The sequence below is a fragment of the Nicotiana tabacum genome, chromosome 23, assembly GCF_000715075.1.
Source record: "Nicotiana tabacum cultivar K326 chromosome 23, ASM71507v2, whole genome shotgun sequence".
Taxonomy (NCBI): Eukaryota; Viridiplantae; Streptophyta; class Magnoliopsida; order Solanales; family Solanaceae; genus Nicotiana; species Nicotiana tabacum.
In genome coordinates, this window is record NC_134102.1 from 11,697,246 (window position 1) to 11,769,334 (window position 72,089).

General features: G+C 38.2%; 4 protein-coding genes and 1 non-coding gene across 8 annotated transcripts; 2 read left to right on the plus strand and 3 right to left on the minus strand.

Moving 5' to 3' along the window:
• Positions 1-4,302: 4,302 nt before the first annotated feature.
• On the plus strand, positions 4,303-8,310 carry LOC107803105 (UDP-glucuronic acid decarboxylase 5-like). 3 transcript variants are annotated; one of them, XM_075246441.1, is made up of 14 exons: positions 4,852-4,906; positions 5,010-5,064; positions 5,590-5,689; positions 5,791-5,877; positions 5,968-6,055; positions 6,268-6,359; positions 6,442-6,506; positions 6,581-6,669; positions 7,081-7,158; positions 7,286-7,379; positions 7,482-7,548; positions 7,632-7,695; positions 7,796-7,836; positions 7,924-8,310. In XM_075246441.1, the coding sequence occupies exons 3-14, from the start codon at positions 5,609-5,611 to the stop codon at positions 8,107-8,109; spliced, it is 1,032 nt and encodes a 343-aa protein (XP_075102542.1). In that variant the 5' UTR covers positions 4,852-4,906; positions 5,010-5,064; positions 5,590-5,608; the 3' UTR covers positions 8,110-8,310. The 3 variants fall into 3 exon arrangements, with proteins under 3 accessions (XP_075102541.1, XP_016482211.1, XP_075102542.1); XM_075246440.1 differs by lacking the exons at positions 4,852-4,906; positions 5,010-5,064 and adding an exon at positions 4,303-4,539; XM_016626725.2 differs by lacking the exon at positions 5,010-5,064 and having other exon boundaries at positions 4,770-4,906.
• An 841-nt stretch (positions 8,311-9,151) lies between these two features.
• LOC107803096 (histone H4) lies at positions 9,152-9,635 on the minus strand. Its single transcript, XM_016626716.2, has one exon. The coding sequence runs from the start codon at positions 9,568-9,570 to the stop codon at positions 9,259-9,261; it is 312 nt and encodes a 103-aa protein (XP_016482202.1). The 5' UTR covers positions 9,571-9,635; the 3' UTR covers positions 9,152-9,258.
• Positions 9,636-20,213: 10,578 nt separating this feature from the next.
• Positions 20,214-31,792, plus strand: LOC107803075 (uncharacterized). Of its 2 annotated transcripts, XM_016626704.2 has the most exons (12): positions 20,256-20,634; positions 21,409-21,517; positions 21,938-22,813; positions 22,901-22,980; positions 24,010-24,222; positions 24,335-25,313; positions 27,065-27,583; positions 27,678-28,006; positions 29,147-29,245; positions 29,328-29,453; positions 29,817-30,679; positions 30,785-31,792. In XM_016626704.2, the coding sequence occupies exons 1-12, from the start codon at positions 20,482-20,484 to the stop codon at positions 31,584-31,586; spliced, it is 5,148 nt and encodes a 1,715-aa protein (XP_016482190.2). In that variant the 5' UTR covers positions 20,256-20,481; the 3' UTR covers positions 31,587-31,792. The 2 variants fall into 2 exon arrangements, with proteins under 2 accessions (XP_016482173.2, XP_016482190.2); XM_016626687.2 differs by having other exon boundaries at positions 20,214-20,634; positions 29,817-31,792.
• A 415-nt stretch (positions 31,793-32,207) lies between these two features.
• TRNAC-GCA (transfer RNA cysteine (anticodon GCA)) lies at positions 32,208-32,279 on the minus strand. The gene has a single exon. It is a non-coding gene; the product is annotated as a tRNA-Cys (tRNA).
• A 1,392-nt stretch (positions 32,280-33,671) lies between these two features.
• Positions 33,672-37,722, minus strand: LOC107803066 (actin-depolymerizing factor 2). Its single transcript, XM_016626668.2, has 3 exons — positions 37,580-37,722; positions 34,199-34,464; positions 33,672-34,069 (listed from the first exon to the last, which is right to left on the minus strand). The coding sequence occupies exons 1-3, from the start codon at positions 37,580-37,582 to the stop codon at positions 33,907-33,909; spliced, it is 432 nt and encodes a 143-aa protein (XP_016482154.1). The 5' UTR covers positions 37,583-37,722; the 3' UTR covers positions 33,672-33,906.
• Between the last annotated feature and the right edge of the window lie 34,367 nt (positions 37,723-72,089).

Consider the following 72,089-nt stretch of genomic DNA (forward strand, 5'->3'; position numbering starts at 1 on the left):
ATTGGGAAGTGACTTTCGAGTGGAACCATGGAAGGGCCTTTAAGGTGCACTAAAATTGTGAATAAAGGCCACTAGCTTATGAACTTCAATGTATGGAGTGTGTAAAAAAAAGGAAATTTTTTGCAAGAAAGAGCAAATAAAAGTTCAAATAATGTAGAAAGACACACCTCCTAATCCTTCTCACTCGTGCTAGTGAAACCATAGAGGTGTTTGATGGAAAAAAGGGTTATGTTAGTTATGGTGTATGACAAGTGAATGGGTTGCGAAGCAATTGCGCTTGAATTGTGAGTGTAGTGTATTAAAGTGCTTAGGAGGGTTAGTCACTATTCCTAAATGTATTCTACCCGTCCCTTAGCCTATATTACAATCTTAAAGTCCTAATTGATCCTAGATTTAGCTAGCTTAGATTAGTAGAGATGTACACTACGGGCAAGCTTATGGTACGACTACGGGATGCACATGAATTCTTTGTGAGAGTGAGTGAATGTTGTTCAATTGTGTGATGTCCTTAATTTATGTTCAATGACATATTTAAATTTGTGGACTATTTTGATATTCACTCTTTTGCTTGTGGTGAGGGCACTTGATCTCATGACGGATTGGTGATATTGTACACTTTCTTGTGTTGGGTGAGTGCGTGAGTTGAGGATGCTTAGTGGTAATGAGTCGTCTCTTGAGGTAAGGTGGTTGTGGAGAGGTTGCTTGAGTTGATTGAGTTGGTTGAAAAACATTGAGTATACTTGGGCTATTTAAAAATGGGAAGAATGTGAAATTTGTGTGTTCATGCTTAATTGCCGACATCGATCATAGTCAAAAGGTAGGGTGTTTGATTGAGTTAATTGTGAGGTCCTCTTTCATAGTGCTAAGTACGTTTTGGGGGTGCTAATATAGTTCCATTGATCGAGGACGAACAAGAGTCTAAGTGTGGGGTGTTGATAATCGGCTTAATGTATGCATATTTTGATATATACCTGCCTCACATTTTGCTCATGTCTCGACAATTTGAGATGTTTAATATGATTATTTGTGCTAAATTTTTGTATTTCTATGTGTAGGGATCATTCGGATACAATTTGGGACGAAATGGCGCGAATTGGAGCGAAATCGGGACAAAAAGGCAAAAAGTAAAATTTGAGGGCCACAGCCAGCGTACGCAATTTACAGCAGCCAAAATATTTGAGCGCCAGGGCCAGCGCCCCACGCTGCCCTGGACGCTCAAGACGGGAAAGTGTCCTTTTCGACTAGGACTCGGTTATTTTGACCCCTAGACGCCCCCAACTCATATAAAAGCCAACCTAAACCTATTTTTGAAGGAGAGGACGTTTTGAGAGAAAAAACGCAAGCACAGAGCCGTCGTGGAGGCTGGAATTCATCAAGTTCCATCTTTCTCTCACCAAACTTAGTAATTTTTATGTTTCTTTTTATGATTTGTTGTTTGGATACCATGTCTATGTGGAGCTAAACTTCACGTTCTAAGGTTGTGGTTCTTTCATGACTATTGTTATTCGGATATTGATTTTGCCTTCTTGATTTATCATATTGGTTTATTTATTCAATCTTGCGCTTAATTATTTAATTGTTTGATCACCAATTGAATACTATCTACGAATCTAGAATTGAACTCGAAAGTGAAAATTCTATATTGCATATAGGATTGAGTAGAGCAAGTTCTTGAACTCGGGCATCGGGGAACGGATTCGTGGTTAGGATAGACATATACTTAATTATCTTGCTTGGTTGATTTACAGAAATTATAAATGCATTGTTGTTGATTCCAACTCCATAGACATATAGGCGTTAGGCTAGCTTGAATAGGCGAGTAAGAACTCGACAGATTCTTATGAGCAATATTAACCCTGTCAACCAATAAGCCAGATAAATTAGTCAGTCAATTTAATTTAAGAATATAATAGGATTGTTAGATAGCCCATAACCCTAGATCATTTTTATTACATTGATATCATAAAAAATCTGCTCTTTCTCTGTTCAAAGTTCATTATTTATATTTTTTTATTTAATTAGTTTAGAATAAAATATTTTTAGGTTTAATTCTTATTTAGATAATTAGGATAGTCTAATTTAGTTAATAGTTAATCACAAGTTCTCGTGGGTTCGACATCCGAGTTTTAGTCACTTTATTACTTGACGACCGCGTATACTTGTGTGTGCGTTTGGCCGCAACAAGTTTTTGGCCGCAACAAATACAAAGATATTCCACGTTCATTTCATCTATTGTTTCAACATGATATCCATTTCGGCGGATATCTATAAAACTCAACAAGTTTCTTCGGGACTTGGAGGAGAATAATGCATTGTCTATTATAAGTTTTATTCCCTTAGACAGAAATACAGTAGCTCTTCTGGAGCCTTCAATCAAACTTATATTACCAGAAATTGTAGAAACATTTGCTTTTTCCTTATGCAAATAAGAAAAGTATTTCTGATCTTTGAATATGGCATGAGTTGTTCCACTATCAATTACACAAATATCTTCATGATTGGTCTTTGATCCAAACATAATTTGAGGATTATCCATATTATTCAAAATGACATAAAAAAATAAATATGATAGTAAACATTATTTTCAAAGCATAACTTTTATTTATGTACAACAATTACATAACCATACTATCTACTACAAACAACAAAAATTAAAATATTTATATTTCTACAGATTCACTACCGATCACATGACTTGTTTCTCCTTCTGGGAGTGCAAAATAATCAGCTACATCCAAATGCATGAAGTCTAAATTATCTTCAGAAATAAAATTTGCTTCAGCATTTTTCTCTTTCTTCTTCAGGGAGGCTTGATACAGCTCTACCAGGTGCTTTGACGTACGACATGTACGTGACCAGTGCCCTTTTCCTCCACATCTATTGCATGCATTTTCTGGCTTTGCTGCTTGCACCGCTTAATGCTTTTGTTCCTTCCTTTTCCACTGCTGGTGGTGAGGAGGGTTCTTTGGTACATTGTTATTACCACGATTAGAGTTTTCTCCCCGACCACGGCCATGACCATGACTGGGGCCACGTCCTCTTCCACGCTTAGCTTGGTGGAAGTTCGTCTCATTCACTTCAGGGAATGGACAAGAACCAGTAGGTCGGCTTTCATGGTTTTTCATTAATAGCCCATTATGTTTCTCGGCTACAAGAAGATGTGAGATAAGTTCAGAATACTTTTTGAATCCCATCTCTCGATATTGCTGCTGCAGGAGCATATCCGAGGCATGAAAAGTGGTGAAAGTTTTCTCCAACATATCATGATCAGTAATATTATCACCACATAGTTTCAATTGGGAAATAATTCTGAACATAACAGAATTATACCCACTGATAGATTTAAAATCTTGTAGCCTTAGATGAGTCCAATCATAACGTGCCTGTGGAAGAACGACCATCTTCAGGTGGTCATATCTATTTTTTAAATTATTTCACAGTATGACTGGATCTTTAACAGTAAGATATTCCATTTTCAGGCCCTCATCAAGGTGATGGCGTAGGAATATCATTGCTTTGGCACGGTCTTGGTTTGATGCCTGATTTTTATCTTTGATGGTGTCTGTCAGACCCATCGCATCAAGATGAATTTCGGTATCAAGCACCTAAGACATGTAGCTTTTTCACGATATATCTAGGGTTACAAACTCAAGTTTAGAAAGATTTGACATTATTTAGAAAAAGAAAGTTCGTACCTCTGATACTTTCAAAGTATTTTCTCGAGATGGCAGAGTGTCGTGCTGATAACGTGTTATAAAATAAAGATAGTAAAGTAAAGACAAGTATAGAGAGAAACTGATATATTATTCAAATTTCAAACTTATGTACATAATGAACTGAATTCTCCTCTATTTATAGAAGAAAAGAAGTTGTTGTGTAAGCTGCTACTGCAAGTTGTTGTGCAAGCTGATTGTAAGATGTTGTGTAATCTGCTTGTAAGCTGCTACTCTAAGCTGTTGTGCCAGATATAGATAATCTTCTATCATGGGTAATGTCCAAACACAACTCTAATTTTCAAATATCATTTTCAACTTGAAAGTCTTTTCACTTTTTTCTAAATTTCACAATTCTTGTGTCCAAACGCCCACTTAATACGTAGTTGGAATTTTTTATTTTTTATTTTCGAAAAATTGGCATGATCTTTTTAAATTTCTGAAACACAATAATAGTGATGTACTGATGTTAAACTACTTTCGGACATACGGTGAGAGTAGTGCGTACTACGTTAGCTAATGTTGTTTGGTTCTGATCGGAAAAGTCAACGTATTCAATTTAGTCTAAACTACTGACACGTATCTAACGTGGCAGATAAATCATAACTATAGTAAAACAAATCCTCCACTTCAAAAATTCAATTAATTCCACCACATTTATTGCTTTTCCTCTCAACCAAATAAAAACTTCAGATTTTTTACTACCCAACAATTATTTACAGCATCTCACCATCTACCCAATTTCTATGTGTTTATATATCTCTTTTACATAGGCATTATCATTGTCCTCTGTTATTTTGTTATAAAAAGATTTCACAAAAAAAAGGTAATTTTTTCTAATTCTTTTGCAATTACATTAATTAATTTTTTTGTTGATTGTTTTGATTAATTTTGTGCTTTTTGGAGAAATATAGATTCAGATCTGATGTGGGGTCTTTGTAGAATTGCTCAGAAGCTTTAATTTCACTCTTTTTTTGTTCAAAGATTTGTTTTTTATTTCTGCCATCTTTATCTAGTTGGCATGTTTGGTGTGATAGGGATCCTGATTACGTACTTTTCACGTTCTTTGTCTGAATCTATATGATGTTTGTTCTATAAATTCATGCATTGAGCCTCTGACAATTAAAAAAAAAATCTGATATTTTGCAATATTTCTGTTAGAGGCTGTTTCCATTAGCATTGTAGACGATCAGGTGATCCAAAGTTGTATTTTTTCTGAATATGGAATCAAGTTGTTTGCTTTTTATCTTCTGTTGATGAATATTTAATTTGGGTTTGTTAATTCTCTGGGTGAAGCCCTTCCTTGGAACCTGCTTGAACGCGGGATGTTTGTGCACCGGGTTGCCCTTTGGTGCGTAATGTGCTGTTCATTTTCTGCCAAAAATATTTCAAAAAAGAACTTTTCTTGCCGTTAGAAATTGTGATTGATTTGTTTGTGGCCGAATGTTAAAGGTTCCTCCTTTTTAACCAGAGGTTACTTGTTCGAGCCTGAAATGGAGTCGTCTTAGGTAAAAAGCTATAATACCCATGCAGTGCTTTTAGTGGCGTTAATCTGGATTAGTCGGACCAATGAGTTTCGGCCGCCAGGATGGTTGAAGGAAGAAAAACAAAAGAATAAAGAGGATTTATTAGGATTCATGTAGTTGGCACCAGCTAATTTATGAAGGGAGTTTTAGTTGATTAGTCATATATATTGGCTATGGGAAAGATGGTTACATTTATCTTTTTGATATTCTTATGTTTCTGTGTCATGGTTATCACTCTATAAGCAATGGTTATCCGGTAATTGTGGTTGTTATGTTGTAGAGTTGCGATAGTTTGGTTGAATCTTACTTTAATTATTGGTTTTGAACTTTAAATTTGGTTTTGGGTTCAGAAATTGAAGTGATCTGGAAATGACTTCCAATGGAGACAACCATGCTTCTGCAAAACCACCACCAGAACCATCGCCATTACGAAAAGCAAAATTTTTCCAGGTATATACTTTATCTCGTTGACGTTTCTTTCAATTTTCTGCCTTTATCTTGATATTTCTTGTGTTTATGCTGTTTGTTATCTGTAAAATTTTTAATAATAGGCCAACATGAGAATTTTGGTGACTGGTGGTGCTGGATTTATTGGCTCTCACCTCGTTGACAGACTAATGCAAAATGAGAAGAACGAGGTATATACTTTGCAACCACTGAATACTATGTTAGATGATAGGGTTTTAAATATGTCTATTTACACAATTTTATTGCTGCATTATTCTTAGGTGATTGTCGTGGATAACTACTTCACTGGATCAAAGGATAACCTAAAGCAATGGATTGGTCGTCCAAGATTTGAGTTAATTCGGCATGGTAATGCAATATTCGCTGTTTTATTACCTTTCATCACATCTCCAAGTTCTTGATCTGCCAAACTTTTTCTTGCAAGTATCTATGATCAACTTCTACTACAATAGATCCCTTCACAAAATGTTTTTCCGTGTTTTCTCTCGTAAAGTATACATATTGTTACGAGATCTTTGTTACCTGAATCAACTTGTATTTTCTCCTTAAATGATATGCAGATGTTACTGAGCCATTATTGATTGAAGTTGACCAAATTTACCATCTTGCTTGCCCTGCTTCTCCAATTTTTTACAAATACAATCCCGTTAAGGTCAGTAAAGAAGACACGAGTTACTATGATCCTGTATACTTAGATGCCTCTGTAGACTTACTCTTTTTTATGATATCTGCAGACAATTAAGACTAATGTAATTGGTACATTGAACATGTTGGGACTTGCCAAGAGAGTTGGAGCAAGGTATGAATCTGCTTCTATCGTCAATTACAGTTGGGATACATACATCTTCATCTAACTGTCATTATGCAATGCAGGATTTTACTGACATCAACTTCTGAGGTTTATGGAGATCCACTTGTGCACCCTCAAGATGAGAGCTACTGGGGCAATGTCAACCCAATTGGTATGCATCTTTAGTTTTTCGTCGGCGAAGTTGCATCATTGAAAAAGACTCCCTAAAGCTCATACAACTCTTTTGCCTGAGAACACATCTAACAAGTGATGATTTGCTTCTTTGATAAATAGCCTCTTTTTGGAGTTTACAAGAATTGCAGAGAATTTTGGATACTTTTGTCATAGATAAGATAACCTGGTCAAACTTACTGTTAATGCCAAAACTCTGGATTCTATTATACTTACTCACAGAAATGTGTTTAAGCTATGTTCTAACTGGAAACTCCCTATCATGAGCGCTACTGGCAGTATCTTCTTAGTATCTGCTAGAAAAAAGGAAGAAAAAAAAGAAGAAATTTCCCCTCAGTTTTTGTGAATTGATCATGTTAGATTTGGTAAAAATGTTGCTTGCAAATTTCAGGAGTTAGGAGTTGTTATGATGAGGGGAAAAGAGTGGCTGAGACTTTGATGTTTGATTATCACAGGCAGCATGGAATAGGTACAGCACTTCCTACATATATATGTTTGTGAATGGTTTTCTTTCAAATCTAGTGGATTCTCTTTTGTAAAGTTCTGCATTCTGAAGCATTGTTTTACATCTACGAAATGGTGTCCCCTTTTACCAGAAATAAGAATTGCTAGAATCTTCAACACGTACGGTCCACGAATGAATATTGATGATGGTCGTGTTGTCAGCAATTTCATTGCCCAGGCAATTCGGTAATATTCTGAACCTCACTATTTATTACTCGTACTGTTCGATATTTAATTGTATTGTGAGAGTTAATAATGGCCAACCCTATCTTTTGTGCAATTTTACAGTGATGAACCCTTGACTGTTCAGCTGCCTGGAACACAAACTCGCAGCTTTTGTTATGTTTCCGACATGGTATACAACAGTCTATGAATCACCTTTTTTCTGTTCATATTATGTCTTCTCTTTTTGCTTATCTTCCTTTCTGGATGATGAAGGTTGATGGTCTTATTCGACTTATGGAGGGAGATAATACTGGACCAATTAACATTGGAAATCCAGGTTAGCTTTCTGTTTATTCATTTCTTGGCATATCCAATTGAAAACCCATACCTCCAATTTTATTAGCTTAAACAATAACAATTCATATTCTTGCAATCAGGTGAATTCACAATGCTTGAACTTGCTGAGACTGTGAAGGAGGTATACTCTGCTGAACTTGCACTCCAACTATGTATTCACATGACACGTTAACATTTGTGTTAACGCGGATTATTCTTTGTTTTGCAGCTTATCAATCCGGAAGTGCAAATTATCACGGTGGAAAATACACCAGACGATCCTCGCCAGAGAAAGCCAGACATCACAAAGGCGAAAGAACTACTAGGCTGGGAACCAACGATCAAACTGCGCAATGGTATTCCCCTAATGGAGGATGATTTCCGTGGCAGGCTTGGCATCTCTAGAAAGAATTGAGCTTTTATTGGTGTTAAATGAGGGACAAGCTTGTTAAGTGATATGCTTTTATGTTTTCATTGTATCAAAGGATGTTTGTCTTGTGTCAGTTTGGCCTCTAGTTATCTTAGTACATGGAGAATGAACGAAGCCAGTATGCATTCGTGCTATACCTGCATTTTATGCCAGTTTTAATATATGAATATCGAATATCTTCTTGAATTACGTTTTGTTTTCGTACATATAGTTTTTCATCTTTATGCATCGTTACATAATATAAATGCAAAGTACTTATTGTGCTAGAGAAACTAATATAATTCTGGATCAAGATCAGCTTAAATACAACATACCCATTATTATCACGCTGTGAAGTCTGAGGAGGATAGTATATACACAAATCACTGTGAAGTTTGGGGAGGATAGCGTATGCACAAATCTTACACATACCTTGCGAGAAATCATCTATAGAAATATGACACTGGGTGGTTTTCAACTTTTGACCATCACTTGCCCTATGGAGCTAAATTTCAAAGTTAAAAGTGTTGCGACAATATAGCCACTAAAATTCCACAACTGATGTCAGTAGGCTATTTGTGCACTTCACCGAGCCAAATTCAGATAATTCGCAATAATAGCAACTTTAAGGTGATTGTCTAAAATTTAGCCAATTTCAGATAATTCATGTTGCTGTAAACATAACCACATTTTATTAGGCGATTTGAAATAGTAGCCACTTTTTAGGGGGGGGGGGATTATTTAAAATTTAGCCATATACAAAAAATTCATGTAGCTGTAAACATAATCACGGTCGCTTGTTGCTGCATTCTTTTTGCTCTTCTCCTTGCTTCTTCTTTGATTGTGAACAGTTTGGTGAATACTATACTGTTAGACCAAAATTGAGAAATGCTAATTTATTTTAATAATGCCAAACTAGATACAGAGATCAAAAGTTTATAACAAAAGATTGGTTACAGTTTCTGCATTAATAGATTAGTTGGAACTTCAGGCCAATGGTTTCAAGGTTTGAACTGTGCAGCAAATGCAAACAAAGAGTAACACTCTATTTACCATATCGATACTGAAACAAGATATTTCATAGATTTAAAAACACAGTAAATTACATCAGTTAAAGTAGACTAAACAAAACACCCAAAACCCAGATACAGAAATTTAACCACCAAATCCATATAGAGTCCTACCCTGTCTCTTGAGCGAATAAACAACATCCATAGCAGTAACAGTCTTTCTCCTAGCATGCTCAGTATAGGTCACAGCATCACGAATCACATTTTCTAGAAAGATCTTCAACACTCCACGTGTCTCTTCGTAAATCAATCCGCTAATTCTCTTCACTCCGCCTCTTCTAGCTAGCCTCCTAATAGCAGGCTTTGTAATTCCCTGAATATTGTCACGTAATACCTTACGGTGTCGTTTTGCTCCTCCCTTTCCTAATCCCTTGCCTCCCTTTCCACGGCCTGACATTTTTAAGCCTTTTTTTTTTTAGAATGATTTTGAGATTGAATTGATGGTGAAGAATGGGGTATGAGCTAAGGGTTTATATAAAGGGGAAATTTTGAGGGTTTTTTGAATTTTAGAAGGGGGAAGATATTGTCGGTGGAATGAATTACTATTTTGGGGAATTTTTAAATGGACGGCTACAGATTGCTATCCGCGTGTTTGTTTATGGCTTATTGTGGACCGTTGATAACGTGGAGTTCGACGGATGGTAATTGTTTTGTAGTCACACGGATCGATGACGTGGCTTGTGATTTCCAGCACTCGTCAGTCATCCATGAACCAATAATTAGAGACAAATTTTCTAAATTTGGTTAAACATATACTCTCTCCGTTCACTTTTACTTGGCATGTATATTAAAAATATATTTTTATTTTTAATTATCACTTTACGCATATCAAGATAAGACAAAAAAAACTTATTGTTATACTCACAGTATTTATTACTCATTTCAAATCTTTTTATCAAATCCAATAAAATATGCATCAATTAATATGAGTTTCATGATAAATTATGTATTTTATTTATTATTTTTTAAGAGACGTGAAAAGTCAAAACATGCCAAATAAAAGTAAACGGACGGAGTAATTAGTGAAACCAAAGAAAGAAGCAATTAGCGGGTCTAATTAATGGATTGTGTTGTTATTGAAGTGGTTTTAATCGTGTTAAAGGAATATTCTTTCTTTTTTTGTTGGTAAATCAATTATTTTAGTACCAAAGCTGAAAATATTTACAGCTCAAATAGAAGAAAATTGGTTGGACTACCCTAGCAATCCTCACCTACAAACTTCTGTATTGCTAAAGGAATATTTATATTGCCAATTTGCTCTGTGGTTCATTGATAGTAGTATTTTATTTTTAAAAAAAATAAAAGGTTTCTTTTATATTTTTTATTAATTATTTTTAATACTCTTGTTTAAGAAAATTAGATCGGTATTTAATTTGACCCCTTCCTTATCTAGAGTTGAAGCTTAATTACTGTAGAATGTAGTTAAAATATATTATCTCAAAGATTTTACGTGAAGAAATATGTGATGAAAAAAATAAGAAATGATTATAACTAAGAGATTTTATTTATTTATATATATATATATATATATATATATATATATATATATATATAATTTGCTTCTTTATTAGGAGCGAGGGTACATTTGAAGAAAAGATTAACGGCAAGGGTAAATTTATTCGAAAATTATAACAGAGATAAACGTAAATTAATTTTAAAAGTAGGGAAGTAAATTTTATTTTTTTAATATATTTGCATGCACCTAAGATCAAATCGCCATCGGGTATAATGAATATTGGATTCACCACTACATTAAGGTTGTGGGTTCAAATCTCATGTTTGTCTTATTACTATTTCTTACTTTCTTTTTAAAAAAAAAAAATTGGGTCTACCCATGGAGACGAGCATGTGTGGTGTTCCTTCTTACATTTTAGTTAAATATACTTTTTGTGATTTGGGTTATTAAAAGTTTATAGTATGACATGTTGAAATCTCTATTATAAATTTTTTATAATAAATTTATATCTATATTAAACCTAGTAGCAATGGAGAATGTAATATATAGTCTATAAGATTAACCGCTTCTTACATTCTCGTTATAGTATGCAGATATATATATAAACATTTACTGAAATTTCAAAAAAATAATAATTTTGAAAAAATAATTTCAAAAGGCGTAATGAGTTCAATGATAAGAACCTAAAGGTTGATCCCGTTAAATTTTAAATATTGGAATGATCCCTTCGTAATAATGCACTCATTTTCTTGAAAGATACACCCTTAGAACACGGAACGAAAAAACTGTGGTACCACCAACTATTATTTTTATCAAGTCATGCCTTTCCATGTGATGCATCTTTAGTTTTGATTCACTCATGCGAAGTCAATATTTAAAATTTATCAATTCTAAATTTCCCAAAGAATTGATAACTCGTCTTAGTTACTAGATTCATAATTAAATACATATACATATACATATTCAATAAAAAAAATTAATATAAATATTGTATTTAAGCAAAAGTAACTGGATTCGACCGAACTTGTACCTAATAGGCTCATTCCGCCTCTCGTTATGAACCAATTTACTTACATGTGCTCAAAAGAATATACCCTTATGTCTCATATTACGTGACACTATTTTTTGTGTAGTATTTTAATAGATGATCTATTTTATATTTGAAAATGTCTTAATTTAATTTTTTTAATCACATAAATATTATATTATGTTGGCAAAATACATAAAGACCACATTAAACCTGTCCAACAAAAAGGTTTGAACACTTTAACTAACACAGGTGTTCTTTTACTTTTTTACCCCTAAACACATTGTAAGTGAATTTTGTTTCACTCTCCATGACCCCAGACCCAGCGCGTGGAAACATTTGATTTGTGAGCGCTTTTACACTAAAATTAATGGATAAAATAAATTTTTAAAAAAATTATTATAAAAAAAAGAGACCCAACAGTAAAAAAGACTCTTTACTTTATAAGGAGACCCATCGGTAAAATCTCCAATTATCCGATCCAATTCTTCTTCTCTTTTTCAAGAACCCTAAATCTCTTCTTCTTCAATTACTCACGAATTCTGGCCAAGACCTACAATTTCGAATCCTTTTATCTGAATTAAAGCCTTATTCTTCTCTATAATCTTTTGGTTCATTTGATTTTAGGGCTTATTGAGTGTTTCGAATTTCTTCTTATTTGAGGGGTTCATCTGATTTTAGGGCTTAGTTAACAATGCGGTCAACTAACTTGGCTAGGCTTTGCATGGAAGATGATGATCCTAGATTGAATGAAGAAGTGCGTTGCAACCATGGTTATGTGCTGCCGATAATGACTGCTTGGACCCTTCAGAACCCCGGTAGAAGATATTGGGTGTGTCCATACTATGGGGTAAGTTTAATTTTTGTAAATTAGTTGAAGCTTTCACTTATTGACCTTTAATTAATTCTTGTGTTTCATCATTGTAGGGTCCAAGATCTAGTGATTTTTGGCGTTGGAGAGATGCAAAAATTGATCCAAGATCGAAATTTATTATTCCTAAACTAGTGGAGAAAATTGGTGAACTTGAAAGTGCATTGGAAGTGTATGAAAGTGTTGAGAAGCCTAGAAAAAAAAATAAGTGGAAAGGAAGATAGAGATGCAATTAGATAAGCTAAAAGGATAGATTGAGAAGATGAAACTTTCAGGTCATTGCTGAATATAGTTGCATACCAAAACAGAAATTCATATTGTCTTTACATATACCAACTGCCAAAAGGAAAACAAAAACACTGAAGTTCTAATATCTACTGGGCAGTTGATTGTGGTGCCGATGAACTTGTTTGGCTCAAACGAACTCTTTCAGATGCCTTTGACCTTGTCTATATTCTTTTCTTAGCTTGAATATGTTGAAGACTCCTTGAGGTGGCAGCTTCTTTACCTTTCCATTTCACCTATGTTCTTGGTTTGTATCCAATATCTCCAGTCACTACTATAGAGTTCATAGGCACAACTGACATTCCATGCTATGTTCACAAAAACAAACTTAGTTAGTTTACATCCCAAGTTTGATCAAAATGAGTTCATAGTCACAAATTGACAGTATATGCTTACATTATAGATGGAAGCTCCACTTCTTGTTTGTAGAATTCCCATACCAACCATTCTTGGCCTTTTATAGGGTGTTTGTAACGACCCGACCGGTTGTTTTGAGTATTACTACCTTGTCCCCCCATTTACTGCTCGATTTATGCTTTACAGTTGTTATGTGACTTGCTGGGGGATTAATTCGGGTCCGGTGAAGTTTTGGAATGATTTGGAACACTTAGTTCCAAGATTTATAACTTAAGTTGAAAAGGTTGACCGGATGTTGACTTATGTGTAACGACCCCGGAGAATTTTTGCTAAGAAAATTAAGGTTTTGTGGTGCCGAGATATATAAATTAGTATAAAGATTATAGAAATTTCTCGCGGCGAGCTTGCGAGTCGCGGCTCGTGACCTTTTGGGTTGAATAATACACTGGGGAGTAAAGAAAAAATTATGGCAGACAAAATGTATTTTTGCGGTCCATTATGCGACTGCAGAATCACTATGCGAACCGCATAATGGTCGCAGAGTAAAGCAGGTGAGGCGAGTTTGGAGATCAGGTTTGCGGCACATTATGCGATTGCAGACCAGTTTTGCGGTGCATTATGCGACGCAGAATAGGTCTGCGGACCGCATAACGGCCGCAGACTAAAATAGTGTTGCCCAGTTCCGGAGGGCCTTTTTGCGACCCATTATGCGGGCCGCAGAAGCATCATGCGGTCGCATATGCGACCGCAGATCTGTGTCGGGGCTTTAATTTTTATAATTTTTGACTCGACACTATTTTGATATATTGAGGCAAGGGGACTCTTTTGGAGCAAAAAAAATCTGATATTTTAGAGAGTGGTGAGAGCATCTTAGAGAGAGAAAGTGAAGACTTAGTCAATTGTTCATCATTTCTTGTTCAAGACTTGAAGATTTCACAAGGATCTTGCTAGGGTTTCAGCGAGATATGATAGCAATTTCGGAACAAATGGAGCGCACCAATACCTTCCGCTGAGCTGATAGCCTACTTGGAGGACTCTCGACCTGTCTATCGGGACCTGCGGGCATGAAACGCAATGTCCCCAGGTAAAAGGGACGTCAATACAAATAATGTACCGAGTATGTAAGAGATAAAAATCAGTAAATAATAGACACGAGAGAAACATGGAGTAAAAGACTCAACATGTAAGTCTAAGTAACTCTGTGAATCATTAATATTTATAATGTCATGCATATGCGTATAAATGTCGTACCATGAATAGGTATATGCGTTCATAATATCATCAAGCCTCTGAGAGCATCCCATCACATCATCTCGGACAGTGTGGGCAAATCATCAACGTATACCAACTGATCAGGTGGTGGTGCATATATAACGTCATAACCTTTCCTCATACCCCATATACATATATATACGCGTATATAATGCCATCTGGTCATGGGTCAATGTACATGTATAAATGAATGCAATGCATGAGAAGTACGTCAATAAAATCTCTCGGTACGTCATAAGACCATTATGCATCTGATTAATATCAACTACATATTTTTCTGAAACCCATGAACAAAAGATATAATAATAATTCACATGGGGAATCAAGAACATAGGCACTCCTAATACTTATATGAATAGAGTCATTTATGAAAGTTGTGATTTTGCTCGTTTCATTTGTATTGTATGAATCATGCCAAAAAGAAGATAGCCTTAACATACCTGAGCCGATTCTCTTAGCAATCCCTCTAACACACGTCTTTTGTGAAAACACGTAATGGCGGATCGAAGTAGGGAAAATCCGTATGATGTTCTTGAGAAAGATTATACTGGGCTCCCTTAGAATTGCATCTTACGCTGCTATTACACAGTATAACTTCGACGAAATTCATTTTCTTCGATTTGCTTACTCTCTAACCTTCACGAATTTACTCATCACTTGTTTGAAATAGCATAATACTTATAATCTCCAAACAATCTTGTCCTTGAACTGAAGTCAATTATCTTATGATAATTTCAACGTATAATACTACAGGGTATAACATCATTGTAATATAATATTGCGGGGCGTAACATCGATGTAATACTACGGGGAGTAACAATTTCATTGTTATTGCACTATAATTGACATACATTGTTGTGTCGGAAATTTCTGAAAGATATTATCTTTTTTTTCAGTTGAACTTCATATGAAATTACTGTTGAGTGTTAAATGTTGAACTTAAAAGCATGCCTACCTTAATATGTTGGAAATTACTGTAATTGAACTCAGCTGTGAAGCTCGTCAGTACTTTCAGTTCTTTATTTAGTATTGTTACTTGCTGAGTTGGTTGTACTCATACTACATCCTGCACCTCGTGTGCAGAACCAGGTACCTCCGGACACGGCGGTTGCTAGTTATTCAGAGCTTTATATGTGGAGACTATCGAGGTAGCTGCGTGGCGTCCGCAGACCTTGACTCTCTTCTTTCAGTTGTTGTATTGTTCTATATTTTTTATACAGTATTTTTATTAGTCATACTGGTTATCATTTAGATACTCATGTACTCAGTGACACCGGATTTTGGGAATGTATTTTATGTCAGTGATTTGTGAGATTTTCTATGAAATTCAAATATTATATTTTAAAACTTATAAGAAATCATGGTTTATTGAGGTTGTCGGCTTGCCTAGTATTGAGATAGGCGTCATCACGACAAGTTAGGATTTTGGGGTCGTGACAGTGTCCCTCTTCCTATACCAGTAACAATATCCTATAAAAAGTGTAAATTATTAAGAGGTTAAATATAAAACAGATCTACAAATATGTAGTCTATAAAAGTAACTTCAGAATAATTACCTATTTTGTTGAACCTCATGGTCTTCCTCTTCCTCTTCCTATTCTTGTTCCTGTTTTTGGTACACTTTGAACTGAAGGTGTTGATGAAGAACCAACATTTTATGACTTTGCACCACCAGTTGATCTTGTAGGACATTGTGTAGCCTTGTGACAACCTTTCTTATTATGGCCTTTAGCATGACAGTTGTTGCAGGTCATCTGGGTACCTCTTTTGGAAAGCTTTCCTATTTTGTTTTCAGTTGGTTCCCTCCTTCTCACTTTCTTAGGCCTGCCAGGCATTACTCTTACTTTTGGTGGTATAACTGAAAGGTTTTGTGATTCTGGCCACATCTTCATATTTTGTACAGGCTGAAGGAAGTGACTGTAGGTTTTCATATAAGTTTCCCTATGGTACGAATGTGCAATATAGTTAACTGGCTCCAATTTCTTGAAATGGATAGCAGCTACAACATGAGCACATGGTATACCCTTCAGTATCCAAGCTCTACAAGTGCAAGTTAGCATGTTCAGATTCACTATATACTTACTAGTGTGTCCTTCCTTCACTTCATAACCATATTGACTATTCCAGTGCACCACATATTTCATTGACTTTGCTATGTTCTCCTGCAACACCTTCAGTGCCATTGGAGAAATGTCACTAATTCAAGTATCACATAAATCCCTCATTTGTGCTATTCTTATCACCATCTTCACCCTAACCTCTTCAAGCAGTGTGATGATTGTCTTGTGCCTTGGCCCCAATATCCAAGAATTGAAAGTTTCAGCCATATTGTTGTTAACACTGTCACAATTATTGAAATACTTAAAATACACCTTGCACCACCTCCTTTTGTCATAGTATAGCAGTTCATCAACTATTTTATCTCCTAGTTTCTATATATGATCAAGATTTTCTTTAACTCTTGTTCATAAGTTGACTTAGCACATCTCCAAAAATAGTTCCTTATCTCAATGCCTCTCCATTTTTTTGACCAGTTTGCTGATGTGCCTGGCACACATCCTATGTTCTGCCTGTGGGAGGATCTTCACAAACCATCTCCAATTAAATGTGTTTTCAACTTCAACTACTGCCCAAGCCAATGGCAACATCTGATTATTCCCATCCTTACAAACACCCACGAGCAATTGCCCTTTACATACACTTTTCAAAAAACAACCATCAAACCTAATACACCTCTTACAACCATAAATGAGGCTTTCTTCAATGCATCAAAGCATATATAAAATGCTACAAACATTTTCCTTCCCATCTTAATGTGTTTTTTCACTAAGTCTCACAACACATGTGCTGCCTGGATTAGTCCTTAACAACTCATCTTTATAGTCTAGAATTCTACTAAACTCCTTAACATGGTCTCTCATAATCTGTGTTAATACAATATTCTTGGTTTTCCTTGCAACGGTCCTTCCAATATACACTTCTAACTCCTTTTAAACTAACTCCTGAAACTTAAAGATTCTAATATTTGGTTCAGAAATTATTATGTCCTTGTATCTTCCTGCTACGTACTTTGAGTTGCACAGTTTGTTCTTGGTAGTACCATTGCACTTGTGAAGTGGATTATAGTTCTTCACCACAAAATTCTTTGTCCTAGAATCATAACTAGCAAACAAGAGCCATGGACAACCAGCACAACACTTTACCCTCACCCTTGTTGGTTCATTAACATACTTATCTAACTTTACATGTTCATCAACTGCATACTTAGTATGTACTTCTCTAAACTATCTAACACTCTCAAAAGAAAGTCCAGTTTCCCAAACAATCAACTTACAACTAGGATCAAAGATAACCCTATTTTGTTGCTTTCTTCTTGCTCTTACTGGCTGTTGGACTTCATCTTCACCTTCATCATAAGCAGTTTCATCAAGATTTGTTTCAAAACTAGTAGCTTCATATGAGGGATAGTATGTCTCATCTCCAGCAATCTTACCCTTTAAAGATGTCTTCTTCCTAGCTGTATACTCATCATATCTTACATGTAGACCCTTTTTACCTAACTTGGCATGTCTAGTTTGAACCTCTTTCTCTTTTCTCTTCCTTTTATGCACCCTTTTCCTCTCTTCTCTTAAATTCCTATACTCCTCATCAACATCACTACCATATTCTTCTTCCCTTTCCTAAAACAGCTCTTCAATTTCTGAATTTGTATTATGGTCACTGCTTTCTACATCGGTTTCAGCTAATGGAGTATTATCAAGATTAGAAAGACCACCCTCATCCCCACCAGACACATTATCAGCAACATGAATACTATTTTGTGGTTCTTCAAACCCTACACCTTCACTGCCCCAACACTTTGATTTATCCATTTATCAAAAGACACACTAGATTCCCCACACACATGGCATACATATTCAATAGCTGTATGGACCACTAATGCTTCGTCAACATAGTGGGACACATACACTTCAAATATATCCCCATTTTTAATAGAGGCATAATACCCATAATATCCCTATCAGTTAAATTTTTTACCAAAGTGCTAGAATTAGGTGGTCTTACATAAATGTCACATGTTTCACAATTATACTCATTTTCTTTCACATAGTTTACAAACTCACCACCAACAATAACAACCCAGTACAATCCCACTAGTGGGGTCTGGAAAAGGTAGTGTGTATGCAGACCTTACCCCTACCATGGGGTAGAGAGGTTGTTTCCGATAGACCCTCGGCTTCTTCCCTCCAAGAACTCCCCACCTTGCTCTTGGGGTGACTCGAACTCACAACCTATTGGTTAGAAGTGGAGAGTGCTCACCACTAGAGCAACCCACTAGTGGGATTATCTGTCAACATACGAAAATCCATTTCAAAGTACTTTGTCATAATACCTCATTCGTAGTTGATAGTATATTGTTGTAACTGACCTCAATGGAACATCCTTAGTGTAACGAGTTCAAAAGCCATTTCTTTGAATTGAAATCAGTAAACAAGAAAAATGTCCGTAAATATTTTTTTACACTTCAAAATCGACAACAGATTGAAGAAAACAAGAAGAACTTACAAGAGAAGCCAACGATCTTCAGTATCTACACTCTAATCGACGATATTTGGGGGAAAATCGACACTAGAATTTTGACTTCATCAGCCCTTTTCCCATTTTATTTAGAGAGAAATGAGGTTGGGTAATTCAGCCTAGGATAAAAAATAAAAGATAGCGGGTCGGGTATTTTAATCGGGTGATTTTTTAAGTAATGGACCGAATCATTAAAAGGATTTGAGTTCATTAATAACATGACATCACCAGAAAGAGCGTGGTTCACACTCGTTTGTCTTTAACTGGTTTGGGGTCATGAAGGGTGGAACAAAATTCACTTGCAATGTGTTTAGGGGGGTAAAAGAACACCCGTTTAGTTAAAGTGTTCAAACCTATTTTCTGAAAAAGTTTAATGGGATTTTTATGTATTCTGCCTATTATGTTCAAGACCAAATGATGCAAAAATTATATTGTCACATCATGACATGCTTAAGACCATAAATTTTAATAGTATTTAGTTATTTCCTAATTCTCGGGTCAATCTAACAAATTCACATAAAAAGGGACTAGACGAAGTATAGGGATCAAATTAAACATACCTTCAAAATTAAAAAAACATCAAAATTCGAATTAAATAATTGCATTTGACTCCTCACCTATCAATAAACTCTAGTTTTTTTATGTGCGATACGTAGTGGGGCGTTTGGACATAAGAATTGTAAAATTTCAAAAAGAAGTAAAAATAAAATTCAAGTGAAAATGGTATTTGAAAATTAGAGTTGTGCTTGGACATGAATATAATTTTGGGTTGTTTTTGAATTTTTGTGAGTGATTTGAGTGAAAATTTTGAAAACAACTTTTTGGAGTTTTTTAAATTTTTAAAAAATTTTAAAATTTATTTTCAAGTAAAAATTTGAAATTTTATAGCCAAATACTTATTTCGAAAAAAAGTAAAAAAAATTTCATTGCCAAACGGGCTCGTAGTAAAGCATATTTAACTTTGAATTAATTAAAATGTGTGTTTTTACCTTTTTACATTCTAGAAATTATACTATACGAAGTATTTAAATTCTTCCTAAAACTATATTATCATCAAATCTATATTATCATCAAATATGTGCTAACATTTCAAATTTTGATTAAGATAGATAATAAAATAGTTTAACAATTAATAATTAATAATTTGTTAAATGTGTAAACAATTCAATTGATCAAGGGTGAAAGCATTTGACTAGATAGCACAAGAACGAACATCGTAATTTTATTTGATATTTTAGAGATTAAAACTGCAAAAATCCCTCCAAATTAAATGGACAATTTTGGTTAAAAACCGCAGAATGGTACCAGTACCACCTGAATTCTGTTACGTCAACCCCCCGAGCCCACAACCGCCATTGCACAGAAGCAGATTCCCCATTCCATAAATACAGAGCGCGCGTGAGGAGTGTGTGTGTGTGTGTGTGTGAGTGAGAGAGAGAGAGAGAGAGAGATTTGGGTTGAAATGGAGAATATCGACGAGCAGAGTGAAAACGTAGTACAGCACCCAATGGAAAACCCTAGTGAGGAAGGAGGGGGAGTAAGAGGAGAGAGTTCATTTCTGAAGAACGATTCTTCAGAAAGCAGAGAAGAAGGAGAACTCTCTTCATACGACGACGTACGTAAAACCCCTCTCGTTTACCTCTATTTCTAATGTATGCGTATTAATTTAATCCAATTTGCTACATTTGCTTCATTACACAGCTCATTTTGTTGAGTAGTATATGTTTAAATTCATCATTTTTCATTTTGCTACCTCTATTTCATTTTGTTTTTGCAATTTAAGCCTTCCCAAAGTGTAAAGGCTGAGAAAATACACCGCTACATTCAACAACCACACCTCAGTCCCAATCTGTATATCCTCAATTTCTGTTCCCTTACATTTGGGACCCTATCATTCTAATACTCAATAATTTGTCTTTGTAAGATTAATTAGGGTTTAGATATTTTCTACATTTTTTTCAATGATGGTGGTGGTTGGACCAGATTGAGCTTAGTTCAATTGTTTCATCGGGTATTTGTTGCTCCCAGCCTCCCACCAGCAGAAATAGTGGGTAACTCTGTCTACCATGACGTAGGCATATGAGAAGAAATCAGCTAGTGTTTTCTTGCCTCCGAGATTTGACCGCTAGGCCACACCATTGGGTGCAGTTCTTTCCTGATAGTCTCTCCTTAACCTTCTTGAATTTAGTTGCTATTGCCTAAGAAGTAAAACTTTCCCCCTCGATTTCCTTTCTTTCACTTTCGTGTTGCTTTTGAGTCCTCCGGAACTGTATTTGTTAGTGAGTTTCTGCTATGGTGAATATGTAAGAAGTTTTATGGGGCAAATAGAAGCTGTTCTGGATTAGTAAGCTACATCAGTGTTGAGTTGCTTGTAAATTGTTTTCCACAGGATCAAAATGTTTGTTCCACCGATCAGCTTAAGAGCACCAGTGCTGCTCCACTGGAGCAGCAGGTTCACATTGACACAGTGAATGAGAATTCCCAGGATACCCAGGCAGGTATGTCCTAAAGCTCGAGTATTAAAACATTTATTTATATTTTGAACCCTTGGTTTCATCTACCAATGAGGAATGGCTGTTGACGATTTTTGATCAAATCCATCTCTTCAGCATATATGCACATCGTTGTTAAGTTCACTCTCCGTGTGTGAATGCTAATTGATTGACTTACTCTGGTAGTTTTTTGTTCTTTTGGTACAACTCGTCTCCTTTCTTAAATCATAGTCTTTTTTTATGTATGTATTAAGGATGGGTAACTAGATAAGAGATTATAATACGTGGTCTTCTAGTTTTACATTTTTTAATCTGTGGAACTTACCTCTTATTTTGTCAGGTCTTAAATTACTTTTCTCGCATATCTAACTGTCCGGCGACTTATTTGCTATATTTTTGCGTCTTGTTTTCCTGCATATTTTGCAGAAAAATGTACTTCTTCCAGCAAAATGGGTTGCTCGATTGATGTGCCTTCAGGAACTCCTCCAGAATCAGATCATCTGAAGAGCTCTAAAAAGAACCGAGAGCACTTTGTGCCATTTCTGATAAGCTTCTCAGATGACAGTGGTAGTGAGTGTGAAAATTCTGGACAGAAGAAAATCTCAGTAAGTAAAAACCGAACCTTGGCTGCGGATAGAAGTAATAAACCACCAGCACCTGCTCCTCGAAGATCTCATAAATTGCACAAGATTACTAGAAAGGACCCAAATTTGATGTCTAGAAAAGGGCCTGCGTCTTCATTCACCAAAATTAAAGGATGCACTTATGGAAATGTCGGGCACTTGCATAGTATGAGAAACTTTAACAACTCAAATAGGGTAGCTATCCTTGACCATAGGAAAAGAACAAATGTTCATTCGAACTCTAGTGAATTGCATGACTTGCGCCACTTGATCGCGATTCGCGAGAGTCAATTGAATCTGAAGAGATCTCAGAATACCAAAAACCTAACTTCAGCTTCATGTAGGGATAGAAATCTTGTCAATAAAAGGAATTTGGTGGTGAGGGCATCCAAAGAAACTACTTATGATTATTTGCAAGAACTAAAAGAACCAGACAACAAACGCCAAAAAATTGTTTCAGAGGATCCAAGTTGGGGTTTCTCAAACTCCCAAGAAATTACGTCTATGGTCATAAGATCAGAACGGTGTGCATTAAAGGATTCCGATCAACTGGAACGAGCTGATGATAGCGTTCATGGGGAAAAATATCCAACTTGCTCAGTCCTTGCTGGACAACTGAAACAAAATGAGTATCACGGCTCTGCTTCTTCAGCAAATCCATCTCTCACTCTGAAAGATGGTACTTATTACTCTATTTTGTGTATACGAGCAGCTTTCTTTTAATGACATTAGTGGATGTCTAATTAAAATGAGCTTAATGCCACAGGTATAGATGCCGTAAGGAATCACAATCAGAGTTTCAACAATTCGTCAAAAGAAGTTGCAAGTAAAGCTGCCAATAAATTGGTAAATTCTTGAATGTATCACCATATCTCCATCTGGTTGTCAATGTGTTACACCAGCCTCAAGGATGGGCATTGAATGACTGGTTGAGTATTGTTTTGGCTCATGGACCCTTTGTGTGGACATTTGAACTTAGTTTCACTAGCCCAAAAGTCTTTCGTTTAGTAAAAGTTTCCCCCCTCTTTTACTGCACCTACTGCACTTAGAAGACAATATTCTTCAGAGGTAAAATAGTGAAGATAAAGTTTCTGTGATAAGTGGATTGAGTTAACTATCTTAGCCTTTCAAAGATTCTTAATGTTAGTGTCATACGGAGATATTATAAGTATAAGGTGCTTGTTTCAATATAGGTTTGATAAAACATTGATAGAGCCTGATAAAAGCCTTAGAATAAGTATTAGTCATCAGTTTGATTTTTGGTGATTGGCCCGTCAATGCAACAATGTTTCCTCTTGGCATCAAAGACACGACTTGTAAATAGAGCTTGTACTTTCTCAGTCTTGTTACATTATCAGGTTCTCCTAATCAGTTTTTCTTTTTCCTTTTCCTCTTTCTGGGGGTTTTTGGGGGTGGGGGGTGGGGGTGGGTAAGTAGGCTTAGTATTTAGTTCAGAGAACTATCATTAAGTTGAAGGAGCTAAAATGTGGATCTATATAAATTGCCTTTTACTTTCTGCATTGGGCCAAGTCACAGAGTTAAAAACTTATTTTGCAAGTGAAATACCTTTCCCGAGAAGTATGTCTTTTTTCTTTTCTAAAAGGTTGATCATACGAAGTAGAAACACTTGATTTTCCTAGTCATCTATATAGTTTAAGCTGTATAGTGTATATTATGGTGATATTGTAGGGTTTTCTATATGGAGGATATGTAGTCAAAACAAGCTTTATATTGCATATTTATCAAATTTCCGTGAACTTATAAAGCGGGTATTCTGTCGTCTCTTGTCAACTTGTGTTAGCTTCATTTGCATTTGGTTGTTATATTATACTTCTTCATGGATTGTTGTTATGTTTTTCGTTTTTTCATTCTAAGGTCAAGACCAAGCATGCCACTGAGCTTAGTAGTCAGTGCAGACAGCCTCTTTTACAGAAGAAAGTGACTTCTGGGCGTGCTGATGTTATGGTAACTGCAGAAAGTGACAGCAATCTAGGCAGATCTAGTGAAAGCGCACAGAACCCCGCTCCAGATGCTAATGTTATTGCAGCCTCGACCCATGGTGCAGGCGGCAATTTTGGAGCCAATGTTGTATGTTTCTGTTTTTTTCTGTCTTCCTCTTTCATGTGTTTTTTGTCTCCTTTTTCTAAAACCAAAGTGTAAAATTGCATATTTCTGATAGTTCTTTTTCTCCTTGTGAAAGACATCTCCGAACTTTCCAAGCGTTTGGAACAGCTGTGACAAGCTAAATATTTGTGGGAGTAGCAGCATAGACTTACAGTCATTGTTTCATTTAGAAGAATTTCATGATAAGGAACTGGGAGAAGCTCAGGAATATCGGCACAAGTGTGAAGTTGAAGAAAGAAATGCTCTGAAATCTTACCGAAAGGCTCAAAGGGCCTTGCTTGAAGCTAATGCTAGATGCTCTAACGTATACAATAAAAGAGAACAATATTCAGCCCAGCTTCGAGATCTTATGATGGGAAATCCAAATTTGTTACTGTCTTCTGGGTTTCCTGACAAAAGTGGAATTGGGTTGGGCCCCCTACCTGCAATTTCTGATGCTAACGTGCATTTGATTCCCAGTTCAAGCTGTGCAGTACAGCCTACATTCGACTTTAACAATCAACATAGATGTAATTTAAATATCCATCCAAACAATGTTGCTTTTCAAAATGTCTCAAGTGATCAAAAGCATTACAATTTGGCATCTGATCCCTGTAGTGAGCCTGATGGTATCACATTCGAGCCTCATAAGGAAGATAATGACGCAAATGACCTGTGCTCCCCTTCTGAGGATATTGTTATATCTCAAAATGTGGACGAAGAGACATTTCTCACCGAGCATAAATCTCCAGAAAACAGTCCAGACTATCAAGGTCAAGGAAAGGCAAAATCTAGTGTTGACATGGAGAAAAGTATGAATAATGCATCAGAGGGGCAATCAGCAGTGAATATTTCTGAGGATTCTTTACTCCTTGAAGCATCTTTGCGCTCTCAGCTCTTTGAAAGGCTAAGGATGAGAACTTTGTGCCAGAAGGCAATCCCACAAGAGACCCTGGGAGCTGTAGCTGAAGGGAGAGCAGAGAATGATGAGATTCTGAGAAGGGTGGTAATAGACAATAGATTATGCTCCGATTCAGAGAAAGAGAATGAGCCACAGCAATGTTCTGACTTGCAAGGTAGTGTTCCTTTGTGGACATATTTCCCTGCAGTAGCTTATCTCTATAAATGCAATATGCATGCATATGATCCAAAAATGAGAAATTCTCAAAAAAAAGAAAAAAACACTAAAATACCTTTTTGGTTATTTGGTGATGTGATGCTTTTAGATAAACAAGAAATACTTCTAAAAGAATATAGTAAATGGATCTAGTAAGATGCATTATATTCTGTGACGAATAATATATACATGTACTACTCAAATGTTTTTCACAGTTTTTCTTTTTGAACTTAATCAACAATTAATTGGATGTTGTAGATGAAACATGTATATCAAATCAATCGATCTGTCAACCTCAATGCCAAATTAGTTAAGGTCGATTATGTGAATCCTCTGTATATTGCGCTCTATTTGGGTCCTTTTCATTCCAATAAATACTACTCCATTAGACCTATTGAGAATTTTCTAAAGCCAAAGGTTCTCGAAATCTCAACCTTATTTTGACACTGACATACAAATTTCTAAAAAGACTCTTGTTAAACAGTGGACCTAATTTAAGTGTAATAATAATAACTAAGTCTTAATCGCAAACTAGTTGATATTGCATATATGGATTTTATTTCCATCGCGTTATGTTCTTAGCTAAGCCTGCATTATTTCCAATAAACCGTACGTCTTTTGTGGCAACATCGTTTTCTGTCAATTTTAAATCTACTTCATTCCTTTTTCCCTTCAATCATCAGTGTCACACTATGATTAGTCCATATGGAAATACATATACGTTATGGCCAACCATTTAAGGCAACTTCCTCACATATTTATGATGATATTGACATTGAGAAGTCGTTAAATCATGTCTCAATTCCAAACTAGTAGGTCATTGAGGGCCGACTGTATGAATCCCAACACTATTGAGGGGTCGTCTATATGAATCCCAAACTAGTTGTTTAATTATGCTTCAATCACAACTAGTCAGTATTGCCTATATGAAATTTTTACACTGCGTTCTATTCTTAGTGAAGTATCCAATGATTTTGAGAGAGATTGTAGATCTTTCAAGGCACTTTACTTCATGTGATTTTAGCTTTGTCTCATCCCCACTATTTGCACCTTCAATTATCATAGTACCACTTTTGTTGGTTAGTGCATTTGAAGGTTTACGTAGGACATGGTCAAAGTATATCAGGCTTCAGACAAACTTCTTTTTTTTTTATCCTCCGTATGTTACTTTCACCTTAGTCTGATATTATTATTTCCAATCTTGTCGAATATTACATGATAGCACATCCATCTTAGCATCTCTATCATTTTGTGGATATGTTGGACCTTAAAGGTCCAATATTTGCTTTTATATAACATTGTTGGTCTCAGCCGTCCCACAACCGTTGTATAGAACTATCTTTCATTTTGCTTGGTATCTTCCTATAACATAATACTCTCATAGCACTCTTCCATTTCAGCTAATCCTATTTATAAATGTGCTACATCTTAATCTATTTTGTTATCCTCCTGCAAGACTGAGCACACATATTTGAATTATTCGCTTGGAACAATTATTAGGAGTGATTAATTTCTTTCTTGTTTTTTGTAAACTTTTGGTTTCAATTATCCATGATAGTAATTGAGAAGTTCTGCTTTTAGAAGGCCATCCATTCTCTTTTGGAGGTCATATAACAACGAAAGTCACAATTTATCATTTCAGATTGTGACATTCTTTATTCTGGTTGAGCTGACTTTTTGATTTCTCTTTCCTTTTGAACTTTTTATTAGGATGTGACATGACGAGTACGATGTCTAAGATACCTGTTGAAGTGGATCATCAGTGCACCAATGAGAAGTTTGGTTCTAATTTTGCATCCCTTTCATCTAATATTTGTTTAGATAGTAGTATCATCACAAACGACAACAAATCTCAGTTTGCAAGCTTGGTCACCTTCTCATATCCTATTCTGAAGAGTGCTATTTTGCACTTTAAAGTTTCAGATTCCATGGATTTACTCAAATTACAGATTAGAATTTCCAGTGTACATACTTCTCATGATCAGGGTGAAAACAATTTCAGTGGCGGAACCATACCAAGCATTTTAAGTTCGGGTCCCGTTGAAGTGGCTTCAGTGGATTTAATTGGCAGTAAGAGTGGGTCTTACACTTGCGATTTTGCCATTGACCCGCTTTGGCCACTATGTATCTTCGAACTTCGGGGGAAATGCAACAATGATGAGTGTTCTTGGCAACATGTTAGAGACTACTCTTCTGGCAGTAGAATGAAGATGACACTGGACAACGATGGTATGGATCTTCTGTTTGAAGTGTATAAGACATCTTTATAGTTCCTTTCGGCCTAACATCTGATGCAAATTTTCTTAACTTTTTTCTTCTGTAGACAAGGTTGGATCACCAACTGAAGGACAGATATTCGCTGCCACAAGAACTCTCACCAAGTCACTTGACTGCCTTGGTTTGGCTACCCCAACTTATTTGGTTGGCTTGGATGGTCTGAAAGCTGATCTACAGTCGTGTAAATCCATTCTAAGTCCCAAATACGGGCAACTGTGGGTTAAGTGCTTCAGTCTTTCCTTTGTTCTCTCAAGTCAGCTACACACTGATCTGCCCTCTGATGAGCCTTTATTTCATGGCACTAATGCTCGTGTTGAGGTCCAAGGTGGTTGGAATAGGCAATCACTTTATTTTCAGAGCAGAAATGGATCATCGGTTTGTCAAATCAACCTGTTCTTTTCTCGTAATTAGTGGGGGTGGGGGAGGAAGAAGGAAGGAGACAAGGATGATTTTTAGCTTCTTATGTAGTAACTCTTTTGGAAAAGCTAAATTTTATTTTTTCAATTTCAACTGTTGTAGTTGACATGCCTCTGAAATACCAGTGAAGCTGCGGAAGTATTAATTTTAATTTCAATACACGAATCAAGAGAAATTATTTTGCATCTCCTTGGTGCTTCCAAAATGTCTTTGTTCATGAGAAAAATTTGGTGATTGTACGAACTCTGTAACTTAAATATGTTTTCTTTTTTTTGGGTAACAAATATGTTTTATTTCCTTGGGAACCTTTGTAATTATTAATTGAGACAACTGAATCTGTCTAAAGAATGCAAATTTTGGGTTATTGGTTTTGTCCTTTATATCATGCTACTAGGACCTTTCCTGTGACTCTTTCTAACTTCCCAATTCACTAGTCTGCTCTTTCCTTCTGCCATTTTAGCCATCAATGGTGGAATATACCTTCTTGTTTCCTGTCCTTCTATATATTCGAGTTTGCTATGCAGCAAGCAACGTTTTTCTCGACCTTCTGTTGAAGGTAGCGGTCTTGAGTTCAAGTCTCACCACCACCCATTACCGAAAAAGAATTTTTCATGTGGCCCATGAAAGAAAATCAAGCCTGCACGTGAGGAGGCGTGTTGAAGATAAACTTAAGCTCTGAGATGAGATAGTCACACATTCAACACCTTCATACTACCTCCCACTCATTTGGTCTTCATTCTTCTTCTTTTTTTCCTTTCTCCATTGACAGAATTGTGTAATTTCGTGGGGTTTCTTCCCTAATACTCCCTCCGCCTCATTATATGTGTCTTACTTTGATTGGGCATGATGTTTAAGAATGTAAAGAAGAATTTTGAATCACGTGGTCTTAAACTAAAGGTGTGTATACATACCAAAAATACTCTTTGAATCTTTGTGGTCTTAAACATGTCATGTCATTGTCTTCTCTTCGATGGAAGTTTGATTTTCCCAATGGAGTTGTTCTATTCTCCACAAAACTTTGTACCACAGATAAATAGCTTCTGTCCTTCTTTTGCCACCTGCTGTCAATGCTGCAACTTACCTTCTAATGTCTTGCAGGATCCATGCAAGGAACTATCTACTGATGCTGACGAGATTGTAGAGATGGCTCTTCTTAATCTCAGTCAGGAGGCTAATAAACCCAAGGGAAGGATACAGGTATGCTTTTGGTGGTGATTATGGGTTACATACTTGGAGGGTCAGTAATCTCACTCCTGTTAATTTTTGCTAAAACATGCAGGCTCTTGAACTCCTTGCTCGAGCTTTGGAAGCTAATCCAATGTCTGCAGTTCTCTGGATTGTTTACCTGTTAATTTACTATAGCAGTCAGAAGTCTATTGGGAAGGATGATATGTTCAAATGTGCGGTATGCAGTATTTCTACATGGAATTCTACTGTTAAAACATAATATTTGAGTTGGCTCAAGATGTTTATACCATTTGGAAGTCTATGTGCTGAGAAACATTTCTACATAATTAGGGATAGGAACATGTTAGATAATTGGCTCTGATGGTGCGCTATATATTTTGTTAATTGCATCTGAGAACGCCATTTTGATTTACTTCATTAAGGGCCCTGTGTCCATGTTATGTACTAGCCCTTAATCCTAATGGCTTGGGGTTCCTGAAAACTTGTCATAAATCCGCTTCTTACTTTGACTTGTAAGTTTGTGTTGATTCACGAAATTATCAACATATGTACTGATAAATCTTCTTATTCTGTGATCCAGGTTGAGCACAGTGAAGGGTCTTACGAACTCTGGCTTTTCTATATCAATAGTCGAACACAGCTGGAGGAGAGGCTGGCTGCATATGATGCTGCACTGTTGGTCCTGTATCGCCATGCATCAGCATCTGACATAAATGCAAGTGCCAGTGATTGTATATTGGATATATTCTTGCAGATGATGAGTTGTCTGTGCATGTCTGAGAATGTTGCTAAAGCCATTGAGAAAATCAATGAGCTATATCCCACAGAAGAGAAATTTTATAACCTACTCAAACCGTCTCTTCCTGATATCATTACATGTTTAACCATTTCTGATAAATGTATTTTCTGGCTCTGTTGTGTGTACTTGGTTGTGTACAGGAGACTTCCTGATGCTATTGTGCAGCAGTTTGAATATCAGAAAGAACTTTCTTCCATAGATTGGCCATCTGCTGAGTTGACCTCTGATGAGAAGCGACGAGGTGTCTTTTTGATGGAATTAGCGGTAGATTCTCTGGCATTGTACATCGACAGAGAGTCACTTGAAGATGAAGCAAATCTTAGGGCAGCACACCTGTTTTCTGTCAATCACGTTAGATGTATAGTGGTGCTTGAGGGTATAGAATGTAGTAGGAGTTTGTTAGAGAGATATGTCAAGTTGTATCCATCATGTCTAGAACTCGTTTTGATGTTAGCTCGGGCAGAGCATGATTTTGCAGATGGAAGTTTTGAAGGTTTTGAAGATGCTTTAGATAACTGGTATGATGAAGTTCCTGGAGCGCAATGTATTTGGAACCAGTATGTTGAATGTGCACTCCAAGATTGTAAAAGAGATTTTGCGGAGGAATTAATGGCTCGATGGTTCCAGTCTTCATGGAAACACAGGTATTCTAAAACTAGTTGTCTGGAAACAGTAGATAGTGACAACTCCCGGTCTTCACCGCAGTCTGCTTCAGTATCTGATATTGCTGCTCTCTTTTCCAATTCTAGCAAGAACGATATTGTATTTGGGCTGCTGAACTGTTCCATCTATAAACTATTACAAAATGACTATACTGAAGCTCAATTAGCCATTGATAAGGCATTGGAGGCTGCTTCTGCTGAGAATTACAGTCACTGTGTGAGAGAGCATCTCCTGTTCTTGACTGCAGATAATTTGCATGCTGACGGGCAAGTATTGAAACTTCTGTGTGGCTATTTGGCTGATAAACGTGCTTCCCTCACCTCTGAGCCATTATCCAGGCAATTCGTCCAAAGAATCAAGAAGCCTAGAGTCCGGCAGCTAGTTGGCAACTTGTTATGTCCCGTGTCGTTGGAGCCTTACATAGTGAACTCAGTTCTTGAAGCATTGTATGGCCCGTCTCTCTTACCTGAAAAGAAAGATGAACTTACTGATTTTATCGACATGGTTGAGAGCTTAATGGTGATACTTCCTTCCAACTATCATCTGGCAATTGCTGTCTGCAAGCAGTTAACCAGAACCTCAAAAACCGCTAATGTACCGGGCAGCATCTCTTTTTGGGCAAGCTGTCTCTTGATAAGTGCATTATTTCAGGCTGTTCCTGTGGCACCAGAATATGTATGGGTAGAAGCTGCAGATATTTTGCAAGATCTTACAGGTTGTCGGTCCCTATCTGTCAAATTGCTGAAAAGAGCTTTGTCTATATATCCATTCTCTTTAATGCTTTGGAAGTCTTATCTCAAGTTATCCGAGGCTGAAGGAAATTCAGAATCTGTAAAAGAAGCAGCAAGGGCAAAAGGCATTAAACTTGAGAGTGACAACTTGCTTTAATATCTTTTCTGAAGCAAATTTTGGGATAGGTTTTTGGTAGGGTAATGAATTGTGTAAATCTGAAGATAGATACAAATAGCAGCAGAACACAACAGATCAGAGCTTTGTAGAGAACTAGAGAATTGTATAGGATATTATAAACGTATAGGAAGATCATACAGGTACGTTACCAAAGATTTTTCTCAGGATGAAGCCAATTTTGTTCAGATGCATTTTGTATGATTTAGTCTCCCCGCACACTATACCCCAGTCCCCACCCATTTCCTACTCTGCTAAATGCTTAAAATTTCTTGTTTATTTTTCAAATGTCGAATTCTAAAATTGGTTTTGTAGCAACTCATACAAACACTGTTATCATATTCTAGTTATCCTTGAAGAAACACCCCTTTTTAGTACAACAATAACCACTTTTTCATATGAAAAAAACTTTTTTCCTTTTAGAAAAAATCATTTTACTGTTTAGTTGATGTTTCTTAACGAAGCAAAAATTAATGAATACATCCTGACTTATAGTAGCTCACTCTTCAAACATGCTGACTAACAAATCTTGTCAAAACAATAAGAAAAATGAAAACAGCTGCAAATAATCGGTTCGATAGTAAAAAAAATCAAGAAATCCCTAGGGCCCAACCGGGTTCGAACCGGTGACCTCTTGATCTGCAGTCAAATGCTCTACCACTGAGCTATGGACCCCTTGTTGTTTCAGCTACTTAGAGTAATCAATTTCATAACGATTTTAAGCTATTATATTAGCTTAAAATCATCAAAATCATTCTTTAGTATCGTGTTTTAATTTTTATTATTGGAAGAAACTAAGGTAGAAGTGTGTAAGCACTCAAATGAAACTGATGAGAAAGAACAAAATGTCAGCACATAGGCGCGAATGGACATTACTTGCATTAGGTGTATGCACTTATATTGCCTTCTGTTCAAATCATTTATACTTATGTATAATTAAACTACTTTTAATTAATTGTAATATTTATTTTAAATTTGCACTCTATATTTTTCAAAAGAATAATGATGCAATGACATTCACTTGCTTAAGATTTTGGAGTCACTTTGAAGTTCGGAAAACTCAAAACACATACCACCCGGTGCTTAGGCAAAAAGTGAAATTCTCAGAATTTAACATAGATGAGGTAGGAAGTTAATATTCTATCTGTTCCACTCATATGAAGGTATTTGACTGAAGAAGAAATATAATATGTTAATCTAATATATTATATCAATAATAGAGTGTAACGACTGAAAACTTAGTTTGACGGGGAAATTATCACATCAAGGTTTCTAATTTAAATATTCGAACGAATTTGTGTAAAAATAAAATTGCCTCAACAATCTTGATTCACCAATAATTGGGAGAATGTCTATAAATTAGGACTGATGGAAGACCTGACAAGTTGTTATATGACCTTCTAATTTGCATGAATTGTTTTACTTAATTATGCACTACATTGCTACTTTTTCTAGACATCAGGTTGCCTTAAATCACTTATCTTAAAATTTATTTTTATACTTTTATGATAGTGGTATCTAAGTCAGCTTATGTGTAGCTCAATTATTTTGTTTGATACTGCTACCTTACATCAGCACATATAATCGATAATTCTGTTCAACAACGCACATATGGAAAAAAATCACTTAGCATTTCTTCGCCTTTCGGAATTTGGATCCTACTTTCCCATGATTTTCACCCACTTCATTGGCCGCTACCCTATACCCTTGCATGCCCTAGGTACAACCAACTTTCATTCATCTTTAAGTTGTATTTTCTGCATCATCTCACCTATTAAACTGAGAATATAAGCATGATAATACACCACATAATGAGAAAGTCATAATCTACAGTTGCATAGTCCCCTCCCCTGAATGAAACGATCAACACAGACGAAGTATATCACAATTTAATGGTACAAGTGCGAAGGTAAAATCCAAGCTACAAAAATCACCTGTGTAAAGATTAAAGGGAATGAGAAGTAGCTAAACATACTGTGTAAATATTTTTTGGAGGTGGGTGGGGTGGCATTTAAGTGCTACGGTAAAAGAAAATAATGATGCTCAAAATGAGAAGATGTAACTTGATTTCACGAGTAACAATAAAGCATATATAAAAGATATAATTGAAGTTCTCTGAAGAGTTAACTTGACTTCATGGGCAACAATATAACATATTAAAGAGTATTGAAAGTTCTCTGAGAAGAAGAGACTTAAAAGAGTAAGATGAACGCGAATGCCAAGCCAATAATATAACTATAACTACCACGTTCTACTTACCCACAAACTATAATCATTTAGCATAAGCAAGAAACTCATGCGCTCAACATTCAATTCCACCAACTCGGCTTCTGAAAACATCAAGCCCCATCTCTGTAGGATCAGTTGCTTGCAGCTCTACCTGGAAACCGTCAAGCTCTCTCTTGAACCTGTCTTTGGAGCTTGCATAAATCATCTTGCTTCTCACTCTTGCAGTGTCAGGAGACCTTCAACAATTGATTCAACAAAAGTTCACGCCAGCAGGCAAAGATATAAACGGGCAAGATGGACGTTTAAATCACTATATATACTTTTTTGAGAATGGTAAGAATTACTATATTTAATAAAAGGATTACCACGCAATGAAGAATATTCTGCTCTTCTGGACGTTTTCTTCGGTAGTGAAATCAAAGTCATAGACAGCATATCGACACTCATCAGCAGGGAGGCCTGCGGTGAAATCCTCATAGCTTTCAGTTGGTTCACCAAGCTTTTCCACAACAACCTGCTTTTGCTTCTCTTCAATCTTATAGATGATGAACCGGTGAGTTCTTTTTGCCTTCAACTCCAAAAACTTCAGCTTGCAATCGTCATGCACAGCCATCCCAGATGCTGCGTTAGCCTATAATTTGTATGACATACAACATTACCCCAAATGTAATATAAATACAGGGAATAATGATGGGATAAATACCCTATCTAGATCAACAAGTTTATCTTGCACCTGTATCAGTCTAATGACTCTTCCAGATGCTACTCCTCCCCCAAAGGAAATAGAATAAACAAATAGAAGAACAAAGAAAGGATCCACGGCCTCCAGTATTTCAGATTTTCAAGTCTTATTCATTTCTTCTAGAATTTACAATTCCCACTTAAAAGTCCTCCATCCAATGATTGTGAAGAAAACATATACAAGAGAAAGAAAACAATTGCATTTTCAACTTAACAAAAATTAGGTTGGTTATTCTTCAATTCTTCTGCCTCAGAAGAGCAGAATACATAGTTTTTTCAGATGTTAATTAAACAAACCAGTATGCATAAGAAGTCAAAAAGATGATTTCATTTTCTTTATCTTTTACTCTTTTCTTAATGACAAAAAACCAAACTCCTCCTCAAGTAGATATTGAAATTGCCATAGAAGTTGAGGCTAATTTGGAATTAGTCTCTTATTACCACCTAGAGGGAGGAATAACTTAATAAAATACAGGGGACAGTGGCATCAACCTGTGAGACCTTACTATCACATCAATGAATTAATACAAACTCGAAATGTAACTTCCAAGGTACAAGTATTCCGGCACCAGAAAAACCGTATATTCAAGGCCAGTGTCGTTCCAAAAATATCAAGTCAACACAAAGCAATAGATTCTTTTTGGTGTTCGAACCTCAATAAAACTCAGAACAGAATAAAGCACAGGCAGAAACTTAGCAGGTGTTTGGACATACATGATTTGCAAATCAACGTCTGTTTTAAATCTGACTTTCAAAAATTAGTCCGAGGAGTATTTCAAGTGAAATAATGATTTTTACTCACAAAAATTTCAATTCTTCCAAGTGAAATCCGAGCAAGAAATTTATCCAATAAACCAAAGATTTTATCTCTCGACATCTCCTATTGTGGGACCTGAGATTTACCCTGAACTTTTAAATAAGCAGAAGTCCTACCAAGAATAATATCTACATGCCCAGACATAGAAGGGTTACATAGTCAAACCCACATGGGACGACTGTGCATGCAGGACAGGCCTTTTGAGATATGTGGTCTTAAATAAGCCATAGCATTAGTGTGACTGTAAAACTTTTGAAATTTGTGGTTTTAAACCTGCCATAGCATTTGCGTGGTTATAAATGCTTCCTATTAAAGAAATATTGAAAGGTGCCAATCTTTTGAAATTGACTAATAAGGAAATAGTGTCAATCTTTTTGAAACGGAGGGAGTATCATTTTTTGGGAGAATTCCTAGCCTCAATATATGTTGTCAACACAAAACATGTTTGTCCAAATGGCAGACTACATAAGTTTGCAGCCGCAAGTTCAATGCAGTCAAATAAAAGACAGTTAAAGATCATTCAAGTAAAGCAAAGACATTCCTGTATGCTTTTCAATAGAAGTTACTTAGAGCAACGGAATCCATCAACTCCACATTGCATGATATATTGATACTTGACAACCCATTACAACAATCAAGTCAGTTAAAGTAACATAAGATTTGATTGAAAAAATACAAGTGAAATAAAACTCATATAAGACATTAGCAAAGCTGCTCATCAAAGGAGGAACAAATGGTTAGTGATCAAACTCTTAAACTGCAATATCTGGTAGCACACATGAATTCATATCCACGTATCAACAAATAAAGACTAATATCGATAACAATGATATTCATTTGTATGACGTACAAAGAATTCTGCATAAATGATATTGACCTATTAGCATAATTCAATTTATACCTCGTTTCAATATGAAATTACGGAGAGACATAGATGCTCCGCAGGAGGTGTGAGCGGTTGTCCATGGCGGGTCTAAGGAAAGGAAGGGGTAGGTCTAAGAAGTATTGTGGAGAGGTAATTAGGCATGACATGTCATTGATTCAGCTTACCGAGCATATGACCCACGATAGGAAGGCGTGGAGGTTGAGGATTAGGGTTGTAGGTTGACAGATAGTAGTGTGTTCCTCCTAGGCTTACCAGTAGCACTAGGACTATTTTTGTAATTTCTTAGTCATGGTTCTTTATTATTACATGTTGTGTCATTTTTGCCCGTTACCATATTACATTGTTGCTACTATTGTTTGCTACTTGGTTGCTTTATCTTCCACTGTTCCTTGAGCCGAGGTCTATCGGAAACGGCCTCTATCTCTATAAGGTAGGGGTAAGGTCTGCGTACACACTACACTCCCCAGACCCCATTTATGGGATTACACTGGTTTGTTGTTGTTTTAAAGATTTATTTCTTAAATTGAAATTAATGAAAAACTGAAAGGAAATGGTACATTTATAATTGCGTATTTCACTTGGGAGTAAACTAGAGAAATTAAATGAATTTAAAAAAAAAAAAAAAAAAACTGTGATTGCGGTATGCCCTTGGTGACTTGGTTAAATCATCCGTATCATTCAAGCAATGACTTGGTATGCATCACTGGGCGACACCCATTTTCGACCGGCTGGTGTTAACCATTTTTTTGAGCAGATAATATGGGTTGATCCATATTTGACCCACTTTTAATAAATCACGTATCCAACTCATTTTTTAGCAGATAATATGGGTTGATCCATATTTTACCAACTTTTAATAAATCACGTATCCAACCCATTTTTTAGCGGATAATATAGGCGGATACTTGCAAATTGCATCCATTTTGCCATCACTAGCTATGCCATACCCTTGAGTTAAATACTTTTAAAAAAAAATCACCACAACCAAGTGGCTACTGAAACAAAGATCTAAAGCTGGACTTTCAAAATGAGATTAATGCCTATCAAAAAATCTCACAAGCAGAAAAGAAAAGTGTCATACAAAAACACCTAATATTCATCAATCTATAGTATCAAGTGAAATCAGATCCATAAAACATTAAAACAATCGGCAACCTAACTTGTAAATTTCATTAAAAGTCTAGAAATCGTGTCTATTATGCATCTCCTTTAACAGATCGAACTAGTAGCTAAACTGGAAAATTTAAAGATAAAATTTACATTTACGCAAAGAGTTAAAACGAAAAAAGAGTATTGACTAACCATGATTTTGAAGGAGAGAGATCGGATTGAAGAGAGGAGAAAATCTAGGGCTCCGATAAAGTTGGTCTTTTCTTGTCGATAATGAGACCGGATACGAAGAAGAAGGGTCCTTGTTTTTTCCTTTCTTTTCCTTTTTATCTTTTTTTCTCTAAATTTATGTGATATGCTTTTTTTTCTTTCATTTTAACACGTCTCAAAATACTTCGTTTGGAATGAAAATAAGGTGAAAAGGTTTGTGGCTAAACTTTTTTAAAATTTGACTTCAACAAAAATTTGGCCAAAAGAAGTTTCGCCTTTCACAAATTTGAAGAATTTATAAGTAAGTTTGTATTAAATTACTCACTCATTAGCTTTGTGTACGGGTAAAATCGAGCTCGGTGTTCGATTGAGCCTCAGAAACGAAGGGCCAAGGTCGGTACATCTGTAATAGGGTAAAAATCGAAGTCTGAGGTTCGATATGACATCCAACATGGTCAGCAGAGGGCGGAATATAATATTCAAGATCGGACCCAAAGCATCATCAAAACTAGCCATCGAGATTATTAGATTTGCCCTTGAGTCTACCGAACGCGTAACCGGTCCTGTTTCTGACGGTCTCGAAGAAAGCTCTGCCAACTCATCCGACAAAGGTCCGTGATTCTTGCCATTAACCAATCATTATAGCAGAAATCACGGAATTAGTAAAAAATGGAACCAACGATCTTCAAAATCAAGGACTTATGTTTTTTATAGTGCAATTAAATAATACCCTAAAGGGTAGGTCTCCCTTAATATATAAAGGGGACTTGACAATCCATGAAGGACATTGTAACATATTTGCTCTTTAAAGTATCTTTGATTTCAGGCTAAAAATGTCAAACTCTCAATTAGCACCCCTACATATTGATAACGAGTCCGGTCATCAGGGTGAGAATAACAACATAGCGCCCGATAACGTAGGGCCACCCACTGATCCCATAGGAATTTTGATCGCATATCCAATTGATGTTAATTCACATGTGGCTATCGACGCCAACTTGCCTACCGACCCCGAAAATAACATTTGTGGTGGGTCCTGATCGACAACTCGAAACACACAAAACAATGAAGAAGACTGGATCAACTTACGGATGATCTTCGAAATGCTGGCGATAACTCAGTTGCAGAGCCAAAGCCAGACGTCGAGCAAGGTTGAACCCAATCCGCCCCGTGAAGTCACCCGCATAAATGAACCGATCGTAGTAAGGTCAAATGACCAAGAATCAGGTACTAACCCCGAGAATTTAAAGATGCTTGAGGAGCTGACAAAGCGAATTTAATAAGGGGAAAAGAAAATCGAAACGAACAACAAAAAGGTGGAAACCTACAATTCCATGGTGGATCAAACCCGAGGAGCACCTACGATATTGAAAGGACTAGATTCCAGAAAGTTCGTGCAAAAACCTTTTCCTCTGAGCGCGGCTCCAAAGCCAATCCCCAAAAAATTCCGTAAGCCCGAAATACCTAAGTATAATGGAACGACCGATCCAAACGGGCATGTAACCTCTTACATGTGTGCCATCAAAAGGAACGACTTGGAAGACGACGAGATCGAGTCGGTTCTACTGAAATAATTTGGGGAGACCCTGTCAAAGGGAGCTATGACATGGTATCGCAACTTACCTCTTAATTCTATTAATTCATTCGCTATGCTTGCAGACTCCTTTCGTGAAAGCACATGATGGTGCCATCAAGGTCAAAATCAGGAAATCAGACCTTTTCAAAGTTAAACAGAAGGATAACAAGATGCTTAGAGAATTCGTGTCCCATTTCCAAATGTAACGAATGGATCTTTCGCCAGTCGTTGATGATTGGGTTGTTCAAGCATTCACTCAGGGACTCAATATTCGGAGCTCGGTGGCCTCACACCAACTGAAGCAGAATCTTATAGAATACACTGCCGTTACCTTGGTAGATGTACATAACTGGTATCAATCAAAAATCATAGTCGGAGATGACCAACTCGGGGCCCCCTCGAAGTCTGTATATCCCGTCAGAACCCTCGACAGAGTCAAGAGAGACATCGATCGTGAACCAAGATCAAACAGGGATCGATATCTACCATATAATGAAGATCGGATGAGCAGTGGGTCCGAGAGGAACCCCGTAAAATATGAAAGGAGAAATGATCAAGGTTGAAGCAACCGGGGACTCATGACCAAAAACAACTTCGACAGGTCCATCAGGCCTAAAGAAGCGCCGAGGCTATCGAAATACAACTTTAATGTCGATGTTGCCGCCATCGTATCAGCTATCGGGCGCATCAATGATACCAAATAGCCTCGACCTCTACAATCTGATCCATCTCAAAAGGACCCTATCCAGATGTGCAAATATCATGGCACTCACTGTCATAGAACGGAATACTGTCGACAGCTGAGAGAGGAACTAACATGTTTATTCAACAATGGACACCTTCGAGAATTCTTGAGCGACCGAGCCAATAACTACTTTAAGAACATGGATTCTAACAAACAAACAGAACAAGAAGATATCTAACCTCAACATGTCATAAATATGATCATCGGTGGAGTCGATATCCCACAAGGGCCGATATTGAAACGTACCAAAATATCCATCACTAAGGAGAAACAAACTCGAGACTACGTACCGGAAGGAATTTTATCTTTCAGCGACGAAGATGCAGAAGGGATCATACAACCTCACAATGATGCACTGGTAATATCTGTACTCGTAAATAAAACTCTAATTAAATATGTGTTGATTTATCTAGGTAGCTCGGCCAACATCATTCGGTCGTGGGTCGTGGAACAGCTCGATCTACGAGACAAAATCGTGCATGCAGTCCGAATTCTAAATGGGTTCAACATGGCATGTGAAACCACTAAGGGGGAGATAACGTTACCGACCAATATCACCGGAACCATACGAGAGGCCAAGTTTTATGTGATCGAAGGAGACATGAGGTACAACGCCCTTCTCTGAAGGCCATGGATCCACGACATGAGGGCAATGCCCTCAACTCTTCACCAAGTGTTAAAATTCCTAACTTCTGAGGGGATTAAGACAATCTACGGGGAACAATCGGCCGCAAAAGAGATGTTTGCAGTCGAAGAAGTGATTCCAATATCAATACTCGCAACATCGAAGGAACCGAATTCGAGGGCAAACCAAGAGGCCAAATAGCAGTCACCGACACCGGTTACAACCCAATCGGATAAGCATGGGACTTATGAAGAGGATGGTTACGGGGTTCCCCGATCTTTTATAATCCCCGATGACTCTGACGCAGCCAATCGACGGTCGAAGAGCTTGAACAAGTTATATTGGTCGAGCATCTACCCGATCGGAAGGTATACCTGGGCACGAGGTTAACTCCTAAGCTCAGGAAAAAACTTATTCAATTTATTGTAACTAATATAGATTTTTTCGCTTGGTCCCATCTTGATGTGGCAGGGATCCCACCGGAGATAACTACTCACAAACTAAGCCTGGACCCGAAAATCAATCCGGTCAAGCAGAAGACCTAGTCCGAGTTCAAACATGCTTTCATCAAGGACGAGGTATCTAAACTCCTTAAAGTAGGATCTATTCGGGAGGTTAAATACCGAGATTGGTTAGAAAACGTAGTGGTAGTCCCTAAAAAAGAGAATAAACTAAGAATGTATGTAGATTACAAAGATTTGAATAAAGCATGACCCAAAGACTCTTTTTCTTTGCCCAACATCGACCGTATGATCGATACCACGGCCGGCCACGAGATCCTCAGTTTTCTCAATGCATATTCCGGGTACAACTATTTACGAATGAACCCAGGTGATCGGGAAAAAAACCTCCTTCATCACTAAATACGGCACATACTGTTATAATGTAATGTCGTTTGGATTAAAAAATATTGGTGACACATACCAACGCTTAGTAAATCGGATGTTCGAAGAACAAATAGGAAAATAGATGGAAGTTTACATTGACGGTATGTTGGTTAAGTCCCTGCGAGCAGAGGACCATATAAAACATTTGCAGGAAACCTTCAACATATTGAAGAAGTACAATATGAAGTTGAACCCGAAAAAATATATGTTCAAAGTTGGATCGGGTAAATTCCTTGGGTTCATGGTATCTAACAGAGGAATCGAGATCAACTCCGACAAGATCAAAGCCATAGAACATATCACAGTCGTAGAGAACTTAAAGGTCGTGCAAAAGCTAACCGGGCGCATAGCCGCTCTGGGGAGATTTATTTCAAGGTCGTTCGACAAGAGCCACCGATTATTCGTACTGTTGAAAACGAAGAATAACTTCTCATGGACTCCTGAGTGTCAACGAGCTCTGGAGGAGCCACCGATTATTCGCACTGTTCGTAATTCTTGTCTCGGTCAAGCAATATGTAATTGAGATGCTATGGTTGAAAGCACTAAAGTTCCTTTATTTTACACTCATTTTATCTCCATATTCATTTTGCTAGTTTAGCGAGTGATTTTGATTAATTATTGCTCTTTTGTGTTAGTTTGCCTTTCGTAGTAGTCTTAATTAATTAGTCTTTTGTCTTATGCCATGACTTGATTTGTGAGATTCATGATCAGTTAATTATTTACAATTTGATATTTGTGATATGTTGATTTGCCATCTTCCTCTCATTATAGTTCATACATTAGCATCATGTTTGATTAAAAAAGCTATTGTTTGAATTCATTAAAATTTTAGGGTAATTAATCGTGTTGGGCTTTGCAGATTCATGGGTTTGTGTTAATCGATTTAATTTTGGGCTTTAGTTTATTCTTACCCTTTAATAATCGGGTCATTAACATTTGGTTTGAAATAAGTAAGTTGGCCTATTTTACAAAATAGATGATTGTTTAAATAGCTCTAATAATTTTCATAACTCTTGAGTCCCACAACAATCTCAAATGTAGCGAAGAAACAAGTCTTGAATACGTTAGTATGATTTTAGGCACGTTATTTATTTCAAATTATCGTGATTATGTATACGTTCGCGTGACATTATTATGATTTTCAAAATTAAAGGCAAAGTATGCGTTCACGCAAATTTGACGGAACAATCTTAATAATAATAAAAGTGTTATCAATTGTGTACACGTACGCGTGACATGATTTTTAATGCGCCAAACAAAATGAGTACACGTACGCGTGACTCGTTTCAAGATAATTCCTTAATTATGAATAATCAAACTATAAAAACGGATAGATAAAACATGGAAATCAATAAAGTACAGTTTATCCAAAAATTAATTCAAGCCAATTTTACTCAATAAAAGCGACCGTGCTAGAACCACGGGATTCGGGGAATGCCTTACACCTTCTTCCTGATCAACATAATTTCTTACCCGGAAATAATTTTCGCAGACCAATAATAATAGAGTCAAACCTTTCTTTGACTAGGGATTCAAATAAAAGGTGACTTGAAACACCCAAAAATCAATTTCAAGTGGCGACTCTGAACAATAAAATTATCCCTACTCAAGTTTGTTACTTTAATTGGAAAAATTCTTTAACCACAACGATTCCATGACATACATATCTTTGTGGGATAAAAAAGGGTGTGACAGCTCTGGCGACTCTGCTGGGGAATTCAAGAATTTGAGCTTGTACATTGACTTTATTTGGCTTTATTCTTTTTTGTATATAATTGTGATCTATTTGGGCCTAATGTGCTACTTGCGTGCTCTTTACCGCTTTGATATTGTTGAACTATATTATAAATTATCTTTTTGCGCACCTCCTCTGAGTTTTCTAAATACAACCTCGGGAATCGCGAATACGTGCCCCATTCTTTTTTGAGATAAAGCCGGTGGGTCTGATCTCCTGGTGAAGGATTATTAGTCACTCATATTTAAGACCAGGGAGGGTCCAGTAGTTAAGCCGGAGAAGTATTGCTCCCAGTACGCTACCCCTCCCCAACTCGAGCTGTCCGCTCGTTTTATGGCCAGTCTAGATACATCTCATCCTCTAGGATTTTTAAAACCTAGAAGAACAAGCCACATGCCTGGTTATCCCTAGTAGGATCGTTTGTTACATCATGTGTATTTGACTTAGCGAAGCTCGGCATAGGGGACGGGTCTGTATATGACAAGTATCCTTTTTTAGACCATCATGTTCACTTATGTGCTACTTGCTACATCATTTGGAAGGCTTGCTTTCATTTGTTGACCGGCTTTAGAAAATTAGTTGAGCGGGATTGAAAAAACAAAAATTCACTACCCTAGTTTTGTACAAAAAAAATGGTCAAATCTTGGGCCGAACTACGCGGGTCTAATTCTCACCGGATGTGAAATACATAGGCAAACCTCATCGGTTCCGACCCTAATTTTCAAAAATCCAAAAATATTTTCCTTTAATTCCTTCCTTAGAAAATCTCAAATAAAAATAATTTAACCCGAGAATATTTTCTTTGTAGAAGTCTTTCATTCGAAAAACGAAAACAAATCAAATCAAAATCCAAAAAATATTTTCCTCCTTTTTTAGAAGTCTTTTTCCCAAAAATCCAAAAATAATAATCAAAAATCCAAAAAAATATTTTCTTTCTTCTTTAGAAGTCTTTCTTTCAAAAATTTCAAAAAAAAAATCAAAAATCAAAAATCCAAAAACTATTTGCTTTCCTCTTTAAAAGCCTTTCTTTCGAAAATTCCAAAAATAAAAACGAAATGCAAAAAATATATATTCTTTTTCTAAATGCCTTCATTGTCTGAGTGTTATAAAAAAGTTTAAAAATAAAAAAGTTAGTTTATTTACTCCATTCCTGATTTTTTCGAACTATGCAAGATCTAATTCATGCAGCGTCATGATACGTAAGCAATCTCCATCGGATTCGATCATTGCCATTAAATAAACTGAGTAAAAAAAAGAGAGAAGAAAGAAAAAGAAAGAAAAGAGTAACAAAAAACAACAGAGAAAAACCAAGAGCGACAAAAAACAAAAAGAGAAAAAATCAAGATGTCAAAGATCCCAAAAAAAGAAGAGAAAAGAGGTACATATTGAAAAAGGTTAGTTAAAGCGGGGATGAAACACACAACCGTTCAAACACATGGTAGAAGTGTTTGACTGTTTAGGTGCATTGTATCCCAACGTGCGATTTCCTATCTGTTAAATGTCTCAAAACTAACAAGGTTGTTTTGTGTCCAAGTTGACCAGGTTCTGTCCAGGTGGTTGGTTTTTGTTGGTAACCTCGCTTCCCATCCTTACTTCACAAGATCCAAAGGCACAGTTTCTATGGCCTCTGAAAGTCATCTACTAATTATCAATCCTGAGGATAGCCCGGCACTGGCTATTCCACAACCATAATCAGCAACTATTGAAGATAACTGGATGATGCGTCTCCGCATGTTGGAAATGTGAGACGCCTGGTCTAATGGTAGGGAACCGCAGAGTGCAATTCCCGGGTTCCCCGAGTTGATCCCAAGGTCAGGTGGGGCTACCAACATCCATGTGCCCAACCCGCTTATCCCATTCGGGCACCCTCCAATATCGTCTAACGGTCCTGTCATGCTGTCTGTGGTTCGCCCCCAGGCGCCAGTTTCCAGGGCACCTCCAGTATTGTTCTCCGTAGCGCCAGTCTTCGCCACGGGGCAGCCAATTGTGCCCAGGCCATGTTTCAAACCCCCCAACATTCACCTTCCAAGGTCTGCAATTTTAGCATGATATGAATCATGTCACCCCAAACTCGTATGCACAACAACCACAATATGAGTTTCCAAATTGAACCAGAAAGAGCAGTTAAAAATCCCAAGAGGGAAGAAATAGCTTGAAAAATAAAAAGCTTGGAACAGAGTTTGAAGAACATGCAAGGCCTAAGTGGCCCAAAGAGTGTCTCCTACTCGGACTTGTGCATGTTTCTAAATATTCATTTGTCAGCTGGCTTCAAGATGCCAAAATTTGAAAAGTACGACGGGCACGGAGACCCGATCGCTCACCTGAAATGATACTTTAACCAATTGAGAGGCGCTGATGGGAAGAAGGAGTTGTTAATGGATTACTTCGGAGAAAGTGTCACATGAATTACTTCTGAGTGGTACATGGATCAAGAGATCGCTCATTGGTATGTTTGGGATGATCTAGCTCAAGATTTTGTCCGCCAGTTCTAGTATAATGTGGACATCGCTCCTGATATAAAATCTTTGTCCAATTTGAAAGAGCAAACTGCAGAAAGTTTCCATGAGTATGCAATCGGGTTGCGGGAGCAGGCCGCCAGGGTAAAGCCTCCAATGGATGAAGCGGAGATGGTTACGGTCTTTCTGCATGCTCAAGAGGCGGACTACTTCCAGAATATGATGTCTGCCATGGGAAAGTCATTCGTTGAGGCCATCAAAATTGGGGAGATCGTAGAAAATGGGTTAAAAACGGGGCGAATCTTGAGTCAAGCTGCTTTTAAGGCCACATCACAGGCCGTTCAGAATGGTTCGGTGGTTTTGATGAATAGAAACAGGAGAGAAGAGGGAGCCATAGTGGCTTCAAGCTCGAGGGGCCCCACATGTCATTCAACCAATCATATATGCTTCCTAAGGTCCCACAACATTATTACCCCCATCAAGATGCTACTTATGTCGTGGCACTGCTTCCCTATGCGGTGATAAAGGCGCAACCTTACACGCGACCACATCATTATACACAAAACTGAGCTCCACCTCCCAGAAATGCCCGCCCCTACCCAGCTCTATATAATCCCCAACCAAATGTTCCCTAATGCAATCTTTACCCAAGAGAGCCCCTCAGAAGGAATCAGTTCACCCCTATTGGTGAATCATACTTTAGCTTGTTCCAAAAGCTAGTCAGGCTAGGTTTGCTGCAGCCAGTGGCCCCGAACCGGCCAAACCCCGAGTCCCCTTTGCACCGAGCTGATGCTAGATGTGAATACCACTCCGGAGCAATGTGACATAATATTGAAGATTTTTGAACTCTCAAAAGAGCAGTGGAAGACCTCATCGAGGTCAAGGCAATAATTCTTCAGGATGAGGAGGCTCATGATGTGACAAACAATCCATTGCCTACTCACAACACTGAGCCAATAGTCGAAATGATTTGTGAAGATGAGGAATTTGATCTGGCACTGAAGGTCATTGCATCCATTGTCGCGGCAGAAGATAAACCTAAAAATAGGCGCCAAACCTGAAAATTTCTCTGTCATATGGGAGTCTCGGTAGCCGGTTTTGCTGTCTTTTCTGCTTTCAAATTATTTCAGGGTGTAATCCGGATGTTTTACTTCACTTTTCTTTCTTATGTAAACCCTTCTATATTTAAAAAAATAAAATTTAAATAAATGAAATTAATATTTTATCGTTAACGAATGTCTCTTTTCTTAATTTGTCACATTTCTTATTCTCTTTTCAGTTCTGTTAACGCAGTTTTTGATAACATGCCATGCTTGCGGACTTCATGCCTAGATCCTAAAACGTTGTCAGACCTCGAAATAATGAATCAAGAAGCAGAATGTTTTGAAGACAAGGCTTGTAAGAAAATAAATAGAAAATTGGAACGAAGTTGAGATTCCCTCTTTTTGGATCATTGATGAAGTCAAGACTGAGGATAAAGGTTGGGTCAAGACCTGGTTGGAACAATTAACTTTGGTTGATGAAAAGAAATTGGCCGCAGTTTGTCACGGGCAGTTGTACCAACAAAGAATGGCCCATGTCTACAACAAGAAAGTGTGGCCTAAGAAATTTGAAATAGGACAATTCATTCTAAGAGAGTGTTGTACTTGGGAAACATCGAAGGAAATATCCCTCAAACAATGTCAACACAGGTGCAGTCAAAAGGTACTATGTTTGATCCTCTATATAACATTAATGTTCTCCGGTTGGGATGAAGAAAGCTTTCTTTCTCACTATCCAAGTACTATCAACCATTTGCAAACCCTTTGAGCCGATTCCCATTTCTTTGATTACCCTCTTTGGAATTTGGGAGTTATTATTGAGAAAAAAAAAATGAATGAAAATGTAAAAAAAAAAAAAGGAAAAAAAAAGAAAACAGAAGAAAAAAAAGTAGTTACCTTGAACTACGTTCGACTTGATTCCGAAAGGATACGTAGGCACCCTCTCTCTGGGGTTCAGTCACACCAAAACAAAAATCCAAATTCACCCAAAAGTGAAACTAGGGCAGATGTTATAATGGTTTAAAGATGGTTTCGCCTGAAAGGTTCCAAAGTTGTAATTCAATCCAAATTCTTTTTACCCCAAATCCTGTTCAAGTCCTTCCGATCAATTGGCAAAGAGGTTCAAAATGGGAGGATACAATTACTTGGATCTGATGCAATCAAATGAGAGAAATAAAATAAGAGAGTTTTATTGGTGAAAACAATCCTCACGGGCACCGTAAGGCGATGGTAAGCAGATAAATTAAAACGAGAGAGTCTTGTTAGTGAAAACTCGCAAATAGCATTATAAGACAATGGTGAGAAGAGAGAGGTCAACTGGTGAAAACCCACAAAGGGCGCCACTGATTGAAAAGAGGATCCTCACAACCATTGGCATCGACACAATCCTGGGCAAGATTTTTCGATTTCGAGGCAAAAGTTGTGATGAATTTCTAAGAGTCGGACGATTTACATAGATCAGGCATCCAATCCAAAAGGCATGTCACGTTCATTGAAGTATGCATGTACTTCAGATAAGTCTTTTTCCTTTCCCCGAAAGGGATACCTCATGTCTATATTCATTATCTATTTCATTATTTGTTGTTCTTTGAATCCCTTTCGATCTAACTCTATTCCAAAAACTAAGGCAAAGAAGGGATGGAAAGACTGATTTACAGGCTCTGGTTTGATACAAGATAAAATGCAAAAAAGGCACCCAGACTCGGTAGGGGAATCAAGTCAACCCCGATTGGCCATGGTGGCTGATGCTTTGAAATCAAAAACTCTCGAAAGGAGGAAATCAAATTGAAAGTGCCTACGAGGGCAAAATGAAGTTAAAAAGGTTAAGTCTCAAGTGGATAACCGTTTTGGCAAAGTTTGAAAAGGCAAAAGTTCCCCAATGCTATAAAATTGAAAGTTTTGGAGGAAAGAAGTCAAAAGTGAAATACCACAAAGGTAAAATAAAGTTAAAAAGGTTAAGTCCCACGCGATCAACCGTCATGTGAAGGTTTGAAAAGTCAAAGGCTCTTTGGGGCCAGAAATGCAAGTGGTATTCACGAAACATCTAGTGGCAGGTTGAAATCATCATCGAAAGAAGATGGGCACAAAGTCAAGCTGCCTAAGATATCAAGGCCACAAACCGACCACCACTTTTTAAAACTCATAATTTTTCTTGTTTGTAGCAGGAACAAAGCAGTGCAGAATGGCGATTCCTAAAGAACGAATGTCACCAAAGGTGAGTTTCGCAAAATCTCTAAAAAAAATTATTTTCAGCATGCATCACTATTACAGATTATTTTCGTAGCTTAACCCAGGTAGAACCTTTTCGCCAGGGGGATTCAGCTCATAGTTTCGGGTAGAAGTACTTTTCGCCCAGGCTGTTTTTCGTAGCTTAACCCAAGTAGAACCTTTTCGCCTAGGAGGATCCAGCTCATAGTTTCCGGGTAGAAGTACTCTTCGCTCAGGTTGTTTTACGTAGCTTAACCCAGGTAGAACCTTGGGGGATCCAACTCATAGTCTGGGTAGAACTACTCTTCGCTCAGGTTGTTTCGTAGCTTAACCCAGGTAGAACCTTTTCGCCTAGGGGATCTAGCTCATATTTCCGGGTAGAAGTACTCTTCGCTCATGCTTTTCTTTTCGTAGCTTAACCCAGGTAGAACCATTTCGCCTTGGGGGATCCAACTCATATTTTCGGGTAGAAGTACTCTTCGCTCAGGTTGTTTCATAGCTTAACCCAGGTAGAACCATTTCGCCTAGGGAGATCCAGCTCATATTTCTGGGTAGAAGTACCAATCCCTGGTTACATTTCATTTTCAGTAATACAAGGCGCCAACCCTTGGTTACATTTTCTTTTCAATAATACAGGGCACCAACCCCTGGTTACATTTCCTTTTCAGTAATACAGGGCACCAACCCCTGGTTACATTTCCTTTTCAGTAATACAGGGCACCAACCCCTGGTTACATTTCCTTTTCAGTAATACAGGGCGACAACCCCTGTTGCATTTCCTTTTCATTAATACAGGGTGCCAACCCTTGGTTACATTTCTACACGGCGCCTGTAACCTTGTTACATTTCCTTTTTAGTACTACATAGAATCAACCCCTGGTTACATTCCCTTTTCAGTAATACAGGGCACCAACCCCTGATTACATTCCCTTTTCAGTAATATAGGGCGCCAACCCCTGGTTACATTCTCTTTTCACTAATACAGGGCGTCAACCCCTGGTTGCATTTCCTTTTCAGTAATACAGGACGCCAACCCCTGGTTACATTTCCTTTTTCAGTAATACATGGTGCCAACCCCTTGTTACATTTCCTTTTTCAGTAATACAAGGCACCAACCCCTAGTTACATTTCCTTTTCAGTAATACAGGGCACCAACCCCTGGTTACATTTCCTTTTCAGTAATAGAGAGCACTAACCCCTGGTTACATGTCCTTTTCAGTAATACATGGCGCCTGTAACCTTGTTACATTTCCTTTTCAGTAATACAGGGCGTCTGTAACCTTGTTACATTTCCTTTTCAGTAATACAGGGCACCAACCCCCTAGTTACATTTCCTTTTCAGTAATAGAGGGCACCAACCCCTGGTTACATTTCCTTTTCAGTAATACAGGGCACCAACCCCTAGTTACATTTCCTTTTCAGTAATACAGGGCACCAACCCCTGGTTACATTTCGTTTTAGTAATACAGGGCACCAACCCCTGATTACATTCTTTTTCTGTAATACAGGGTATCAACCCCTGGTTACATTTCCTTACCAGTATCAGGGTACACCAATCCCTAGTTGTATTTTCCGACATAGGGTCACCACTCTCTAGTCTCTTTACCAGTATAGGGTACACCAATTCCTAGCTATGTTAGGGTCTTCACTCCCTATTTGATGTGAGTTTAAATGCAGGGTACACCATTCCCTGATCTTCTTACCAGTATAGGGTACACCACTCCCTAGTTGATTTGATCTTAAATGAAGGGTACCCCACTCCCTAATATCATTGCCAATATAGGGTATACCATTCCTTGACCACATTATCCCAACATAATCCTTAGTTGAGACATCTTTTTGACAATAAAAGAACACCATCCAAAAAAGAAAAATCAAATTATCATGATCTTTTAGGGTACACCATTCCCGATATTTTATTGTTTTCAATAAAGAAGTAGGTTAGAATTTTATTACAATAACTCACGAAATTTTCCTAGTAAAAATTGGGGCAGAAAATTTTTGTTCATTTGTTTGTTTTGATGTCTGAGCAGGTTTTACCTCGAGGCATAAGGTTCGAGATGACCAAAGAAGAATTCTTAATCCAGAATAAAGAAAAGAAAAGGAAAAGAAGTGAATCCAAATGCATAAGCAGATAGAAGAGATATGGACTGCTCAAGACATGACTGAAGTCACGAGAATTGCATTTCCCGTTTTGATTAGAAGAAGTTGTAGAAGAATGAACTAGCACCTGAAGCTAGCAAGCATCAAGGTTCAGATAAGAGTGTGCGTAAAGAACCAATCAAGATTCAAGATTAAATTTTAGAAGACTTATAAATAGGAATCTTGTAATTCATAGCTGATAGGCTTGTTTAGTTTCTTTTGATTTTGATGTAATAACAGGACCACAGACCGGAGCCTCGATGGAACCTCACTCGACTCTCCAACTCATCATTCCATCACTCTTCTTAAGCTACACAAAACCTGATTCCCTTATAACTCAGGATATATAGGTTGTCCATAACCAAGAGTTGGTCGCACTCTTTTCTCTTATCTCTTCCCTTTTGAATAATGGTATGGCCAAAAATTAGTCATATCACTCATCTTTTCTTTACCTGAAAACTCTTTATGTTTTCAAGCAAAGAGGGGCATGCTGTGAGCACCTAATTTTTGACCATGATTGAATTGTTTCCCACTCATCTCACCAATACCTCACTTCTCACTCTATTTTTCCCGCTCCCATATTCCCATGCCACTTTCCTTTGCTCCCCACTCTTTGTCCCCCGTTCTTTATCCCCATTCCGCTTTCCCTTTTCCCCCACTCACAACCCATATATCCCCATTTTCCCTTCACGTAAATAAACACACGAAAGGGGAAAGAAGGGAGAGATCTAGGAATAGGGAGAAACAAAAACAAACAAAAAAAACAATGAGGAAAGGGAAGGGAAAAAATGAGCAGCTGTTTTCCTCTTCTTCTTCTTAATCATGCACTCATCTTCCTCGCCTCATCTCTTCCAATAACCCACCAAAAACAACCAGATCTTTACCTCCATCTTTTCCGTCGAACTAGCTCCACAATTACCCCAAACTTAGCTGAAATTTCAGTTGAAAAAGTGCTGAAAAACAACCCCCTTTCCCAGCCAAAAATCAGTCGAAATTCGAAAACACCCCAAAACACTCCAGAATCCATATAAACACTAACCCAAGACCCATTGGTTCCAGCAGATATTTTTAGTCCAACGTCTTCATCCATAACTTCAGTTGGGTTCAAGGTCGTAGTTCGATTTAGCCGGCGAAGCTCCGTTCGTAGTTCTTGTCTCGATCAAGAAATATGTAATTGAGATGCTATGGTTGAAAGCAGTAAAGGTCCTTTATTTTACATTCATTTTATCTCCATATTCATTTTGCTAGTTTAGCGAATGATTTTGATTAATTATTGCTCTTTTGTGTTAGTTTGCCTTTCGTAGTAGTCTTAATTAGTTAGTCTTTTGTGTCACGACCCGAAATTTACCACCGACGGGACCGTGATGGCGCCTAACATTTCACTTGCCAGGCAAGCCAACGTTAGAGAATCATTAAACCATTTCCTTATTTCGATTCAGTAAATAACAATAATTAACTCAAATAAAAAATAATATGTGTGGAATATCATAAAACTGTATTAATTACTACTACCCGGATCTGGAGTCACAATTCACGAGCATTCTAGAATTTACTACAAATAATAGTCTAAAAGAAGTACAATTGTCTGAATGAAAGAAAACAGTATGACATAAAAAGATAGACAGGAACTTTAAGGTCTGTGAATGCCGACAGATCTACCTTGAGTCTCCGGACAGCGGACCAATAGCAAATCTCGATCAACTTGAGCCCATATCAAAATCTGCACAGAAAGTGCAGAGTGCAGCATCAGTACAACCGACCCCATGTACTGGTAAGTGTCGAGTCTAACCTCGATGAAGTAGTGACGAGGCTAAGGTAAGACACCTACAATCAACCTGTACAATTTAACAGTGTATACGCAAATAACAAGAATAAAGAACTAAACAGGAAATGTCAGGAGGGGAGAGATACTGAGGGGAATACAAGATAAAGAACTACAACATAATGATCACCGGAGAAGTCAATATACCATGAATCAACAGGAATAGTGAATACAGTATAGAAAAATGCACGGCATCACCTTCGTGCTTTTACTCTCAATCTCACCATAAAAATAATAGAAATGGCACGACATCACCATTTGTGCTTTTACTCTCATATCATGACAGGACATCACCCTTCGTGCATTAACACTCACAATATGGCACAGTATCACCCTTCGTACATTAACACTCACAATATGGCACGGCATCACCCTTCGTGCATTACCACTCACAATATGGAACAACATCACCCTTCGTGCATTAACACTCACAATATGGCACGACATCAACCTTCATGCATTCACACTCTCCCTTACCATAATGCAATGCATAAATAACAACCGGGAGATAGAATAACAAGTACAAACTTTACTTCAACATTTGATTCCATAATATCAATCTCAACTTTGAAATAAAAAACTCAATTATCACTAGAAAATTCCGTAAACATGATAAGAACGATAATTTGAACAACACTAGTATAACACATAACAATTTGGCATAGGAATGAGACAATATAAAAAAAAAATAGAGAAACATGGAAAAATAGGTAAATTGGCGGCGCATAGGTACTCGTTACCTCACATATATGCCGCTCACATGAATTTCACTTAGCAAATAATCTAAGGTTCCTAATTCCTTCAAGTCAGGGTTAGACACAACACTTACCTCGCTCCGAAGGCCACTTAATTCTCAATCACAGCTTTTCCTTTAGAATTCACCTCCAAACCACACGTATTTATTCAAAAATGACTAAATAATATCAAATATTGCTAAAGGAATCAATTATATTGCATAAATTAAATTTCCCAATTTTCCCTACAAAAAGTCGCAAAATCGACCCCGGACCCGCTTGGTCAAAACCCGAGGTTCGGACCAAAATCCTTTAACCTATTCACCCCGAGCCCGAATATGTAATTAGTTTTGAAATCCGATCTCAAATTGAGGTCTAAATCCCCAAATTCCCGAAATCCCTAGTTTCTACCCTAACCCCTAATTCTACCACGAAACTCTAGATTTTTAGGTTGAATTCTAGTAAAATGAAGTAAAATATTGAAAGAAACGAGTTAAGGAACACTTACCTATGATTTGGGGAAGAAAAATATCTTTGAAAAATCGCCCTAGGCCTCCTACCCTTTTGAAAACAAGAAGAAAAATAGCTGGAGTCTGAAATAAATGCTCACTGCCCAGTGACATTCACACCTGTGGTGCTTTGGTCGGACATGCGCATCCGCATTTGCGGACAGAATATGCGCTTCTGCGGTCCCGCTCATGCGGAGAAATGTTTGCATCTGCGAAAAAAACGAAGTCCGGGCCTGAGTCGCATCTGCGGGGCTTTCGCTCGCCCCTGCGACTAAAGGCTCGCAGGTGCGGGCACACCAGATTTGGTGCAACAGCAACCTTGTTGAGGTTTGAACTCAACTTGCGCATCGTCTGAATGGCACCCGAGCCCTCGGGGCTCCAAACCAAACATGCACGCAAGTCTAAAAAATCATACGGACCTGCTCGCGCGATCAAATCGCCAAAATAACACCTAGAACTCTAAATTTAGCACCAAATCAAATGAAATTCTCAAGAATACTTTAAAATTTCTATTTCCTCAACTGGACGTCCGAATCACGTCAAATCAACTCCGTTTCTCACCAAATTTCACAGGCATGTATTAAATATCATAATGAACCTGTACCGGGCTCCGAAACCAAAATACAAACCCGATACTAACAATGCCAAATATCAATCAATTCTTAAAAACAAATAATTTCCAAACTTTTAATTTTCATCAAAAATTCATAACTCAAGCTAGGGACCTCCGAATTCGATTCCGGGCATACACCCAAGTTCCATAATTCGATACGGACCTATCAAGACTGTTAAAGTACGGATCCAGGCCCGTTTACCAAAAATATTGACCGAAGTCAACTAAAATCAACTTTTAAGGCAAAAATTCTTATTTTCATTAGTTTTCAACATAAAAGTTTTCCGGAAACCTGTCTGGATTGCGCAAGCAAATAGAGAAGGGTAAAAATGAGATTTTTAAGGCTTAAGAGTGCAGATTCGAGTTCTAAAATATAAGATGACCTTTTGGGTCATCACATTTTGTCTTATGCCATGACTTGATTTGTGAGATTCATGATCAGTTTATTATTTACAATTTAATATTTGTGATATGTTGATTTGCCATCTCCCCCTCGTTATAGTTGATATATTAGCATCATTTTTGATTAAAAACGCTATTGTCTGAATTCATTAAAAGTTTAGGATAATTAATCGTGTTGGGCTTTGCAGATTCATGGTTTTGTGTTAATCGATTTAATTTTGAGTTTTAGTTTATTCTTACCCTTTAAGAATCGGGTCATTAACATTTGGTTTGAAATAAGTAAGTTGGCCTATTTTACAAAATAGATGATTGTTTAAATAGCTCCAATAATTTCCATAACTCTTGAGTCTCACAACAATCTCAAATGTAGCGAAGAAACAAGTCTTGAATACGGGTCTTTACATTTTTGTTTATTCTTACCCTTTAATAATCGGGTCATTAACATTTGGTTTGAAATAAGTAAGTTGGCCTATTTTACAAAATATATGATTGTCTAAATAGCTCCAATAATTTTCATAACTCTTGAGTCTCACAACAATATCATATGTATCGAAGAAACAAGTCTTGAATACGTTAGTATGATTTTAGGCACGTTGTTTATTTCAAATTATCGTGATTATGTATATGTTCGCGTGACATTATTACGATTTTTCAAAATTAAAGGCAAGGTATGCGTTCACACAACTTTGACGGAACAATCTTAATAATAATAAAAGTGTTATCAATTGTGTACACGTACGTGTGACATGATTTTTAATGCGCCAAAAAAATGGATACACGTACGCGTGACTCGTTTCAAGATAATTCCTTAATTACGAATAATCAAACTATAAAAACGGATAGATAAAACATAGAAATCAATAAATCACAGTTTATCCAAAAATTAATTCAAGCCAATTTTACTCAATAAAAGCGATTGTGCTAGAACCACGGGACTCGGGGAATGCCTTACACCTTTTTTCTGATCAACATAATTTCTTACCCGGACTTAATTTTCGCAAACCAATAATAATAGAGTCAAACCTTTCTTTGAATAGGGATTCAAATAAAAGGTGACTTGGAATACCCAAAAATCAATTCCAAGTGGCGACTCTAAACAATAAAATAATCCCTACTCAAGTTTGTCACTTTAATTGAAAAAACTCTTTAACCCACAACGATTCCATGTCATATATATCTTTGTGGGATAAAAAAAGGGTGTGACAATAAGTGTTTTGGGGAAAAGTGATAAACTTTTGAATACAAATAAAAGGAGAAATTCAAAAGCTGTGAAAGGGAAAAGCCTTATATATATATATCAAAAATTCTTTACAAGGGTTGAATACCCCCGATACATATTGTTTACAAAAGCTGAATGACCTCAATAAAAAGATAGTACAAAAAGCAAAAAAATCCTAAATGGCCTAATCTTTATCGGGGGCTACATCATCGCCTACGCGGTCTTCGACACTATCGGACCTACTCGACTCTTCGGACCCCTTGGGATAAGCCAACTTTCGGGCCTTGGCTTCGCATATCTTGGCATTCTCGATTTCAGCCAATATGTCAAAATTCTGAGCATGGACTCCCTCGAGGGCCTCCCTTCAGGATTGCCACCTCGCATGCTTCACCGTGTTTCTTGCTTGTTCCTGAATGGCCTTAACATCGGCCTTGAACTGGGGCCAATTTATCATCAGCCTCGGCCTCGGTCTTGGCCACGACGACCTATAGCTTGGCCGCCTCATGCTCCTTGGTCAGGTTCTCTTGACCAGAAACAGTCGAGTTTAACTGATATTGGACTTCCTCGATCGTATTGACCTGCACCGAGTATTTCTCCCTTATAGCCCGAAGCTGAACCTCAACAGCTAACTGCGCCCGAGTAGTCTCTTTTTCCAAGGCCATGCGGTCCATATTTTTCTTCCATTCTTCGGTCTCAGCCTTCACCGTGTCCACCTTCACCTGGAACTGCTCGATCCGGTCAAGTCTCTTTTGAACTTGTGGGTTTGGGTCTTTAGCCAATGTGTCTGAATCATCCTTACTAAGTTCGAATATTCGTCTTACCTGCCCGACCAAATTGGCATGCTCCTTCCAAGCCGCTTCAAACTCGGCCTGGAGCTTCTCACTAAGAAGCTTGTAAACATCATTCTTCTCAGCAAGCTCCCGAGTCACGACCTTGTGACGCTTGAACTCCTCTCGATATCGGAGAAAGGCCTCGTGATGAAGCACCGAGGCCTGTAAGCACAAAGGAAAATGTTACGATTGTTCATGATTAAAGCTAAGTACATAATGGAGGGACATTCAAAATTACCCGATTCAATGCTTGTTGAGCTTCGTTGAACAGGTAGGGCGCTTCCGCCCCATTCATTCTAGCTTGTTCCTCTTCGGTCACCAAGCACCGAAGGTAACTGGAAATCCCCACCGGGGCAGAGAGAACTCGGGCGTCCTCCGGAATGGACATATAAATTGCTCGTCTCCGAGTAGGATCAACACTCGGAGCTGGGAACCGATTCACTAATTTTGGGCTTGAAGAAGACCTTCCAGCTCTCGGGAATGGTATCTTCTTTAGTACCGGTAAGTCGCCCAACCTGGTAACATCCTCCGAAGTTGTAGAATACACGCCATCGAAGAAATTGTGGAAAGAATCGGCTGCTCCTTGGGCCCTTTCGCCGAGGTTACCTTTCAACGTCTGAGCCTCGTTTATCATAGAATTGGTAAACGAAGGCGATCCAGAGAGATCGATCACCGCAAGCACCTCCTTAGGCATATTACCTTATGACCGAGACGTACTGTTCACAGTTTCTTTTTCGACCTCCCTAGCTCGGGGCAAAATGATCTCGACCCTCCCTCATACGGAGACTTCAGCCACAACTTCTTTTACGACCTCCATGGCTTGAGGAAGTTCGGAACCGCTTCTCACGCGGGTCACCAATTCAGAATTTTCTTCTTCAGACTCATGCCTCAACTGGCATTCTTAGGTTTGCACGCCAGCCGCTTCTTTGGTCTCTTCTTTTTAGGGCTCGAGGAACTCAGATCTTTTCCTCTTTTCTTCTCTTTATCCTGCTTTGGAGTTGGGCGATCGGCGTATATGTCATCGTCAACTGATAGAGGCCTCATTTCGACATCTTTTGGTAAACCTACAAAAAGAAAGTAAAACGATTCATAGATCGATGATGTGAAAGTAAGATCAAATATAACTTAGAGAAAATATTCTCACCATGGTTATGGGCCTCCCATCGACCCTTCGAGAGCTCATGCCATAAGCGTTCGGAATACGGTCTCTTTGTCACAATGCCCTCGACCCACTCCTCGAGTCGAGGAAAGACATCTGACATCTGGGCAACAACTACATCATCACATAATATCGATGAGAAGGGAGGGAAACATAAAGCAATAAAAGAAATTTTGAAGGCTAAGTTACACTTACGTTTCATGTTCTCAGGAAATGGCATGTCCACAACTGAGATTAAGTCTGATGTCCTCACTCGAACAAATCGGCCCAACCAGCCCCAGTCCCAATCCTTGTCGATGCTCGAGAATAAGGCCTTAGTTGCTTGACATGCGAGCTTGATTAATTCCCCTTGGTAAAGTCGAGGGCTATATAGGCGCATGAGGTGGTCAAAGGTAAATGGACACCCCTCAAGCTTGCTCACAAAGAAACGAAGCAGAATTACAATCCTCCAAAACAAAGGATGGATCTTCCCGAGCGTCACTTCATACCTATTGCAAAAGGCTATGATAACTGGGTCTAAAGGACCCATCGTGAAAGGGTAAGTAAGTGTAAACACTTAAAAACCCCTTCTCGTAGGTGGTGATCGATTCCTAGGGGTAAGGAACCACTACGAGTTTATCTTCCCAGTTGCAGTCCTCTTTGACCTTATCAACGAAGCTGGGAGTAATAGTACATATGTACCTTGAGACCGGCTCACACCGACTCGGTACCAAGGGGGTTTTCTCGATATTGAAGTCGGCCCCGGTTGGGCACCCCAAAGGGAAAAATGACTTTAGAGGGGGTTCCGGTGTTTGTTTCTCAGTAGCAGCAGACGAAACATTTTCAGATGGTTTTGAGGAAGAAGGGGTTTCTTTTTTAGGAACAGATTTTGAAGTATTTGCCATTTTTCATGAACAATGTAGAAGAAAGTGTTAGCAAAAGAGGAGGCGTGCTTAGCGAAATAACTTATGTAAACTTTCAAAAGAACTAGAAGAGAAGGTATAATTATCAGATAACTTGTAAGAACTCTCAGAAAACCAGAAGGGAAGGAGCTTGAACTTAAGCTTTTAGAAAACCAGTCGATGAGGGTGATGAAGTTTTCTCAAAACACAAGAGCGAACCTTTGAATGTAAAAGTTCTGGATGAAAGGGATATTTATAGTTTTCTCAAACGGCGGTTCGCTTCCTGTAGCGGCCGACCATCAACTGACATCCATTTAATGCCTTGAAGACTGGACCGACGAGATGTTTTCAACTGTTCTTATCACTTACGTCATGAATACGTCGTCATGATTTATCAGAGTGAGAATCGGGAGCCCGTATCGTTTCTCATCATTTACTCTCCGAAAAATAAAGGGATTTGACATCGTATTTTGTCTCTTACGTCATGATATATCGAAATGAGAATCTGAGGCTCATATCGTTTTTCGTCACCTACTCTCCAAAAAAAGAGGGGACTATCTATGTACGGGTAAAACTGAGCTCGATGTTCGATCGAGCCTGAGAAATAGATAGCCAAGATCGGTATATCTGTAATAGGGTAAAAATCGAAGGCTGAGGTTCGATCTGACATCCAACATGGTCACCCGATGGCGGAATATAATATTTAAGATCGGACCCAAAGCATCATCAAAACTAGCCATCGAGATTATCAGATTTGCCCATAAGTCTACCGAAGGCGTAACCTGTCCTGTTTCTGACGGTCTCGAAGAAAGCTCTGCCAACTAATCTGCCAAGGGTCCGTGATTCTTGCCATTGACCAATAATTATAGCATAAATCACAGAATTAGTCAAAAAGGGAACCAACAGTCTTCAAAATCAAGGACTTATATTTTTTATAGTACAATTAAATAATACCCTAAGGGGTAGGTCTCCCTCAATATATAAAGGGGACTTGACAATCCATGAAGGACATGGTAACATACGCTCATAAGCAATACATTTTCCAAGCTCTTACTCTTTGATATTTCTTCTGTCAATAAAAGTGTATTCAACTCAAGGGTGGCTGGCATTCTTAAATTGAAATCATCCAATTCCTGTGGTTTGCAGTTTATTTTATCGCTATTTATTTTAATTGCAATCTAATTTATCGCTTTGTATGAAGTTAATCCACATATAACCACTAACAAATTCAATTGTTATTCAATTTTGAGGGTAAACAAACTTTATTGTGATATTTACTCTCTCGTTTATCTGTTCTCCTGCCGAGTGTCTATCAAAACAGTCTCTCTGCCCTTCCATGCTAAAGGATGGAAGCGTACATCTTACCCTTCTCAGACCCCACTTGTGAAAAATCACTGGGTTTGTTGTTGGTATAAACTACTAGCACTTTAATATTTTATTATATTATATCAATTAAAGCATATTAAATTTGTTCCTAGTTAAACGCTAGCATAAAACAAAATAAAAGCTATATTTATTATTTATATTTAAAATATTGTTTAGTTTTGATGAGGCGAGCTTCAAATTGGACATAATCTTTGATTTTTATCATGCTATTCTAGTATATGCATACAAAATTTATTGGGGTTATGAAAAGAATTTCTGTTGGGTGACCCTTTTGTATTTCGCGGGATACATGAACCAACAGTAATAGTATTTACCTTGGATCCTCTTTTTGTCACGACCCATCACGAGGTCGCCCCTTAAGACAATATCTATGCTCTCACGTGCTCCTTGTACTGTTCTACTTTAATATAATATAAATAGTTATCCTTTGAACTAAAAAAAGTAGATTAAGAACTATTGACCGATGAGTAAGTGTGACATATGACATCGACAATTAAAGGGTAGTACAATTAAATAATACTCTAAAGGGTAGGTCTCCTAAAATATATAATGGGGACTTGACAGTCCATGAAGGACATTTTAACATATAGGCTCTATGTTTTCTTATTCCAAGATATTTTCAAGAGTTTCAAAAGCTGCTCATATACAATTTTGCAAAATATGGTGCTACTTCCTAAGATGTGTCCGGTGACGTGATGCACTTGAATGCGCTTTAAAATGACATCCCATTTTTCTTATTTTCTTTTATCACTAATTAAAGGAGACTTTACGATTATAATTGAAATTGTATTATATGAGTTTAAAACTTTAAATGCTTTTGCTCTCGTGGTTGATGTTGATTGATTGACTTTTTTATTCTTATTACGGGGAAACTTTCGGCCGTAAATTTACACTTCCAATAATACAAGGACTTTTCGATCTTTTGAGAAATGTTATGAAATAAAAGCAGATTAGTAAAACATGAACAAGATATGTTGTTATGAAATAAAAGCAATTTAGTAAAACATGAACAAGAAATGGAGATAGAGAGAAGGAAGAGATTTTCTTCTTCAATTGTGTGTATTTTCTTATCTATTACAAGGCCTTTATATATGCATGAAAAGTGAAGAAAAATATGTCATTGAATATGTCATTAAGCATAGAAACATGTCACTGAATGTCATTAAGTATTTGAGAAGATCATGGAGAAAGAGTAGACATCCACCATAATTTGATTTTTCTTATAACACCCCTCTTGGATGTCCATAGATAAAGTGCCTCGTTAAAACCTTATTAGGAAAAAAAACTATGGGAAAAAGATCCTAGTGAAGAAAAAAGAGTATACATATTTAGAAATACGCCTTTTGGCTGCCTCGTTAAAAACCTTGCAAGGAAAACCCAATGGGACAAAACCTTGTAAGGGAAAAAGAGTACAACGCGTATTAACTCCCCCTGATAAGAGCATCAATTCACATCTTTGAGCCTTCGCTTCCCAATCTTATACACTAGTTTCTTGAAGGTTGATGTCGGTAGAGATTTGGTGATCAGCCATATTATCACTTGAACGGATCCGTTACACATTGATATCATCATTCTTTTAAAGATCATGTGTGAAAAATAACTTTGGTGAAATTTGCTTTGTCCTATCCCCTTTTATGAATCCTCCCTTCAATTGGGCTATGCATGCTGCATTGTCTTCAAATAATATTGTGGGTAGTTTGTCACACTTCAAACCACATTTGTCTTGAATAATGTGTATTATAGATGTTACACCCTATATTTTTGTACGTAAAAATGCGTCGTAAGCAAACTAATGTAGGACCAAAAATGAGATAATATTTAAAAGTATATAAAGTAAGTTAATCATGTTACCTATGAGGTTACAAATATTGAAGATCATGAACAACAAGTACAAAGAGGGTTGGACAGTTCAGAAGCTAAAGCAATTGAATAAAACAATGTTTCGTCGAAAGTCGACAAGTTGGGAATGTTATAACATGTACCTTTGGGGTGAGACTAGGGTGATTAACATGATAAAGAGATTATGTTATGATTTATATTAGTCGTATGACATCCGTGTGTTATGTTTTTAAGTCAAGCGAGTTGTGGAACAAAAGTCGATGAAAGTCATCACAAGTTACATTCATAAGTTTTACTGAAACTTTGGGTCAAATGTAACTGCAATTTTCTCCCAATATACTTAGAGTTATGGGGTGTTCCACCCATCAAATTAAATATCTATGAGTCTATTTTCCAACGCATTAAACCGTTTGTCAATACGACATCGGAGTAGAGAGATATGGGCATTTTTGCGATACTGCGCAAGCTGCTAGGTGACAAGTAGGTGTGTCACCTACTTGCTTAAATGAAAGCCCAAAAATGGACCATTTCGGGTCGTCCAAAGAGGCCTTTTAAAGGCCCATTTTCTTCATATATTAGACTTAAAATAGAGCATAATAACCAAACATAAGCTCTGCAAAGAATCCTCCTAAAAATTTCCCACAAACCCTAATTGATTTTCTCTCCCTTTCAAGTTCTAATTAGAGGTAAAACCTAAAGTTTGAAGGACCAAGATAGGAGCTGAGTTATCCAACAAATAAGGTGAGTTTACTGCTCTCTTTCATCCATTTATTCTTCTATAAATTCATGGCAAGTCGTTCTATACTTGTAAGAACTCACGGGACGGTGATCGGAAGCCGTGAGTTCGAGTTATTCACTTGTAGCGGACTATTTTGTGGACTGTTTTGTGTTGCTGTTGGGCTGCGTGTTTTACTACTGTTTTGTGGAGTTTTGGAGGAGGAAGGGGGTGTAGAGACACCATATAAATGTAGGGTGGTTGGCTGGTCGTTCGTCATAACATTTCCGGGTCGTTTGACACTACTACGGTGGTCGTTTTGAGTATGAAGAGATTGGGGTATGTTGGGCTGTTTTGTAGTGTTTGATGGCGTATATAGGGCTGGAAAATGATGTATTTATGTTGTTATTGTTCTGTTCTTGTATTGTTGGTGTTATCTTGAATTTGGAGGAATAAGGATTATAGGGGAGATGCTGCCCGTTTTAATACAAAATAAGTTTGTCGTTCGTTGTGCGATAGTTGTACCTCTCGTAACTTAACGATAGTATTATTATCATTCTTGTAGATTAAGGTGCAAAGAGGTGAGTTCAACTTGGTGATTGGGAATATTGTGATAAGGTATGTTAAGGCTAATCCCTTCCTTCATTTTGGCATGATCTCGTAGCTACATGTGTTAATAATGAGACATAAAGAGAAGTTCGTATTCATGAATTTATTCACATTATTCTAGTCTCATAAGTTACAATATTATTCCTTATCGAGACTTCATATTCAGTTTAGTTTTGTCTTTATTCAGTCAAGAGAGCAGAGGGTCTATATATATATATATATATACACACACAATATTATAGTATTTGCACCACCATCGAGCTATAATCGGTGGGCAGGCCCCTATTGGGCAACCTCTGATCAGATGGTAAGTTATATATACCGAGCCTACTGTGGCCGAGCGCCTATGAGCGAGCCCAGGATGGCCGAGGTACAGATGCCCAGTATGGCCGAGCGCTTATGAGCGAGCCTACTACGGCCGAGCAGTTACACGTACCGAACCTTATAGGGCCGGACATTTATTTTACTTAATATATTGAGAGAGTTGAGTCAGTATCAACACGTAAGTATATCTCCAGACCATCTTTGACTCCCAGTTAATTTCAGTTATCATATTATCAGTTCAGTTTCAGCTTTCAGTTATTTTATTGCCTTACATACTCGGTACATTATTTCGTACTGACGTCCCTTTTCTGGGGGCGCTGCATTTCATGCGTGCAGGTTCAGACAGACAGACGGGTAGACCTCCTCAGTAGGTGTTTCCCGAGTTCCGCCTGATCGGTAAGCTCCACGTCTTTCGGAGTTTTCAGGTCTAGAGTTTTGTGTACATCTTATGTATATCTGTATATATGTTATGGGTAGGTCGGGGCCCTGTTCCGATCACAGTACATCTATCAGTAGAGGCTTGTAGACATATCCTGTTGGTTAGTGTTGTATGTTGGGTTTGTATAAATTGGTGGTTTGTCAGCTGTAGTAGCTATGACGGCCTTGTCGGCCTAGCTTTATATTGATGTTTAGTTAGCGCTAGTTTCCATTCATTTTTATATTTTGCTTCGCAAATTGTCTTGCAAGGTGGACCCATGTCCAAAGTATGACATTATATGTTCAGAGTCCCTTAGTCGCAATATGGTACGCCAGATTAGGTGAGGCACCGGGTGCTTGTCTCGCTCCTAGGTTCGGGGCGTGACAAACTTGGTATCAGAGCAGTTCTGTCCTAGGGAGTCTACAAGTCGTGTCTAGTAGGGTCTTGTTTATAGATGTGTTGTGCACCACATTATATAAGCAGGGCACTACAGGGCATTTAGGAGTTGGTTACCCTTCTTTGAAATCTAAATCGTGCTATAGAACTGAGTTATAGGAAATTTGAATTAAACTTATGTGTTGGTGTTTGCATGCATAGATGACGGTGACTAGGAAGACTACGGCTAGCCAGAGGAGAGATACAGCAGTAGGTGAGGGGACCAGCAGGGTACCCCCAGTAGATGGGGCCCAGTCTGAGGCTCAAGGGGAGACCCCTACTCAGCCATTACCGGCTCCTCCACCAACTGCGGAGATTCCTAGGGAAACCGCACATCCAGTTCCCCCTCCACTTCCATTAGATCAGGACTTGAGAAGTGCAGTGCATTTGTTGACACAGTTGGTAGCTACCCAGCAACAGGCTAGGGCATCAGCTAGTGCAGGAACTTCTGAGGGGTCTGGGAGTTCAAGGGTCCGAGAGTTTATTGCTTTGAGTCCCCCAGAGTTCACGGGAACAGATCAGAGGGGGGACCCGCAGGATTTCATAGATCAGCTTCACAGGATCTTTCATGTTATGCATGCCACGGAGAAAGAGGCAGTTGAGCTAGCAACTTTTCGACTCCGAGATATAGACATCCTTTGGTACGAGGAATGGGAGAGGTCCAGGGGACGTGATGCACCTCCAGCTATTTGGGAGAATTTTTCAGATGCCTTCCTTGACCAGTACTTACCGCGGGAGATCCGACAGGCTCGAGTCGATCGGTTTCTATCCCTCAAGCAGGGTAATATGAGTGTTCGAGAGTATAGTCTCTGTTTTGACTCATTGGCCAGATATGCACCATCCATTGTTGCTACTATGCGGGATAGGATTCACAGGTTTATAGCAGGGTTAGCCCCAGAGTTAACCGAGGCATGTGCCACCGCTGCATTGCAGGATAGTATGGATATCTCCCGGATTCAGGCATTCGCCCAGAATATAGAAAGGGGTAGGCGTCGGCAGCAGGGTACAGAGAGGGCTGAGCAAGGGCAACGTAAGAGGATGAGATTTCCCAGGTCTCAGGAGCAATCTCAGGGTAGTTATAGGACCCAGTACTTCGGACGGCCACCTAGGCCTCTGCCACCTCAGTTACAGGGTTACGGGTATGACCGCTATACTCAGTCAGGACCAGGTGAGAGCTCACGAGCGTCGGGTTTGCAGCGACAATGAGGTTCTGCGCAGACATGGTCATTTCCTCCGCGGTGTGACATCTGTGGTAGAGGACACTTGGGTCAATGCCGAGCAGGTTCTGATGCTTGTTATACATGTGGGCGTCCGGGGCATATGATGCGAGATTGCCCAAATAGAGATTCTGGGGGAATGGCACAACCAGCGAGTTCAGCAACAGGATCATCTATGTCCGTGCATCCTTCAAGGCGCGAGTCTCAGTCTTCGGCTGGTAGAGGTCGAGGCAGAGGTAGAGGTTCCAGTTCAAGTGGTAATCAGAACCGTATCTATGCTTTAGCGGGTCGACAGGACCAGGAGTCTTCACCAGACGTTGTGACATGTATATTAACCATTTGCTCTCACGATGCTTATGCTTTGATAGACCCAGGATCTACTTTATCATATATTACCCCATTTGTTGCGAGGAAGTTTGGTATAGTACCTGAAATACTAAGTGATCCTTTTGCGGTATCTACATCGGTCGGAGAATCGATTATTGCTAGACGGGTTTACCGAGGTTGTACTGTGACAATTTGTAGTCGTCAGACCTCAGCTGACCTAGTTGAGCTAGAGATGATGGATTTTGATGCTATCATGGGCATGGACTGGTTGGCAGCTTGCTATGCCACAGTTGATTGCCGAGCAAAGGCAGTCAGATTTCATTTTTCGGGTGAGCCAGTCCTTGAATGGGTAGGTAATACAGCAACACCCAGAGGTAGGTTTATTTCCTATCTGAAGGCGAGGAAAATGATCGCAAAAGGGTGCATTTATCATATTGTGCGAGTTAGAGATGCAGATGCTGAGATACCTATACTTCAGTCTATTCCCGTAGTCAAAGAGTATGCAGATGTGTTTCCAGATGAGCTTCCAGGTATTCCTCCAGAGCGAGAGATTGATTTTAGCATCGATTTGCTTCCAGGAACTCAACCAATATCCATCCCTCCGTATAGAATGGCACCTGCCGAATTGAAGGAGTTGAAGGAGCAGTTAAAAGATTTGCTGGAGAAAGGTTACATTAGGCCCAGTACCTCACCTTGGGGTGCACCGGTACTATTTGTGCGGAAGAAAGACGGCTCGCTGAGGATGTGTATCGATTATAGGCAGCTGAACAAGGTAACTATTAAGAATAAGTATCCACTTCCAAGGATCGATGACTTGTTTGATCAGTCGCAGGGAGCTAGATGCTTTTCAAAGATAGATTTGAGGTCGGGGTACCACCAGGTCAGAGTTCGGGAAAAAGATATTCCGAAGACAGCCTTCAGGACCCGATATGGCCACTTCGAGTTCCTTGTCATGTCCTTCGGGTTGACTAATGCACCCGCCATATTTATGGACTTGATGAATAGCCTATTCCGGCCATTTTTAGATCTGTTCGTGATAGTATTTATTGATGATATTCTGGTTTATTCCTGTTCAGAGGATGAGCATGCGGACCACCTGCGAGCGGTACTCCAAACCCTCCGTGATCGTAAGTTGTATGCTAAGTTTTCTAAATGTGAGTTCTGGTTGAAGTCTGTAGCATTCTTGGGGCATATTGTATCAGATGAAGGGATAAAGGTAGACACTCAGAAGATTGAGGCCGTGAAATCTTGGCCTAGACCTACCACTCCGACAGAGGTTCGTAGCTTTCTAGGCTTAGCAGGATACTATCGGAGGTTCGTAGAGGGTTTTTCTTCCCTTTCAGCACCATTGACGAAGTTGACACAGAAAGAAACTAAGTTTCAATGGACAGAGGCTTGCGAGCGGAGTTTCCAAGAGCTTAAGAATAGGTTGACCTCAGCTCCAGTTCTAACACTTCCAGAGGGTCTAGAGGGTTATGCCGTGTATTGTGATGCATCAGGTGTCGGGTTAGGATGTGTCCTGATGCAACATGGGAAGGTAATTGCGTATGCTTCAAGGCAGTTGAGGAAGCACGAGAGGAATTATCCGACCCACGACCTCGAGTTAGCTGCGGTTGTCCATGCACTTAAGATATGGCGGCATTATTTATATGGTGTTCATGTTGATGTATTTACTGATCATAAAAGCCTACAATATATTTTCAAGCAGAAAGAGTTGAATTTGCGACAGAGGCGATGGCTTGAGTTATTGAAAGATTACGATGTTAACATTCTCTACCATCCAGGGAAAGCTAATGTTGTAGCAGATGCCTTAAGTCGCCTATCTATGGGTAGCTTAGCACATGTAGAGCCTGAGAAAAGACAATTAGCTAGAGAGATTCATCAATTGGCTTCGTTGGGGGTTCGGTTAGTAGATTCGGAGGATGGTGGAGTTGTACTCCAAAACACTGCAAAATCATCCCTCATAGCTGAAGTCAAGGAAAGGCAGTACGAGGACCCAGAGTTGGTCGAGTTGAGAGAGCGAGTTCCGCAGCAGAAGAAGCCATTGTTAGAGCTCAAGGGAGATGGGGTTCTCAGATACAAGGGTCGTTTGTGTGTTCCAGATGTAGCAGGGCTACGAGACAGGATTATGTCAGAGGCACATTATTCATGGTATTCCATCCATCCTGGATCGACGAAGATGTATCATGACATTAAGGATATGTACTGGTGGAATGATATGAAGAAGAACATTGCTGAGTTTGTCGCCCAATGTACTAGTTGCCAGCAAGTGAAGGTAGAACACCAGAAGCCCGGAGGGCTAATGCAGACTATAGAGATCCCGACATGGAAATGGGAGGCGATAAACATGGACTTTATCATGGGTTTACCTCGTTCTAATCGTAAGTTCGATTCCATATGGGTGATAGTCGATAGGCTCACGAAATCAGCTCACTTCCTACCGGTCAGATCTATATATACAGCAGAAGATTATGCAAAGTTATATATTAAGGAGATAGTGCGGCTACATGGAGTACCGGTTTCTATTATATCTGACCGTGGGGCTCAGTTTACAGCACATTTTTGGAGGTCATTTCAGAGAGGTCTAGGGACTCAGGTGAATCTCAGCACAACTTTTCATCCACAGACTGATGGACAAGCCGAGCGCACAATTCAGACGCTCGAGGATATGTTACGAGTATGTGTGTTGGATTTTAAAAGAAGTTGGGATGAACATCTACCTCTTATCGAGTTTGCATATAATAACAGTTACCACTCCAGTATCCAGATGGCTCCGTACGAGGCTTTGTATGGGCGTAAGTGCAGATCTCCTATAGGGTGGTTTGATGTTGGAGAATCTGGGTTACATGGGCCAGACCTGGTTTAGCAGGCCATAGAGAAAGTAAAGCTTATCCGGGAGCGACTGTTGACAGCTCAGAGTCGTCAGAAGTCATATTCTGACGTGCGGCGACGAGACTTAGAGTTCAGGATTAATGACTGGGTATTCTTAAAGGTATCACCTATGAAGGGCGTGATGAGGTTTGGCAAGAAAGGCAAGCTTAGCCCACGGTATATTGGGCCTTATAGGATCATTCGGAGAGTGGGCCAAGTAGCTTATGAGTTAGAGTTGCCCTCAGAATTGGAGTCTGTCCATCCGGTTTTTCACGTATCTATGCTATGGAAGTGCATTGGCGATCCTACCCGAGTGGTGCCCACAGATGATGTACAGATTACAGAGGACTTGTCATACGAGGAAATTCCAGTTGCCATCCTAGACCGACAAATCCGCAAGCTACGAAATAAGGAGGTAGCTTCTGTGAAGGTTTTATGGAGGAGCAAGAATGTAGAAGAGATGACGTGGGAATCGGAGAAAGAAATGAAGTCTAAATACCCCCACCTATTTCAAACTGAAGATATGGTTCGAGATGGGATGCTACAACATAGCTCTATGTAGGCTAGCAGGTCATCAGGTAAGCTTTTATTTTTTACTTTCAATATTTATGATTTACGGCCGGTGAGGCAAATTGCTGCTATTTATAAAGATTGGCCATGTGTGGCATGCATAGTATGTTTTCTGGCTGCGTGCAGGTTGGTTTTAACCTAGTGTACGAAGGATACTCTGGCAAAATTTTCCAAAGCCTCTAAGAGTAAACATTCGAGGACGAATGTTCCCAAGGGGGGAGTGATGTTACACCCTATATTTTTGTACGTAAAAATGCGTCGTAAGCAAACTAATGTAGGACCAAAAATGAGATAATATTTAAAAGTATATAAAGTAAGTTAATCATGTTACCTATGAGGTTAATATTGAAGATCATGAACAACAAGTACAAAGAGGGTTGGACAGTTCAGAAGCTAAAGCAATTGAATAAAACAATGTTTCGTCGAAAGTCGACAAGTTGGGAATGTTATAACATGTACCTTTGGGGTGAGACTAGGGTGATTAACATGATAAAGAGATTATGTTATGATTTATATTAGTCGTATGACATCCGTGTGTTATGTTTTTAAGTCAAGCGAGTTGTGGAACAAAAGTCGATGAAAGTCATCACAAGTTACATTCATAAGTTTTACTGAAACTTTGGGTCAAATGTAACTGCAATTTTCTCCCAATATACTTAGATTTATGGGGTGTTCCACCCATCAAATTAAAGATCTATGAGTCTATTTTTCAACGCATTAAACCGTTTGTCAATACGACATCGGAGTAGAGAGATATGGGCATTTTTGCGATACTGCGCAAGCTGCTAGGTGACAAGTAGGTGTGTCACCTACTTGCTTAAATGAAAGCCCAAAAATGGACCATTTCGGGTCGTCCAAAGAGGCCTTTTAAAGGCCCATTTTCTTCATATATTAGACTTAAAATAGAGCATAATAACCAAACATAAGCTCTGCAAAGAATCCTCCCAAAAATTTCCGACAAACCCTAATTGATTTTCTCTCCCTTTCAAGTTCTAATTAGAGGTAAAACCTAAAGTTTGAAGGACCAAGATAGGAGCTGAGTTATCCAACAAATAAGGTGAGTTTACTGTTCTCTTTCATCCATTTATTCTTCTATAAATTCATGGCAAGTCGTTCTATACTTGTAAGAACTCACGGGACGGTGATCGGAAGCCGTGAGTTCGAGTTATTCACTTGTAGCGGACTATTTTGTAGACTGTTTTGTGTTGCTGTTGGGCTACGTGTTTTACTACTATTTTGTGGAGTTTTGGAGGAGGAAGGGGGTGTAGAGACACCATATAAATGTAGGGTGGTTGGCTGGTCGTTCGTCATAACATTTCCGGGTCGTTTGACACTACTACGGTGGTCGTTTTGAGTATGAAGAGATTGGGGTATGTTGGGCTGTTTTGTAGTGTTTGATGGCGTATATAGGGCTGGAAAATGATGTATTTATGTTGTTATTGTTCTGTTCTTGTATTGTTGGTGTTATCTTGAATTTGGAGGAATAAGGATTATAGGGGAGATGCTGCCCGTTTTAATACAAAATAAGTTTGTCGTTCGTTGTGCGATAGTTGTACCTCTCGTAACTTAACGATAGTATTATTATCATTCTTGTAGATTAAGGTGCAAAGAGGTGAGTTCAACTTGGTTATTGGGAAGATTGTGATAAGGTATGTTAAGGCTAATCCCTTCCTTCATTTTGGCATGATCTCGTAGCTACATGTGTTAATAATGAGACATAAAGAGAAGTTCGTATTCATGAATTTATTCACATTATTCTAGTCTCATAAGTTACAATATTATTCCTTATCGAGACTTCATATTCAGTTTAGTTTTGTCTTTATTCATTCAAGAGAGCAGAGGGTCTATATATATATATACACACACAATATTATAGTATTTGCACCACCATCGAGCTATAATCGGTGGGCAGGCCCCTATTGGGCAACCTCTGATCAGATGGTAAGTTATATATACCGAGCCTACTGTGGCCGAGCGCCTATGAGCGAGCCCAGGATGGCCGAGGTACAGATGCCCAGTATGGCCGAGCGCTTATGAGCGAGCCTACTACGGCCGAGCAGTTACACGTACCGAACCTTATAGGGCCGGACATTTATTTTACTTAATATATTGAGAGAGTTGAGTCAGTATCAGCACGTAAGTATATCTCCAGACCATCTTTGACTCCCAGTTAATTTCAGTTATCATATTATCAGTTC

Bases quoted from the DNA above. Each gene is read 5' to 3' on its own strand.
- LOC107803105 (XM_075246440.1), top strand. From the start codon at position 5,609: ATGACTTCCAATGGAGACAACCATGCTTCTGCAAAACCACCACCAGAA. The intron at 7,380-7,481 runs GTAATATTCTGA...GCAATTTTACAG, and splicing joins TTCATTGCCCAGGCAATTCG to TGATGAACCCTTGACTGTTC. The intron at 7,549-7,631 runs GTATACAACAGT...TGGATGATGAAG, and splicing joins TTTGTTATGTTTCCGACATG to GTTGATGGTCTTATTCGACT.
- LOC107803096 (XM_016626716.2), bottom strand. From the start codon at position 9,570: ATGTCAGGCCGTGGAAAGGGAGGCAAGGGATTAGGAAAGGGAGGAGCA.
- LOC107803075 (XM_016626687.2), top strand. From the start codon at position 20,482: ATGGAGAATATCGACGAGCAGAGTGAAAACGTAGTACAGCACCCAATG. The intron at 28,007-29,146 runs GTTTGTCAAATC...AATGTCTTGCAG, and splicing joins AGAGCAGAAATGGATCATCG to GATCCATGCAAGGAACTATC. The intron at 29,246-29,327 runs GTATGCTTTTGG...TAAAACATGCAG, and splicing joins AACCCAAGGGAAGGATACAG to GCTCTTGAACTCCTTGCTCG.
- LOC107803066 (XM_016626668.2), bottom strand. The intron at 34,070-34,198 runs GTAATCCTTTTA...CAATTGTTGAAG, and splicing joins AGAATATTCTTCATTGCGTG to GTCTCCTGACACTGCAAGAG.